Raw genomic sequence first — 70,766 nt, 5'->3', positions numbered from 1 at the left:
GGCTTCCAATACAATTCATACAGCATGGTTAGTAATGTACAATTCGTCTATTGTCCCAGTTGAAACTCACAAATTCCTGTTCATCCAGGTGAAGGAACCCGTCAAAACTAAACACCATCGAAAACCACCCAAGTTGGTTTTGTTTGCCGATTCTTCGCCTTCACTGATCATACCGTCACCTCCGGTGTCCAGCAACAAACCTCCACAGCTTAACAACGGGCTTCGACCTCGCACGCCACGGCAGGTATCCTGGGGACCTCCACCGGCAGCTCTAAACCAGCTGCCGTTCAAAATCGATGAATCACCTGAATCGCCAGCGTAGTGGTAGCGAATGCACTATTGGGCGTGGTCAACCAGTTCAAGTTGGTCACATGTGTTTGTACATGTTGGGTTTAGTTGTGTTTGTGTATGCGTGTGGATGTTCGTGTTGTCTGATCTCTTTTTCCAGTCATCTATCCATCCTTCTCAGTCAAACAGATTGAGATTAGCATCGATATTTGCGTTTCTGTGTATTACTTTTAATGAAACAGATTTGTAGATTCCCCCCTACAGTGTAAAGAACCAAATAAAGATGAATATTTTCCATAAGGAACCCTCATCGCTCTGTGTTTCATTTTCCGTTCGTGACTAACCCAGCCAAGTAAGTGCCAAGTGTCCACCGAGAACAGTGCGGATCGCAGAAATCCCCTCTCCGGCTCAAACGTGTTCTAACCCGTGGGCTCACTGCCTTCACCGCCCTTCACCCCTCCCCCTCTAGGAAACACTAGAACCAAATTTGGTTGACGTAGATACCGTAGATGCGCTGACTGAGCTCGACGATCTGTCGCAATATAAATATCAGCATAATATTGCAGATGAAACAATCCCCGAAGTAGAGGAACCACCGTCGGACACGTCAGTAGAACCAGAAGTCGTAGATCCAGCCGTAGAAGATGCTACAGCCCAAGAGGCCGTAACCAATGGGCTGCCAAAGGAACCCCGGGTGCCGGACAATATAGTCATGCGAGTCAAGTATCGGAAACTGCCACCGGTATTTCTGGATGCCGACAAGCGACAGTTTGGGAACCCGATTAGCTATCTTGGTGGTCCACGACTCGATAATAGGGCTTCGCTAGCGTCGCTTCGTTCCAGCCGGGGCGGTAGTTTGACCAGCTTGGACTCGTTGATGTCTCTAGACTAGTGCTTCGCGAGATGTGCAATAAATTAGAATCAAATCTAGTGAAGGCGGGTGTTTGGAAATATTTGAGAAAATATCACAGTCCCGTGTAAAAGTGCAAGAAGGAGCAGATAGACAATAGACCAGTGCATGATGACGTAGGTTGACAGTTCACAGGGCTTTTTCACCAGGACTTAGTCTCCGCCGAAGCTTCCAATAAAATGGCTTTGTCATTTTATTCGCATTTAGATGTCCTTTGCGATTGATTTTCCCCTCGTCGATTTTTTCTTCTGACATCTTGTAAACAAGCTCTGTGAACTGTCAAAATAAGTGAGGTTAAGTTAGAGTTTGCACCTATGAGGACTCAATTTAGCAGTTTCAGGTTCAGCAGAGACCCATAGTATTATATACTAATCGACTCAGCTCGAAACACTGAGCAAATGGCTGTATGTGCCTCTGTGTGTGAATTTGTAGCCCGTGATTTTTTTTGCTATACACGTTTCATGTAGAAGAGGCAAATGAGCAAAGTGAGGTAACCGAACGTATGGTCGAGCACACATAAATAAGCCTCGCATGGTACGCATGGTCGGTAGTGATAGAACGAGTGAAGTCTGGTGAGGCCTGGCAGGAGTGTCGGGGGCAGATATCCCTGCGGCACCTCAGAATCAGGGGACAGGAAAGTCTTGCTATGTCTGGCAGAAGTGTCTAGGGGTTGATACTTCTACGGAACCTCAGAAATTGAAGATGTGTAAGGTAAATGGTTCCACTATGTTGCAGTACGGGGTGACCACCACACTGATTGAGGACTACCTGGGCTACAAACTGTCAATATTGAAATGGAAGCCGTTGGCAGCATCAAAGCCCAGGAATGTGAGTGTTAGGAGTGTGACATGCCGGATGTTTCACGCCCAAAAAGATGCACGGAGGTACACAAAGTGGAAACAAATGGGAAATGGGGGTATAACAACCCCCGCGGAGCGAGTGACTGAATTAAACATTTGTAAGATTTGTTTTTTTTTATTTTTGATACCAAATCTGCGTTCAAAATAGTTCAAGGAAGGAACATTTTTAAAAGTTGTCTTGAAGTTTCATTGGTTTGCTATTAATAAAACCATTATTAAGAATGCCAACTTCATACATTATCTATAAATATGGCATCTGCCTCCTGTGGTAATAGATACCAAGCAGCATTCAGATAACAACAGATAGAACAATCTACATTAAATTTCCACAAAAACAATATGAAATCTTCAAAGTTGCTAGAGAAGAATCTTATTGCTTAGTAAAAAAAATCACGCAGTACGATTCGTCCTCAATAACGAAAAGACGAGGTAATCGAGACCGAGTCTCTCTAGATGAATATCTCGAAATCTCGAGAAAAGAAGCGAAACTAAAAATGCAAGATACTGTCACTCTATCCATGAATATTATTTATAATTTATCTATTTAAGTTGTTGGAGCAACGATTTTTGAATGCATCCAAACCCCATCACGTCTAATGAATTAAGGCTTACACATATTTTAACTACGATGCATGGATATAAATTTTGTTCTCAGCAATCTGCTGTTTTTAATTTTATTTGCTAACATATATGAATATGAATCATATGCCATATCCACGAATTGCCAGTTTGGTTTCAATATCAAATTTTGGTTTTTGATTTCCCGGGATATGAGACATTTTCTATCCCGAATCCCGGGACAAGAAAAAGTGCCGGGAAATGAACTCTCGAGTTCCGAGTTTTCCGAGGGTATGTTAAAAATGCATTTTTTATTCTTGACATTTTAACCCTTTCAGGGCGACTTTTTTTTACATGGGATTTGAGTTTTTCCGCTCGATCCTGCCAAAACTAGTAAAGAAGAACTAAAAAGGTGTTGAAACATTTTTTCGGATGTCCTCGAATGCACCGATGATTGCGAAAGTCCTGATTGATCTGGTAGATACTATGAACTAAATTTAAGAATATTTTGGAGTACCTTGAAGATCCCGTATTCACGAAAATTTGGTTTGCATGCGCATATACCTATTGGACAGGATTGGATGTACAGACGATGAGGACATTGCAAAGGCCTTAATTGATCTTAAAGATACCGTGGGCTGAACTCTAGAACATTTTGGGGTACCTTGAGTATTCAAGGAAATGGATTTGCTTCTTGCGTATATGCCTATTGAACTGGATTGGTGGTGTACCTAGACGATGAGGATGGTAAATACCGTGAGCTGAATTCCAGAACGTTTTGGAGTACCTTGAGCAACTAGTATTCAAAAAAATAAAATTCAAGAAAATTATGAGTATATGCTTATTGAACCAGCTTGGGTGTATGCCGACGATTAGGACATTGTCAAAGCCTTGATTGATCCGGTAGATACCATGGGCTGAACTCCAGAACATTTCGGAGTACCTTGAGCAACTCTTCTTGTTATTCTTGTTATTATTGTTATACTCAACGTATCCCCGGGCCGTGGCCAATCTACGTTGTATGACATTAGGCAATACGTTTACACTGCTGGCTTAAATTTTCAACGTGACGATTAATATATAGAACTCATGAAATCAATGTGAACTCGACTCGTGGAAAACTTATTCCAGGTTATCCGAGGCTTGTGATAGACCCTTTATCACAACGGACCTTTCCATCCACTGACTGGTAGGCTCGAGCGTCCGTCCTCTGCTTCAGACCCATAAGGGGTCCGAAACAGTTCAGTTTCAGGGTAGTAAACTTGGGAGAGAATAGAAGATAGAGGAGGAGAATGTGGAGCGGCTTGTTGACCGCTTCCGGCTCTAGCGACTGCTATGGAACCTATTTATTAGAGAATTGTTTGTAGAGATAGAAACGGTTGTGTTTATGTACATGATAGATGTTCAGACAGTTCGGGATCGCTACGATAGAGTTTGTTATAGCTTAGAAACTTTTCAGATGATTTATACTTATGGTAGGAGGGAAATGATTGAAATCCTATGTCTGGTGATTGTCGATTGATGTAGATTGATATGATAGAGGTACGTGCAGTTTGGGATTAGTATAATCCTGTTGGTTTTAAATTGGAAAAATAAAATAGAAGGGGGCAGGCTGGAGAGGAGGTAATGAGTCCGGATTGAAGAATAGAGTGCTCTAGTGACTGCTATAGAACCTATTATTTAGAGGATAGTTGATTGTAGAATGAGAAACGGCTGTATTTATAGACATGATAGATGGTCAGGCAGTTTGGAATTGATATGATAGAGTATATAGTTGTATGGAAACTTTTGAGATGAGTTCGTGGTAGTGGAGTTTGGGATTAGTACGATCACGATGGTTTAAGTTTGGAAACATAAAATAGAAAAGGAGGGAGCAGGAGGGGTGGGGGAACAAATACCTAACCATTTGACGCCGAAAGATTAAAATAATTAAACTGAAATCAAATAAATCAATTAAATTTTACACTTTTGGTCGAACTCGAGTTAAAAAATGTTTTCCAAGCGTGCCCACCGAATTAAGTATATTACGAGTACTGATAACCTATGCTACTAAATAAAGCTCGTGATTAAAAATGGAGGTTGGCATTGTTACTGCTCATCAAAACATAATATTATTCTAGATATTCTCTTAAGTATGAAAATTGAATCCTAACTGTCCCGAAACTGCTTTCACCATACTGCCGCCCAGAGCACAGCCGCCTCTGCCACTCATATGCAATGTCCCTCCCACCGCCTTGACAGCTTCCAGAAGTATCTACCAAAAGATTTGAGAACTAGAATAAATTATTAACATGTCCAGCCATTATATAAAATGATTTGTTCAAGCAAATGCGTCATAGATGCGGGAACGACAGTGCAACAATGTACCGAATCGGGGACCTCCTAAACTGTTCTATGCAACGCAGAGTTTTACCCTCTCTTGCGTTATGTGATGCTGAAAATAAGCTCCTAATCATTTGATGGCAAAAAATAAAAATAAAATAAAAACCATCAAATAAAATTAAAATATTCAAGTCTAATTTACTATTCGGGTCAGCCGTCTGACACCCGCGTTGAAAAATGTGTTCCAATGGTGCCCCCCACATAAAATAATAACGTGTGCTAATCACTAATGATACTAAAAGATTTAAATGGAATTAGGTATTGTTCCCGCTTATCATTTTAGCACCGCCAGGGGGAACTTGGCCAGTACCCACTGCACTTTTCTTTCCCTTTCCACAACAATTACCATCATTTGTGATATTTCAACGGAATCTTATTGGGAATTCTGAAAAGGCAGACAATCAATGCAGTTATATTGCCAGGTAATACGTGCACATCGTAGCACTGGTGATGCATCACAATCGTATATATACAGGAGTATATGTACTATATGATGACATTGACCGGAAGATTAGATAAGCATTTCCCCCCATTTTGGAGTACCTTGACCAACTCTTATTCAAAAAAGCACAAGTGGTGCATGGGATGTACCAGGAGAGATGAGACGCATACGTGCACATGTGCACATGCCCAATTGTCATTCCCCGAAGTATTTCTTAATTACGGGCCAGGGGAATGACTGGAGAGGAAGGAGTTGGTTTTAGTGGGTCGAGAATGGGGATCCCATCCCCGTACTACCTGGATACGCCTCTCCAGGTGTCTGGTTTTAGATTTCCCGTGGCCAACGCCCTCCCAAGCAGCACAAATTGTTTCACTACTGAACATTTCACTGTGTTGCAACTATTCAGAAAGAAACAATCTTTGCGTATGTGCCATCAAATATAACTCTCTTGCAATCTAAAAAGCGCAAGAGGTGGAGCCTACGGAAACATCTTTCGATTGCAGTAAAATTGCAATAATGTTTCAAAATACTACAGCGGAAAAAAATAAGGCCAACCAGCAGTCCCACCTTGAGGGAAGTTAAAGATACCATCCATCCAACAGCTAAAGGCCAATAAAGCAGCTGGTAAAGCAGCGGGTAAAGCTAGCCTCACACCTCGGGAATTTGGTCCGCGGATTTTTTCCCCATGCATTTTCACATATGCGATGTTTTCGGGATTCGGGCACGGAAAATCAAAATCCCGGCCCCATTTAAAATGCACGGGGACCAAAATCCGGCGGAAATTTCCCCGAGGTGTAAGGTAGCCTTAAGTACACGGGGGCTAAAATTCGGCGGAAAATTTGTGGTAAAGTAGCCTTAAGGATGGTATCGGAGCTGAGCTCATCAAGATGGCCCGGAAAAGCTAGCCACTTGCCTTCACAAACTGATAGTCAGAATCAGGGGAAACTGGACATCTACCGGAGAAGTGGGAGGAAGGGGTTATATGCCCCATCCACAAGAAAGGCGACAAGATGGAGTGTGATCACCATCCTTAATGCCGCCTACAAAGTGATATCTCAGATAATCTTCCGTCGTCTGTCACCATTAGTGAATGAGTTCGTGGGAAGTTATCAAGCCGCCTTCATTGACGGCCGCTCGACAACGGACCCGATCTTTACTGTACGGCAAATCCTTCAAAAATGCCGTGAATACCAGGTCCCAACGCACCATCTGTTCGTTGATTTCAAGGCGGCATACGACAGTATAGACCGCGTAGAGCTATGGAAAATTATGGATGAGAATAGCTTCCCTGGGAAGCTTACCTGACTAATCAAAGCAACAGTGGATGCAAAACTGTGTAACGATTTCGGGCGAACACTCCAATTCGTTCGAATCCCGCCGGGGGAATCAGACAAGGTCATGGGCATTCGTGTCTGTTGTTCAACGCGCTAGAAGGTTGTCGTATTCACCCCGCGAAGGACACAAACGAATAAATACGGAACACAACCGTTCGCTTATAACTTCGTCAATAGACTGATTCAATCATACCAGTTTTCGCTTTTCCTCAAATTTCTGTCCACCCAAACTTCAGATACCATCTATTTCTTTCATAGAGGCCCCATACACGCTCCAACATGTTGTACAACTTTGACTCCTCCCCCAGGAAATTTGGTTAGGTCGGAGTAAAGTCGGATCGACTGTTGAACAGTACAACTTGCCCACAGACGGTCCGACTTTACTCCGACCGAACATTCGTCAATCTGCTCATCGACGTTTATGCTTTCATTCTACCGCTTTTGAAAATTGAAAGCTCCAAGTTGTAGACTGAGTAAAGATGCATTAAGCTTTTAATATAAATAATCAGATGGTCAATCGTATTCACTACAAAGGTGTCATGCCGTGAGCCGGGTATAACAGCCGGAGTACGACTTTCAACAGATTTAGTCAATTTATTTGTTTCGCGGATGACATGGACATTGTCGGCCGAACATTTGCAAAGCGGGCAGAACTATACACCCACCTGAAACGTGAAGCAACAAAAGTGGTGACTGGTGGTGAATGCATCGAAGACAAAGTTCATGCTTGATGTGGAACCGAGCGCGACAGGGCCCGCCTGGAAAGCAGTGTTACGATAGACGGGGATACTTTCGAGGTGGTCCAGGAATCCGTCTACCTTGGATCCTTGCTGGCGGTCGATAATAATGGTTGTCGTAAAAAACGACGGCGCATCATCTGTAGAAGTCCGGCTCACTACGCGCTCCAGAAGAAACTGCGTTCAAAAAATATCACCACCGCACCAAATGTGTCATGTGCAAAACGCTGATTAGACCGGTAGACCTCTGCGGACATGAAACATGGACAATGCTCGAGGAGAACTTGCAAGCACTCGGAGTATTCGAGAGACACTTGCTTAGGACCATCTTTGAAACGGTGTGTGGTGGCGAAGGATGAACCACTGGCTCGCCTAGTTCTACGGCGAACCCAGTATCCAGAAGGTAGCCAAAGGCGGAAGGGTACGATGGGCAGGACATGTTGCAAGAATGCCGGACAGCAACCCTACAAAGATGGTGTTCGCTTCCGACCCGGCAGATACGAGACGGCGTGGAGCGCAGCGAGGGAGGTGGGCTGACCAGGCACAGAACAACTTGGCGAGCGTGCGGCGCATTCGAGGATGGAGCGATTTGAATTGTTGTTTCAGTGTTATCTGTTTAGGGGCTGTACATATACCACATGAACAGTTTGGGTTGAGGGGGTGAATAGCAAGTGTCCATGATTCATACATTTTTTTTGAAAATTTATATGAGTAGTTGTCCACGCTGGGTGAGGGGGATATCTTAGGCTCATCAAAACCTGTCCACGTGTGTTATGGACAGCCCCTTAGATGTAAGCGAAATAAATGAATGAATGACTTACTTCAATATTTCAATTTATTGATCTAACCAAATCAACCATTGTCACTAAACTACCGACTGACCCATTCGAGAAACTTAATATATCTTGATCCGAATTGGTCCGGAGTTGGTTTTTTATACGACTCGGTCCAATCTCTATTCCTTCTACAAAATTCACTCCAAAGTTTACAAAGTTGAATATTCAGTTAATATTGACTTCTAAAGAAGTTCTTTCAAACCACCGATCAAGCCATTCTAGAGATGGATTTTTTTATCAATAGGGGTTAATGGCGATTCAGAAGGTCATTCAGTCCACTCCAAAGTAGAGTTCTTCATGATACGACTAGGTCCGATAACGATTCAACCACCGACCAGCACACTTGAGAGTTGAATGTTATTGGTCTAGCTGGTCACGCACTACTTGATCCAGTTTTTTTTTATTACCATTGGTTTATTTAATCTTTCAGACAATAATTATTTCTGGAAAAGGGATTTCTAGAAATGATATGGCCTTTTAATCATCCTTACTTTCTCCCTATTGAAATATACACCCGGATCTTTTTTTTTACACGGGGGATGCGTATGCTGCTAATAGAGGCTTAAGGGATTCATAAAGCAAAAATTCATTAGGTACAACACGCAAAAAAATGGTTTTTAATCTCTTTGCTCTTATGAAAATCTTTGTTTTGAATATGCAAGGAAATAAGAGGCGGTCAATAATGGTTTCGCCAAGGGAGCTGGGAGTCTACATTACGGGTCTTATCTATCAAGTTTCCAGTTCTGAAACGACGAATGGAATTGGTCAATGTTCAATGCGTCCCGAATGAACACTTTCGAAAAGAACTTTGATTCAAATGCAAATGATAGAAAAAAAAAAAACTATCGAAGGAATTTCAATAATTTATTGTTCTTTGAAGAAAAATCGAAAAGAGCAGCGGTTCTCAACCTTTTTCTTGAGAGGTACCCCTTCGAACTTTAGCATTTATTGAGGTGGCCACTATTTTATTTTCGAAATAAAAATAAGCGTAACTCTTAAAATAAATAAAAAAACAGATGGGAAAACTAACGGGATGTATGACACTCCGAAAGTTGATCGTTATTACGTGAAACTTTCTAATTAAAATGGAGTGTAAGTGACAAAAAGTTGATTTTGAGAAAAATGAGTGCAAACTTTTTGCTTCATACAAAATGTATGGAAGTTGAAAAAATTAATAATTCTCTGTGATCTTTCACTTTTTTTATAAACATCGTACAAACTATATCAACATATTACCGCAAAGCTCAAGAACCAAAGTATTTTTTGCTGTAGACAACTCCATTTTGACCAAAATGTTACTTACACCCCTCTCCTTCTAACCCCCTCAATTAAGTATACATATCAAGCTTCCTACAAGACTTCGAGGACTTTTGGAGACTTCTGAGCCTCTTAAAAGTAGGCTTCCGAACCTCTTAAAAGGAGGCTTCTAAGCCATTTGAAAAGAATCTTCCCAGTCTCTTGAAAGGAAGCTGCCAAGCCTCTTGAAATAATAACTTCGAGCGAAAAAAGGGCTTCCGAGCATCTTGAAAGGAGATTTCTGAACATGTTGAAAGAAGGCTTTCGACGAGCCTTTTAATCGGAAGCTTCTGAGTATCTTGAAAGGAGACTTCCGAGCCTCTTGAAAGGAGGCTTCCGAGCCTCTTGAAAGGAGGCATCCGAGCCTCTTGATAGGAGGCATTCGAGCCCCTTGATAGGAGGCATCCGAGCCTCTTGAAAGGAGGCTTCCGAGCCTCTTGAAAAGAGGCTTCCGAGCCTCTTGAAAGGAGGCTTCCGAGCCTCTTGAAAAGAGGCTCTGAGGCCTCTTGAAAGGAGGCCTGAGCCTCTTGAAAGGAGGCTTCGAGCCTCTTGAAAGGAGGCTTCGAGCCTCTTGAAAGGAGGCCTGAGGCCTCTTGAAAGGAGGCTTTGAGCCTCTTGAAAGGAGGCTTCGAGCTCTTGAAAGGAGGCTTCGAGCCTCTTGAAAGGAGGCTTCTGAGCCTCTTGAAGGAGGCTTCTGAGCCTCTTGAAGGAGGCTGAGCCTCTTGAAAGGAGGCTTCGGAGCCTCTTGAAAGGAGGCTTCCTGAGCCTCTTGAAAGGAGGCTCTGAGCCTCTTGAAAGGAGGCTTCCTGAGCCTCTTGAAAGGAGGCTTTGAGCCTCTTGAAAGGAGGCTTCTGAGCCTCTTGAAAGGAGGCTTGAGGCCTCTTGAAAGGAGGCCTGAGCCTCTTGAAGGAGGCTTGAGCCTCTTGAAAGGAGGCTTCTGAGCCTCTTGAAAGGAGGCTCTGAGCCTCTTGAAAGGAGGCCTGAGCCTCTTGAAGGAGGCCTGAGCCTCTTGAAAGGAGGCTTCTGAGCCTCTTGAAAGGAGGCTTCTGAGCCTCTTGAAAGGAGGCTTCTGAGCCTCTTGAAAGGAGGCTCTGAGCCTCTTGAAAGGAGGCTTCCGGGCCTCTTGAAAGGAGACTCTGAGCCTCTTGAAAGGAGGCTCTGAGCCTCTTGAAAGGAGGCTTCCTGAGCCTCTTGAAAGGAGGCTTCCTGAGCCTCTCTTGAAGGAGGCCTGAGCCTCTTGAAAGGGAGGCTTCCTGAGCCTCTTGAAAGGAGGCTCTGAGCCTCTTGAAAGGAGGCCTGAGCCTCTTGAAAGGAGGCTGAGCCTCTTGAAAGGAGGCTTCGAGCCTCTTGAAAGGAGGCCTGAGCCTCTTGAAAGGAGGCCTGAGCCTTGAAAGGAGGCCTGAGCCTCTTGAAAGGAGGCTTGAGACAGAGGTGGGGCACTACACACTGCAATCACACTCGTATTCTCAAAGGCTATTGTTCTTCCGCCAAATGGAGCCCCACCAAATAACAATAGCTGGCGCCGCCAGTGTTCCAAGCCTCTTGAACGGAGGCTCTCAAAGAAGTTTCGAAACGAGCCTTTCGAGCAGCTTGGAAGGAGGCTTTCTTATTCAACATTTTGTCACGATTAGGTGGATTACATTGATGAATTTTTAAATTTGATCATTAGACGTTTTGTCTTTTTGATCTTTTGTCCCACAGTCCTTCAAACACTGTGCTAGCAGGTTTCAAATGTCTTTGATTTACTGATCGCCATGCATATTATGTACAATGCCAAGTTTAAGAATAAAAACCCAGAATAATCCACCTAGCGGTGATTGTGCCTTTCTCGTGTATTGAAAAATGTTACAAAAAAAAGCACATAAGAGAGGTTAAAATTGCACTTTAGGGAGATAGATTCAGTTATTCCCATCAATTCACATTTATTTGCGTTTATTTGAATGCATTGCAGCAGTTTTTGAAAAAAAAAATTTGATTTTAATTTTTTTTCCAAGGGGTAACCCGTGGGAAAAATGGAGAAATGTTTTTTTTAATAATGTCCGATCGGTCTAATTTTCAATAGGGTCTAGCTAGGCCACAATCTGCGTCGAATGCAACTTGTTGTGATAAAATTGGATAAGGCTAAGTACAAAAAAATGTGTCTCACATTTTTTGTACGCACACACACACATACAGACATCACCTCAATTCATCGAGCTGAGTTGATTGGTATATGGGTCTCCGAGCATTCTATCGAAAGTTCGGTTTTGGAGTGATCCTATATAGCCTTTACGTATACTTAGTATATGCGAAATGCAAAAATTATCTAAGCTTTATCAATAAGTTTCTATTGAATTAGTTCTACATCCGCCAATACGCCTTTATGTGCGAGGTACCCCCTGGATCCAACGAAGGTACCCCCAGGGGTACATATACCCCACGTTGAGAACCGTCGCTGGAATAGAGTAACCGACGTAACATTCGATTAAATGAGATTTCCGAGTGTTTTTTTTTGGCATGAATGCAAAATGGAACAAATTATGGACTACGACGCGACAGTACAATAAAGCCTGAAAACGGCGCTGTCCCGCCCCAGCTCACTACCGTTTCGAGCTTCCCACAAGAACCATTAACAAAATTGAAAATCGTCTTTCATGTCGGGAATTTCATGAAACTTCAAAATTGATGTAAATACGATTAAAAAAATGGCATTTCGATACAGATAGCATTCGAACAAATCTGTTTTATGCCTCAAGACCTGTCTAATCTTGTAAGCATTTATTCAGCTCTCATCTCATAATCATCGTTCTTCTTACATCGATTGGGAAATAAAATATTTCTTATCCACTTGTAGTAGTAGCCTATCATGTATGTCTATCTCTACATTTAATAAGTTCAGTGCTAATTTCATTAATTTATATATTTATCATTTTGCTTGCGCCTCGGTTTAGTTTTAATTTTATTTTTCAAGTGGTGCGAATAATATTCTTTTAACTTAACATATTTTAGCCATTCTGTGAATAGCAAATTTTTTCGACGACCTAACTAAGAAGATCTTACACAGTTTCTTTGTATGGGATATGGATGGAAATGAGTGAATTGAATAAATATTAATCTCTCTTTCTCTGGATTGTACTTAACAGCTAAGATGAAATTTATCAAAGCAAAGGATGAATTGAGGAAAAACAAAAGATGTGTTATTGTGTTCAAAACGTGTGGGTTACGTTCCTGAGATCATGTTAATTTGTATCATGGTTTGTGTTCTGCAATTTGTATCTGATTTATATATTTTGCTATTTCCGGCTGTGATCTGTTAGTTTGTGTCTAAATGTAGATTGACCAGGCAGGGGTTTAAATACGCTGAAATTGTAGCTTTAATACGGAGAAAACAAGTCCAATTATTGGTTTTAGGCAAATTTGAATCCTAACTATAATACCGGCTAATAATTTTCCTTCGTTCGAACACGGTGACAGGAACGTCGGATTTTTTTTTATACTTTGCTTCCAGAGTCAATACAGATCAAATCAACGAATAAAATACCTACAGATTCTTGCTAAAAAAAAGGAACCACTTGTGAAGCATACTTGCTACAGCCTTTTTACGCAGTAGCATTCCAACTAATTGAAAATTGTATATAGGAACATCATTAGAAACCTAATGATGCCCACGGTATGTGGGTGACAGATGTTAATCATGTATTGCAAACCAAGAAACTCGGTACGGCCAAGTAATTAGCGTAATAGGATCGTCAATTTTAAATATTTTCAACATTATTGGAATGAACAACATGCCTTGACGACTATTCGAGTCAAGTACGAGACACTGATGACGACCTTACAGTTGAGGTCGAAATACGTATATGTATAAGTATTTCGAGGTGGTGGAATTAAATGGAATTGTGCTACACTCATCTTATGACAGTGAAAACATTCCACTAAAAAAAGAGTTAAATAATTTTTTTGTTAATTTTTCGACAATAAGGTGAATTGTTACAAATAAAAAGATCCATTTTGGAGAAATATTTAACAATAAATTTGTTCAAAGAACAATTTATTATTTTAAAAAAATGATAAAAAAAACTTGATGTCAGTAATAAGAGGACACACAAAAACTGAACAAATTGCCACAAATGATTGATTTGACCTGACATCGCTCTGTTTGTTTTCTGCCACTTTATTTGTTTTCTTACATTTTTAAATATAGTTGCAGAAGTGATAGAAACGTTTAAATCAATAAGAGTCCATCTTATTTTCGTCACAGTCGTTAAAAAACAGAATAGATTAAAAACTATCGCTTTGTCTAAGAAGTGATGAACATAAACTTGCCCTTACAGACTAACATCAGAACAGGGTCGAGCCTACTGTCGTCTCGAATGTGTACGCTTGTGTGGATGCTTCCGTTTTCTGTTATGCGTGGCTGTGTTAGTTTTGTGTCTCATGCCATTCATTGTGTTCTGGCGGCGCGCGGAAAAATCACTGTTTCATTATGCTAGTGGCGGGCTATTTCCGGTACGCGGCCAGCGCCGATCATGCAACGGCGGTCGTTTCCTTCTTTGACGATTCCTCACCACCGGCTTTGACCTCCTCTTTATCACCCGTTGTTTCGGCTGCACAATCGTTCCAGGGAAGAAAGAAGAAAAACAGAATGCGCGTCAGTTATAAAAAACAATCGATCACGTTTATTTCCTCCATTAAAATTCAACAGATCATAAAACATCAAAAATTGAATAAATGCAAACCTTTCACTTCAGCATCGTCCTTCATGTCTTCCGACTTGGCGTCCTTGTCAAGCCGCGGCCGTTTTCGGGCACCAGCTTTGTACGATCGGTTGTCCCTTCGACCGCCCTCGCCCTCGTCTTCCGAGTCGGAGAATTCATTATCCGGTACTATCCGTTTGTCCTTGTCCGCCTGGGGCAACCGCTCGTCCTTGTCGACTTTATCTTCATCGTCGCTTTCCTCGTTCACAGCATCCTCCGGGATGGCTTGCACCTGCACGCCCGGCGCGTGTGGCAACATGCGCAAGTTTTCGAACAACCGATTCTTGATCTTCTCCAGGTATTCTGTCGTGTTCTGGTTGCTCATATTACTGGGGCTAATGTGCAGTTTGAAGTCCGGTCCAAAGTACTCGAAGTAGTCGTTGTACGGCAGTTCATTCGCAATCTCGGAACCGAGTGCGACGGAAGTTTCGTAGGTCCAGCAGCGGGACACGTTGCGGATGGTATAGCCACCGCCGCCCACCATCAGGAAAGGAAGATTGTATTTTTTAACAAATTCTACACATTTGCCGTGGCCCTTGACTGTAAGGTTGAAACAGCCGAGACGATCACCGGTGAGGGAATCGGCACCACACTGGAGCACCACCGCCGAAGGTTGGAAGGTTTCCATAACCTAGAGTAAAAAGAAAGAATAGTTGTCTATTAGAAAATGGTTGTAAACTTGCATTGAATCGTTCCCCATGGTAATATATACAGAGCACTATTCATCAATTTACACTTTGAAAATGCCCAATGCACATATCTTCAACTATTCTCAATTGATATATTTTTATTAAATCATCCTCCTTCTCGTAAACATTTTTTTCGTTTTAAATTATTTCGTATTTGATGTTATAGAGTGAGCGTTGGGCGTTGTAGTTTTTAGACAATCCGAGTAATAAATAACCGACTTAGCTACATTCTAATCTGCGGCGATGATGCGTGCCCGAGCCTTTGCAGGCGTTTTTTGAAGCAAACATGGCCTGTCAGAATTTGTGTCAAATTCTTGATATTCTTGGCTTATTGGCCTCCATTGTTCACTCCGCGAAAATCGGAAGACTGCGGTGAGCCGGGCACGTAGCCAGAATGTCGGACAGTAATCCGGTGAAAATGATTCTCAACAACGATCCGACGGGAACAAGAAGGCGAGGTGCACAGCGGGCAAGGTGGATCGATCAGGTGGAGGACGATTTGCGGACCCTCCGAAGACTGCGTGGTTGGCGAAGTGCAGCCATGAACCGAGCTGAATGGAGAAGACTTTTATGTATTGCACAGGCCACTCCGGCCTTAGTCTGGTAATAAATAAAAACTGCTCGTGTTTGCGTAATACTAGGCATTTATACCCGCAATGAACATGTCGTGCTCCGTGGTAGCCCGTGTAGAAGCCGTGACACATTGATAACAAAACATGATTTGAACTTGTTGGAAATAAGAGTACAAATCACAAACGGAACTAACAAAAAAATTGCTCCGAAATATCATAAAATATCAGGTTTTTCTATTAATAGGAACAAACTAATAACTCAAGATATTGATTCTTGTTAATGGCAAAACCTGATATTTTTATGATATTCCGGTGCAAATTTTTGTTATTCTCGCTTGCTATTTTTATTCTTATTTCTAACAAGTTCATATCAGTAGTAGTAGTAAAATTCTTCTTTATTTACACATTTTTTGTTCTACAATTATTTTTACCATGTACAGTGATCGGCCGGCTTGGCCCTCCAACTCCAATTTTAATTATTATTATTATTATTTTTATGTTTCTACTTAATTTTCAAATCTAATGTATAATGACGGCCTTCAGGAGGTTCAAGTTCAAGTCAAGGTTCAAGTGCATGTCATGTTTTATTATCAATATCACGTTTTACTGTTAATGAGCTATTGTCGTCTACCCGGTACGGGGCCAACTCTCTTTTGTCGGTATGAAGACGGATTCTTCTATCCGTTTTTTTTAATGGACCTACGGATTGTCCCCGCGGAACTTGTAGAAGGGGACATTTCAGTTTTAACACCAAAGCTAGTCATTCGACTATGGCACATATGGATTGCTCCCAAGGAATTCTGTAGAAGGAGACATTTCTAGATTGCTTTGAGAATAGGTCGTATGTGCAATAAAGAGGCTCTCTTTGTTCACGCTCTCCTTCGCTTGTACATAAACTACACGTAAAAAAATTTAATGTTACTTATTATTAATATTTCTAATACCTTTTTGCCAAAGCATGCGCTTAATGATATGTATAAGAAAAAACTTATACATCGCATTAGTCACATACATTCAGAAACTTATACTTTTCATTAACTTATGAATATTATTAGCTTTTTGTGTATGGGATCATTCATTAGGTGGCATAATAAAGAGTATAAGTATTTTCGAATGGTTTTTTCCAAAACATATTAGGTTATTTTTTTACGTGTAGGATTGCATATTTTTTTTCCACATTTTTACTTCAGAACGCTAGACAAAGCTATAATCTTTAGATATCTGCCAAGAAATCTTTGATCAATCATAGCAATCTTTCTTCTTTGACATGTTATTCTTCCGATTCATTCTCAAACTGAACTTCAAATAAACCACAAGTTATTTGTTAAAGCTCTGCGTTCATTCATAAAAGGTTATGGGCACCTTTACGCGAGACGCTGTATCTGGTATTTTACAATATGACGATTGTCCAGGATTTCAGCACTGGAGCTTAAGGGTCAAGAGGTTTTTGGTCTCCGTGGGCGTGTTGAATACGTTAACGGAAGAAGTACCCGAAGAAGTAGCAAAGAAGACAAAGTTTTTAGATGCAGATAAGAACGTAAAGTCGTACATCGTCAACTTCCTGGCGATTATCTGTAAGAAGAAAACAGCAAAGGAAATGTGGAAAGCTCTCGAGAACACAATCTATAAGGGTCTGTCTCAATTGGATAATTAAACTCAAATTAAACTTAAAAGTGACAGTTCAATAATGTCCGAATAACCCTGCTGGATGAGCAGGATTACTTTTGACAGATATCGAATCATTCTTGATCGATGTTTTATTGGAATTGCTGGGTAGCACGCAGCCATTCTTATGGCCGGGTGAATTTTAAATTTTCGAACTGTCAGTTTTAAGTAAAATTAAATTTGATTCGGGAAATGAGACAGAGCCTAAGTACTCAAAACCTTATTAGAAAGCAATTGAATCGTTTGAAGCTTATGTCGTTTTTGTTTTTGAGGTGTAGCGACACCGTTTAGTGCAGCATTTTGCACGGCAAAAACGAACGTTTTGAGTGCAGTTGGGTTTGTTTGTTATGGATACCTGTTGGATACCATAAAAAGAAAACAATAACAACGTGAGAAACTTGACAACAAACTACACTACACGGCACACTCTGATTTTTCTGGTGCTACACTGCTTGTTTCAGTGCAAGAATAATGCTACACTGGTGTAGCACGAAAATCAAAAACGAACATTTTCGGTGCAAAAGTGTAGCACGAGTGTAGCTACACCGCAAAAACGAAAACGACATTAGAGAAGGGGATTCGATGAGAGCACATATATTAGTGTTTGAAGATCTGATTCGTCAACTGAAAACAGCGGCCGTAAAGATCGAAGAAGCTGATTTGGTCATCTCGTTGTTTCAAACCTTACTGGATGCATTCGATCCCTTAGTAACTGCCATTGGAAACATTCCCGAAGAAGAATTAAGTTTGGAAATCGTGAAGCAACGCCTAATAGGGCACTGCACGGACTGCTTTGTCTCTCTCTCACTGCAAAGAAATTAGAAAACAACAAGGCCAGTAAATGTCAAATTTCATGAAGAACGAAAGAGAAGGAGATTCTTCCATGCAGTGCCCTATAGCCGAGGAGTTGAAGAAAAATGAACGTCTGAAGGCTAAAAAAAGTGTTTACTCGATTCCGTGAATACGAAGCAATGGTAAACGCGAAATTCAACTTGAAAATTTCAAAGATAACTATTGATCAAGGCCGTAAATATCTTTCTAACAACCAGAAGCAATTTTATTCGCAAAAGGGTATCCAGAGCGAGCCAACCGTTGCCTATACTCCTCAGCAAAACGGAGTTGCGGAAAGGTTCAACCGAACAATTGTTGAAAAGGTCCGCACTATACTACTAGATTCGCATGTTCCAAAAACAATGTGGTCTGAAGCCGTATTAACTGCTGTTTATCTGGTGAATAGAAGCCCTACTGTTGCGCTATCGAAAAGTTTAACCCCGGCTGAGTGTTGGTACAATGAAAAACCTAGTCTGGAGAAACTCCGCGTTTTTGGATGCAAGGCATTTGCATGGATACCAAGTCAACATCGTAAAAAGTTGGAAGCAAAGAGTAACGAAGTTATCATGATGGGTTATGCTCCCAATGGCTATCGTCTGTGGGACAGGAAGACTAGAAGAATAATAATAGCTCGTTACGTCAAGTTCCATGAAACAAGTTTTCCATATGCGAATAATCCGGAAAAACAAGCCAGAGTTCCACTAGTTATCGTACCATATGAGCAGGAGGAAGAAAACATCGTAGACCCAAATATACTTTTAGAAGAGGAACACGAAGTTGCTTGTGAAGCTCCAATTGCTGAATTCGAAGAACCACTTATAGAAACTAAATCCCAGGTTGATGTACGTATTTCTGACGACGAGAATGAATCTGAGGCAGAATAAATTTGGACGCTTACTTTGCAACAAGAACAAAACGAGTCTGTAGGAGCGCACGCTCCCCGATGTACCTCAATGCTACAAAGAAGTCCGAAATGATCGTGCTGAATGGCTGAGTGCAGTAGATGAAGAGCTCAAATCATTGACGTTGAACGGTGTGTGGAAGGTAACGCCCTGTCCATCTGGTCCCCTTAAATCGAAGTGGATTTTCCGCATAAAGGAAAATGAAGATGGGCGCGCAATTCGGTATAAAGCTCGGTTAGTAGCAAAGGGCTATTTGCAACGATATGGTGTGGACTTCGATGAAACGTATGCGCCGGTTGCCAAACTGAGTACCATTAGAACGGTTTTAGCAGTAGGAGTCCACAAACAGTTTCATTTCCATCAAATGGATGTGAAGACTGCTTTCTTGCATGGTGTCCTAAAAGAAGACATATACATGGAAATTCCTGATGGTGTCAAGGCTTCGAGGAACATGGTATGCAAGCTACTGAAATCGTTGTACGGCTTGAAGCAATCGCCACGTTGCTGGAATGAAAACTTCAACTACCAATTGATAAAGCTGGGTTTCAAACGATCTCGTCATGACTACTGTCTCTACATAAAGTGTGATGAAGATGATGAGCTTTACTGTGGAGTCGATCATCCGATTGAAGATGCAACTTTCAACTACATTCAGCATGACTGATTGCGGAAAGGCACATTACTTCCAGGAAATGAAACTTGATTATGATCGAAATGCTGGGAAATTACTACTTTCTCAGCAGGCTCACATAGCGAAAGTCGTGGAGAATTTAGGATTGGCAGAATGAAATTCTGTGAAGTCACCTATGTAAAAAGGTCTACAATTAGAACGAACGGGAGCCCCTACTCAAGAACCCTACAGAGAATTATTAGGCAGCCTGTCATGTTGTCATGTTGTGTGTCCGACCGGACATCTGATTTCCTATAGGATATATGGGACGATACCAACAAAAAGCTACAGAAACACACTGGCAATGTTTGAAAAGGGTCGTTCGTTATTCGAAGGGAAGGGCTTAAACTGTATTAAGGATGCAACGAACCAATGAACCAGTATTGGTCGGCTTTGCTGATGCGGTGTAGGCGGCTGATAACGAAGGTCTGAAGACTGTGTCTGGATACGTTTTCCATATTTTCTGATCAACCGTATCGTGGTGTATCAAGAAACAAACAACAGTAGCTATCTAATTGAGTGAATCAGAATATGTGGCTTTAAGCGCAGCAACTGCGGAGGCTCTTTGGATAGCTGGAGTTCTTGAAGATATGGGAGTGAAAAATCCCCAAACTCCAGTAATCATCTCTGAAGATAGCAGAGGTTGTATTGGCATGGCAAAAAGTTTGGAAACAAAACGCAGTAAGCACATAGACGTTAAACATCAATTTATGAGGGATCACATTGCTGAAGGAAGGATCCAAGTTAAAGCAGTTGGCACTCAAGATCAATTAGCCGACATTTTACAAAGTGGAAGATTTCAAATATTAAAGAAGAATTTAGGACTAGACGATTGAGTAGAGGTGTGATCAAAGTAACCAATATATCGTGAACAATCGTTGTAATTCCATCATAGCAATCTTTCTTCTTTGAAATGTTATTCTTCCGATTCATTCTTAAATTAAACTTCAAATAAACCACACGTTATTTGTTAAAGCTCTGCGTTCATTCAAAAAAAAAAATCTGATGTAAACTTTATTATAGATCTGTAATAATCGAAAGAGAATGGAGGCAAAGAGAGACTCTCTTTTGCACATAGGATCTATTCTCAAAGCCCTTTTTACATGGTTTTCTATCAGGAAGCGCAGTATGAATATAAAATGGACTCTGACCACTTTTGAGACCTACCAACTGCTCCAGGGGAGCCTGTACAAGATGGTACTCTAGTTTTTGCACCAAAACTAATCATTCGACGGTTGTTTTCCACGGTTTTCGATCAGGAAGCGAGGTTTGTACATAAGATGAACTATTGACGATTCTGACCGCTTTCGGGATCTACGGATTGCTCCAGGAGAGGCTGTAGAAGGGGACATTTCAGTTTTAGCGCTCTTTTTTCATGCTTTGCGATCATGAAGCAAGGAATAAACATAAAATGGATTATTAGCTGACAATTTCCGGAACCTATGGATTGCTCCAGGTGAACTTATAGACAGAGACACTTCATGTTTGACGCGAAAACTAGTTATTCGACGGATCTGTTTTTCATGGTTTTTGTTCCGGAAGCGAGGTATGAATATGAAATGGACCATTGACGACTTTGACCACTTCCGGGACTTATGGATTGGCCCAGGGGAGCCTGTACAAGAGGATATTTCAGCTTTAGCAGTAAAACCAGTCATACTTCTTTTGGCGCTAAAACTCAAATGTTCCCTTCTACAGGTTCCTCTGGACCATCAGGATGTTCCCGAGCAGTATATTCATACCTCGCTTCCTGACCGAAAACCATGAAAAACGAGCCTTCGAATTAATAGCTTTGGCGCAAAACTAAAATGCATTACTATTTTGAGTTTTCCAACCTGATGTAAATCCTGATAAGTCTAAATAGTTCTCCACTCCCAATTGAAAACATTCTGAAAATTGAATGTCTCTAAAATACAAAGTAGACTTCTCAATTTTAATCTATATTACAATTTATCCTATCCTACCTATGGCCACGCGTTGGCTTCGCTACTTCCAGTTGATGAGAAATTGATTAATTTCTCGACCCCTTGGAGAGTGCTAATGAGCCCTAGCGGATCCTCCATGTAAAGAGCTATATCTAATAAGTATGTCGGGACGGGACTTACGATCAGGGGCTTAGTCTGCAAAGCAGCCGATCCACTGTGAATCGTTAGAGGCGCACTGAAGTGCTCCAAATGTGATATGATACACAGATGAATATTATCTTCAGTACCGTCAACCCCCGTGACCTTGACTCGTACCTCGCTTTCTGATAGAAAACCATGAAAAACGAACCGTCTAATGACTAGCTGTGGTGCCAAAACTGGAATATCCCCTATACGGGTTCCCCGGGGGCACCCCAGCGACTTCAGGATCCATCTTTTTGGTTGGTTCTTTATTCTTGACGTATCAGAAGACTTCTGGAATGCTATCAGAATTGAAGGTCGGTCAAAAAGCTTGATACTAATGAATTAGTGGCCTGAACCTCCCGATAGGCACCGATTCTAAACAAATGGGTATATCGCAATTGATTCAAAACACGCGAAATTTCAATACTTTTGCTTCCCATCTATTGGCATATTCGTCGATAGAAAATAAAATGGAAGAACATTCGCTAATTTATGTAATACCCAATGGCCAAAAGTGCATATTTAAGATAGTTATCACGAGCCACAGAAAATATATATGCAGCGTTGATTTATGCCCGAAATAAATTCAATTTTTAATGTTTTCGGGAAACCCTCCACTCTAGATGATGTTGTATCGATGCATTTCGTTATAAGTTGGTTGTGCAGATGGCAGTCTGTTGTCAAAGGTAAATACCAGTTAGATCAAGGGCTATATTTAAATTATACTTTTTAGTATGCTATATAGTTTTCTTCTAAACTCTACGTTTTACAAGGGCATGGACGCATCAATAATCCGTCAGACTATTTATTAATCAGTCATTGCATTGTGTACTTCCATCAATCCACCAGTTAGGAAATAATAAGACCAATTTCTTCAAAAGCAAGCGACAGAGCTCTGCAGGGGCCCGAACAAAGCTTGACGAATCTGAATAAAAAGCACTCAGGCGAAATGATACCAGAGGCGGACAGTAACGGTTCTAAGGCCCGCGATTTTTTAAAAATTTCAATTATGTTCACGATTAGAAAAATGATGTCATTACCCCTACGTATGAGATCTTCTTCTTCTTATCTTCTTCTTATTGGCATTACATCCCCACACTGGGACAGAGCCGCCTCGCAGCTTAGTGTTCATTAAGCACTTCCACAGTTATTAACTGTGAGGTTTCTAAGCCAAGTTTACCATTTTTGCATTCGTATATCATGAGGCTAACACGATGATACTTTTATGCCCAGGGAAGTCGAGACAATTTCCAATCCGAAAATTGCCTAGACCGGCACCGGGAATCGAACCCAGCCACCCTCAGCATGGTTTTGCTTTGTAGCCGCGCGTCTTACCACACTGCTAAGGAGGGCCCCCTACGTATGAGATAATGGATGGGTATTGCGCTAAGCTTAAACAACACGGCAGACTCGACACGTTGTTCATTTGCCGGAAGAGCATCAAGCGAAGTAACATGCACTATAACGTCTCTCATAATTTAGTCTCCTTGCCCTCAAATACATTTCATCTATTCTACAAGCATTCTAAGTGGTTCAAACAGTGACCCATTCTCACCCCCATTTGACCCATTGTCACCCCCGACGACAGTAGATTCCAAAAAAAGGCCGCTTCATGGAAGGTCGCGTACACGATGCCGTTTTGCAATTGAAATGGACCTGAGGGTACTTAACTACAGGGCGCCTTTTAGCAATTAGTCCAGGATTGATTGGGTACGTAAGATTTAATGAATCTGTAACGCAGTGAAGCTGGGTAACTATTTAGATTCTGCCGCCACATGTGCAAACTAGTTTGTCAGTGAGTAATCTTTCAAACGAAGGAGAGACTTGTCAGCATCTAGCGATTAGCCATCTATAGAGAGCATTACAACTCCGTATGTGCTATCCTGTTCTCTTTTGGAGTCTAAAGGCTCAAGTCAGTCAGACAGTTTGTTGCAACTAAGTAATCACGAATAAACTCTCAATGGATATAAGACCAGCAAGAAATTTTGAAGCACAGGTAATGGAACAAAAACGCATGGAACTGAAAAAATTACCCTACCTAAAAGTTTTTTTTTTTTTAATTCTTATTTATTTAATAGGCTCATGCGCCATTAGGCATAACGGAGCCGAGTTTCTTTGAAATTTTTGTTTACAATTTCATATTAAGCAATTACAACATTTTATCACTTTTCCCAGAACAATTGTCGGAATGACCAATAGACTGGGCACACTGCTCCACGCAAACTTTCTTGTTTAAGTTTGCTATTCGCTTTGATAGCCGCCTTTTGTTTGTCGCTTCGATGAAATCAGATTCTGTCGTTGAGCTGGATGCTGATGCTTTATCGTCGTCATCGTCGTCGTTGGTATTGTCTGCTTTAGCAAGCGCGCCTTTGCTCGTTATCGGGAGTCCATCACTCGAATCAGAGGAAGATAGTGCTTTACGATTGCTTTCAACCGGGGGGAAATCTGCGTCAGAGAATGGTTTTTCGCTTGTTGGTGAGGGGTCTGTTTGTGATGTTGCAGTTTCGATCCTATTCGATACGGTTATTTCCGAACATTTTTGCTGTAAATGTACTGGTCTAGAACATCGTCTACAAGTTTTCGGCTGATTCGGATGAGTCACCAAGCATACGTCTGTCCCGAATGTGATGAAGGACGGTATAGGCTGTTTGAGCCTCATTTGCAGCATACATACACCATTTGGAACGCCGGGGAAGTAGTACTTCCAACGTTTTCTTTGGATTGAAATCACATCACCAAACTGTCTCATAAATTCGCCGATAGACGCGTGTGGTGTGGAAGGAGGGAGATCGTGCACCCGGACGGTTACTGCCTCACTATCCACATACACGGGAATCTTGAAACGCTTCTCATTACAAATGAAAACTCGCTTTATGTTATGCGCTTTTTCGTAGCGCTGCGCAGTACCATTGTCCACCATTTCAATAAATACACAATTGCGTGTATTGTGGAGTTGAATACTTTTAACGTCTGCGAGATTCAAATTTATTTCGCTCTCCAGAAATTTATGCACTTTGCCAACGTCAGGCCGCACTGGAAGAACACTAAAGTCCACCACCAATGTATTTTCCCGAATACTCATTTTCTACGATATGAAGCACGGTAGCAAAATAACTATACGACTTATTAGTACGAGGGACGGCTAACAACTGCCTAAAAGTTATTGGAATACAAAATAAAATAAAGGACGAATACTGAATGATTTTACTGGGCTGCCTATAATTGTGGGAGTCATTAAACACGGTACAAAACTGGACGCAACCGATGGTCGGACAATGAAAAAAAACCTATCTATCGTTCAATATTCGGATTTCTGAATATCGCCCCAACCATCCCAACCTAGACCTCAATCCTTCAGCAGCAAGTTAACACACCACCGGAGAACAGCGCGCAAAGAAAAGATTACTGCGAGACATTCGAGGATGCAGATGAACCAGGGGTGGCATTGCGCGCCTCAACTCGAAACGAGCAAACCTTGCAAACTGTCATACGAAAGCGCTGTCGAAAGAAGATGCGCAATGAGGCCCCAGATTCCCACCTTAGGATAAGGAGTCATACAAAGCGGCCAGAACCCCAGGATTCCAGTCCTCGCGGAGAAGCCGGAACCGTGTCTATTTTATTTGTGTTTATGTGTTTTTTCTCTACCAAATTTTATCCTTACAATAATTTTAATGTGGCAATTTTAATTCAAAATAACTGGCGAAACCCTTACAAGGCGACCTTTCTGGTCCAACCTTTCTCTTAATTAAAATTGCTATGTGTACCTTGCTATTTGCGGGACCCACGCTTGGCTCGCGAAAGTAATCGTTCTGATAAATAAAGACAGTTTGATCAGCTATCAGTTCCGTCCCGGCAGTTGCAGGTGTGAATATTAATGCGTTTGATCCGACTTTATCGTCGACCCTCTATGCAACGCAAGTAATCATAATTGTAATTCCGGAATTAGTGGCACAAAAGTTCTAAGCAATTAAAAGTTCTCGGCATTTCGGGTGTCTATAAATGCAATATGATCGATCTGATAATTCGACAGACTTTCTATGCGTCCACCTAAAATCAACATCCATACGACTATTGAAAGGTTTTACGAATACCATGAGTTTGGATCTTTGACGGATTGCTTATTTTGCAAACCCCCAAATAATTGTCATGTTGAATTTATCCTAAAATTAAATTGAGGAAATCGCGATTTTCGCGACAATGTTTGACAAAACTGCGATTTTTGTGACTGGAAGGTAAATCCGCGAAATTCGCGAAATCCGCGACTATTGTAACAGTCCTGCAGTTATTTTAGACATCCCCTGAACTGCCGTTGGACACATAAATGTCACATGCTGCATTTTAACATTTTTGATGTTTTGATGTTTATCGTCATAATTTGATACGTATTTTTGAAATATTTTGTCAATACAGAGGTTTTATTCTAGAAAATCTTAAAAATCTGAAGTCAATTTGTCACATTCGAACAAATGGACGCATACTTGTCACACTGGGATAAATGTCCTGAGGACCGTCAATAAAATATACCTTGCTTTTAGGGCAGAGCTGGCATTTCCTCACACACTGTGCACAATGAGGAAATTTTAATACACACCACAGAGAGTGACGCTGATACTCATCGTGTAACAAAGCCAACACGGTGAGTGAGGACGAAGACGAAGAGTGAGAGAATCATTCCGGTGAGAGTTGGGCCTACACAAAATTGTGGCACTTAGTGCAATATTCTTGGAAACGATATCGTTTTCTATGAAGCTCGCTGAAATTTTTTGGAACACACATATTTCGGCTTGAAAATTAGTTAACAACGTCTCAGTTAGAAACGACGGGGTTTTAATAAAGTTTGATGCTCCATACTAAAAAGTATAGCATTGGCAAATAAGGATTGAATAAAAAATAATAATAAAAAGAAGAAGAAGCCAAAAGATTATGTTTGAAAGGAATGGCACGGGAAAGCACGGTGAAATTTTGAAAACGCTTCTTGAAATTTCTAGAAGCAATTTAGATAAAAACGGTTAGCAGTACGGGGATGAACACATAATTTAGATTTTGATTTTTATTTTGTGATATTGCATTCTATTCACAGTATAAGATGTCTAGAATTTATGAGAAGAGTTTTAAAAATTTCACCGGTTGCTTCCCGTGCCATTTTTTTTTTTCAAATATCTTTCAGCTTCTTCTTCTTCATGCAACCTTATTCGCCTAGAGACGGAAGGGGAATTTAAACTGATTATTTTTAGCTTGGCGTAAATCATAAATCTTTTCTAAAACTATTTAACACAGAATTGTGCATAATAGACAGTGTTTTGCAATGAAATTGTATGAACACTTTCATACGGCCGTGAACATTATTCTGAAAGTTGTAGACAACAAAATAACTTCATTTAAGGTGAAGTTCAAATAAAAAGGGTGGATCAGTATTTCGACGACAAACACACAGAAACCCATTGTCAGAGCAGGAGTACACCCAGGTTTTTTTTTACGCGGTTGGAATTCATTAATTTCTCGGTTAAAGTGAACTTTCACAGCTTTTTAAATACACCCTGAATTTTCTTTGATTTTTTGTGAATTTTTTGGTGGGGTTAACTCATTGCTTCATTGACGCTGAAGGTCTTAAACGACCAAAACCAAACCGTGTAAAAAAAACCTGGGTGTATATTAATTGGGCATGATGCTAACATAAAAAAAAAATTAGCACTGAAATGAAATAATGGAACTTTATCTAAGTTCAATGTTTTCTGTTTTTGTTCCGAATTTAGAAACGTTATATTTACCAAGATTACCTGAGGGAAATTGTATTTACAGATCGTCTCGCCAGTAACTTATTTTAAAGCAGGTGGGGCGGAATAATGTTGGTAGTACAAGGCTTCTAAATAGTTTTGCCCACAGACATCCCACAAAGCCAGCAAAAACAAAAATATATTATTACGCATAAATAGTATCAACAGCTATGTTTAACTTTATTTGTCAATGTTTATTTTCATTCTGTTCGATTCACCGTTTTATCAAAACTCATTGAGGAACACGGTGTGTTTATTTCATCATTTATCCTCAACTCTTTGTGCCTGACAATGCATTCGCTGCAGAATAGAAACACAAAGAGGACTCACTGCGTTGTGGAAGAGAAAGAATGAGCGATAAGCCGAACACACTATCTGCGGTCTTTTTGAGGAGTGCAAAAGACACGCGCATTTCGACTACTCTGAGGAGTATGCCAGCCCTGTTTTAGGGTCATCTACAATCCACGTGGATAGTTTAGAAGGGTGGCTGGCAAGTGTGCAAGTTCTTTCCCTTTCAGAATTTATGTGGACGGTTGTCCATTAAAGAAGAAGAGGGGAGGTATTAAATTGTCTAGAACCTCTCCAAGTATAACGTAAACGGCCTCTTGGGAGAAGGCGATATGAAACTGTGACATAATTAAAATATTCAAGGCCCTTAAAAAATGATACAGGAATCCTTTAGCCAACCCTATTTTCGTAAAACTCATAATTTTTGCGACATGCTATGGCGATAAAATATATTCAAAATATGAAACAAGTACAAAGATTAATCAGAAGCTTCATGCTTCGTCGTAAGATCAATGAAAAAAGATTTTTCCACATCGGTAACAACAGGTTGAACTACTTTCATTAGAGATGTTTTCTTTTCTTCTTCTATATTCCTTGAGGAGCATTTTGCGGATGAATCCTTTATAATCAACCTTAATTTATTTTTTGGAAAACAACTTGCAGTATTTAAGGTCTTTACTGTTGATATTGTTTACGTATCCCATAATGACCTTTTTCAAACACCACTTTTCGCATGGAATCCACGTACGGGCGTGGCTTGCAGTGGTTTATCGTATACTGCAAAACGGTGAGCTTTGAAGAAGTCAGTTGCTTGCATATCAAGTACGTCAACATTGTTTTTTGTATTGCCAATCACAGACTTGAAGTTTTCATAACTGACGACACGTTCATGGCGCATTTTGAAATTAAACGTCGCTTGGAATGAGTCAGCGGCCATTAACGTATGTCCCGATTCAAAGTTTTCCATCAGTATGCGCTCGACCTGAATTTCATTACTGTTTATCAGTAGGGTAATGTGATGGAATAAATTCCAGTTCTTATTTTGCGAACAACAATTATCCAACCAAAAGACAATTGTCTTTAGGTCAGCGTACTTCATAATAACTTTGGAAAAACAGCTAAGGATTTCATTGGCTGTGCGACCATTAACTGACTCGGACCAAATGCACGCAGACAATGGGAATGCTCGTATGTAGGGACCAACATGCGCAAAGCTCTCATTAAAGACCAGCAGCGTACCGACAGCGAAAAATCACACCAAAGAAATACAATCGTCGATCGCGAAAAAAACAAATTAATAACAATTATCTCTCTCAACAACAACGGTGTGACAAATATGCGTACATTTTTCGCCTGGCCAGCGAATTTCGCGGCATAAGTGCCACATTCGGATTTTGATTGAAAAAACATGGAAAAAATAGTTGTTTTTGAAATGTATGAGTCCGGCCCATCGAATATGAATATTCTTCTATAGTGTATTGCGTTAAAGTCAATAAAAAATCGAAATTTTTCGATAATAGGATGAATGCGTTTTTCTAATTTTTCTCGTTTGTAACATGTGACATTTTGCGTCCGACGACAGTGTAGATGCAATACTGCCGTGAATCGCATATTTGTCCCATATGAATAGGAAATCCAGCAAATATGGGACAGATATGCGATTCACGGCAGTATAGCCCTCCTTGGGGCTAGTTACGCCAATCAATCTGTCGCTAATTATTTTTCTTTTTCTTCTTCAATGGCTCTACATTCCAATTGGAACTTAGCCAGTATTCTATTAGCATTTCCTCAGTTATTAATTGGAAGCTTTTCTATACTCGCCATTGCATGAATATGTATCTTGTGTGCCAAGTACAATGGATAAACTATGCCCAGGGAGTCGAGAATGTTTATCACCCGAAAACATCCTAGACCGGATCGAGAAACAAACTCTCCATCTTGGGATTGGCAATCCTACGCCTTTACTCGCAAGGCTACTGGAGACTGTCACTAATTAAGGGTTAAGAAAATCTAACTCAAATACGATAATCGACGGTTCCACTGATCCTAGTGGGTCAGCAGAATCCAGCTCTGAAGTGGTTTTATCGATGTTCAGAATCGGGTCAATGAAAACCAACTCTTGAGTGAATTAGTAGATGGGTGGAATCGTTACATGAATATTATGAGGGGTAACGCTCTAGCATAGCATAGCAGCATAGCATAGTTACGGTGTACTTCGTAGATTGGACACTAGTGATACTTTTCTTTTGAAATCCTTATTAGATTGCTATCAAAAATCAAGGTGGGTGTGGTCCTTGATTTCAATCTAGGATAAAAATCACAAAAGCATGAGGATTACTACTCCTGGCCACGCCCATCTTCATCGTAACTTGGGAGGGGAAGGAAGTGTTGGTGTAGTACTTACTTAACGAGAGGCCCCCGACTCAGCGACACCCTCATAAGTACCACGGAGTTGGATATTGGGGAAGGTATTCGTTGGGATTTGCCTGTAGCTGACAATGTGACCGTGGTAGATCTTACACCGTAACACAAGTGTTATGAGAAGTAACGCTCTAGTCTACAGACTACAACCAACGGAAAGAGCTTTTCATTACTGAATCCACGAAATGATAGAGCACTAAAGTAGTCCCTTCAAAAACCAGCAAACGACTTATGTGTCACTCCCAATAGAGGTCGAAATCAGAATATATTTCAGGGATGCACGTCACGACCACGTGGCATTTCTAAAAAAAAACTGCTATTTACTTTGTCAAAAACTGCTTACACTTTGAAATACGGGGTTACCAAAAAAAAATATAAGCAATAGCGAGTAATGAAAAGATTGAAGCACCTTTTCTTAAATAATTCTATAAGACATATAGATTTGGCATACCCCACTCCGCCACTCATGGCATATCCAACTCACCTTCGAAATGATCGGCACAAAGATCGATTCGTACGACTCGTCGTCCATTCCGTCCCTCAAAGGAATATTCACGGCGTAGTACTTGCCCCGTCCGGCTCCGATGTCCCTCAGGTCACCCGTTCCTGGGAAGTACTCTCCGTATTTGTGGAAGCTCACCGTCATCACGCGGTCCGTGGTGTAGAACGCCTCCTCCACGCCGTCCCCATGATGCACATCGATATCGATGTACAGCACCCGCTGGTGGTATTTTAGAAGTTCCAAAATACCTAACACGATGTCGTTCACGTAGCAGAATCCGGAAGCTTCGGATTTTTTCGCGTGATGCAATCCACCGCCCCAGTTGATGCAAATTTCCGATGCCTGTTTATTGAGCTTCACGGCAGCTGCCACCGATCCACCGGCCGACAGCTGGCAGAATTCGTACAGTCCGTCAAACACCGGGCAATCCTCGCCGACGTTAACTGGAAAAGCAAATATCGGGTATTTATTAATCATATGAGATATAATTGTGAATTTGGTGTCATACATCTCTGCATCTGCTTGTTGTACTCGGACATGTTGTCAGGACGGATCGAACGCAGGAACCGAATGTAGTCATCTGAGTGGAACTTCGTCATTTCGTCGGCAGTGGCTTTGTGTGGTCTCTGGAATTTAACGAACTTACTGTATTTAGTGTATAAATAGTTTAGACAAATATGTCGTATGTTGTCCAACACTATTTGCAAAAACAAGTGTAAGACAACATTTTTCCAATTGTAATGCTTAATGATTGTTTCATCCTCGACTCGAAAAAAAAAGTTGTAACTACCTATATAGGTTTTCTTTAACACTAATAAATAACAAATTGTCTGTCGGACCGAATACAAACCAAAAGCAAATCAAAAGAGGGAAAATATAGAAAATATAAACAATATTGTGCAACCAAATTTTGTGAGAATCATTTCATTGTCTTTTGTATACTATCAAAGATCGAAATACGCTTATCAATCTAAATAGAATAATAATTAGAGAAATTAAGACGTATTATAAGCAAAAAGTTTTGGATTTGATACTATGAAAAGTTTGCCTTTGACACAACGTGAAACACATGACACAGAAAACAGACGAACCTTGTATTAAAGTTCAACCAACAACCTACCCGGAGAAAATTGTTCACTCTTTAATAGATATTTTTTCTCTGCTATCTCGTTTTCTCCGCTGAAAAAAAGTACCCATTTTGGGAGAATAAGTGGATTCACTCATTTAAATTAGTAGATCAACTTATTCTCTAAAAATGGGTAGATTTTCTTGAAACGGGAAAGAGATAGCAAAGAAAAATAAACCCTTTAAAGAGTAAATGTTTTTCTACGGGTAGGACACTTCTTCTATTCGAAATAGTGATTAGATCACTAAACCATTCTTCTGAAGCATATGGTGCAACATTTGAACTGTATTGGCGGTTTTATGTTGCATGAAGAAGAAGCAGAAAGATGATAATCGAAACACATATCCAAGGGACAGCATACGAAGAAGTTTTTAAATCTTTTCTCAACAATTCTAAAAGCAAATTATTTAAAAACGGTAAGTAGTACGGGGTTGGACTTTTTTTATACTTTGTGTTAAGTGTAATATCACAAAATAGAATTTCGAATGGAAATATTGTGTTTATTATAAAGTAGAAGCAAAGTCCAACCCCGTACTGTTTACGGTTTTTAATTTAATTGCTTTTAGAATTTTTGAGAAGAGTTTTAAAAACTTCTTCACATGCTGTCCGGTGGATTGGCGCTTTGATGTTGCATGAAGAAGAAGAAGCAGAAAGATGATAATCGAAAAAATCTCCACGGGAAACCTAATATTACACTTAAAACACAGTATAAGAAAAGTCCAACCCCGTACTGCTTACCGTTTTTAATTAAATTGCTTCTAGAATTTTTTAGAAGAGTTTTAAAAACTTCTTCGTATGGTTTCCCGTGGAGATTTTTTCGATTATCATCTTTCTGCTTCTTCTTCTTCATGCAACATCAAATCGCCCATCAGAATTTATTGCAACGTTTTCCATGTCGTGCAACACTTGTGACGTTACATTTCAAAAGTTCCGTTCTTTAGGGACCACCAACTAAACACACATGACTTACATAGATTTCCATCTTCCGGTAGAGACCATAATTGAGCAGCAGGTTGTGCGTCATACGTATGCGGTGCGGCTTCATCGGATGTCCCTGGCCATAGTAGTAGTTGCCGATGTCACCTGGCGGAGAAACGAGCGATTAGCTTAAGTTGTTGATAATAACGTGCGAAAGCGCGCAGCTAAGTACAAGACAGGTAACACTCCGCCAGGTAAGTGTCTTCACGGAAAGGATGGCATACAAAAGGAGAAAAGACGATATGAAGCAAAATTCACATCACGGATCAATCCGACAAAATTACGGTCACTGTCCCCTAGCGAGCACTTGGCGGCTTTCGCATGTGGAACGAATTCATTGCAATGCGAGGTTTGGGTTTTAGGTGGTGCGGAATCTTCTCGTTGGAAGGCGAATCACTGCTGCGTACCAGAAGTGATGTCAATTGACTATTCTGCATAATGATTAATCTTTCCTCTGTAATAGTATCGGGCCAAGTAAGCGTTAAAAATATATTCGACAGAAGAATTTTTAGAAATAACGCAACGCTGTACACTGTACAATTTATTCCGTCCATTCCATACGAAAAGTGTTAGTGATGGGGAGGGAAGGAGTCTCAAATTATTAATTTTTTGAAAACCCCTCGGGGAACCGTTCCATTTTATCCTATTAAAAATTGGCAAAATCAGTCATTGCTTTCCTTAGGTAATGACAAAACATTTTTTCCCAAGTTTAAATATGTATTTTAGAGCGGAAATGAATGTGAATTAATGAAACAAACGAGAATTAGTGGAAATTTTGAGATATATCTCCATGAAGTGCTATTTAAAGTGTCGGAATTTTCAAATGCATGTAAAAAATGCACCATCACCACCAGAATTGTTGTTGAGTTGTAACAGAAAATATGTAACAACAAAGCAGTAAAAATATTATTACAATTTCAAAGAAAGCATAATTTACAATTTGCGAAACATGCTAGAAATTTTTAAAAATAAAACACTAAACTAGCAACACTGTCGCCTTTGCGGTATGTGATTCTCACTTCTCAGGCGACCGTACTTTTTGCGTCGCTCATCCTTCCCACGACACTTCATCCATCACTACAACGGATGGTGCTTCATACGAACATCGCGTGTTGATTGTACGGTCGGCCATCTTAGGAAAGTGACTGCTAGGGACAGTGACTATAAATTTACAAAACGAATTTATTCGGGTTCTGAAATTTAATTTTGGTTACTATTAACCACAAACTGCTCAACATTATATGCTAATAGCGAGAAGTATGAAGTTCGTTGGTGTTTTCAATTCTCTAATGAAATAAACCCAAGCAAAAATTCCTATCATAAACGCCCGTTTCCATTATTTGAAACCACAAACTGTGTACTCACTGTCGTAGTAATAGCAAACCCGTTTCTTGCTATGCGACTGCATTTTTCGAACTGTTTCTTTAGGGAATCACAACACGCTAGTAAACCCACTAAACTAGAGACCGCTTTCAAAATAATGCACTTTTTGTTTATGCTTCTTTCAGCAGCAGCAACAGCAACACAACACACTTCCCACCGTTTTCGCTCACTGCTACGCGATGAATGAATGATGACGGCGCGACACCAAAACTGAGCTCCGCGAAACATCTCTCAGCCAGCACTCAACTCAGCAAGGCTCGCATCTTTCTCTCAGAGCCCGAAGAGTTACTTTAGCCCTGTTCAATGAGAGACCAACGTATTCAACCGCATACACGCTTAAAATGATTTACACAATTTTGTGTTTCATTTTACATTTTAGTGAAAATGACGGCTAACGATTTTCGATTAATCACACAAAAATTTACAAATATTGAGATTCTGTCGGGGCATTGCCGTGATGTGTGAAAATTATTCATGCGATATGTAAATGACTTTTAGCGTGTAGCAATCCTACGAATAACACTGAAAGTATGCTCTTTTGCGGGAAAATGGGACTATACCCAAAGTTGCACACTTAATCAGCATTTCGATGTTCGGTATTTTGTTTGCCGACCCGAGTAGAATGGTATTATTTAACTATTTTTCAAGTTATCGTTTTTTGATCAAAGAGAATTGAAATTGAATTTTAAATGGAAACATATAAAATATCGAACGATAATTTTACCATAAATAATATTTACGATAGCGTCAATAATAATTTGGTTTTGGACGATACACTGAATGGGTTGTTAAGTATCGTTACCATTCAAAAAGGCCTATTTGCCTTACATTTTTGTCAGGCGATTTTACCATATATCGTTATTTTATCATCATTTCTTGTCCTGCGATGATTCGGATTATAATTGTATTCAACAAAAAAGATCAGTAGTATGGTTTTTGAAATCAAATAAAGATTCCATGGTTAATTCAAATTAAAAGGGGTATAATAAACATCAAAATATATAATAGCCGTATTACATTTTGTATAATATTTTTTTAGGAACTATGATACAGAATATGATAATTGAAGACCACTACCATTCCTGTAACCATTGCTTTGGATTTTGTTTTCTTGGTTTTTCAGTTCATACAATTATTTTGCACAAAACAAGTTTTAATAACATTTTATTTATTATCTCATACATTTAGGATATACATTTCCTGAACCAATCCAAAAAATCGACGTATTTTTTATATGATTTTTTTTAGAAATGCACTATTGAGCCATATTATACGCTGACTGGTTTAAACAATACCTCTAAAAGGATTCTTTGTCGTGCCAAATCTTTGTCCATGTTCAGTGGAAATCCTGTTCTTGCATCAGCGATTAATAACATGTTTCGGCAGAGCTGCATGTTTCTAGAAAATATGTCAAAGAAAACAATTAATGACTGTTATATAAATATGGAGTCCAGGACAATCTGTGCCCTGACTTCTTGATAATAGCAGCCCAATTCGATACTATAATTATTTTCTCGTCTATACTTTTATTATCTAAATTATTATCACAGCAAAATGTTTGCTAAGAATCCAACCGCCGAGATCTCGGTAAAATGTTAACCGAAGTCAGGTATTTCCTCTGAGAAACATAGTTAAAATTTAAAAAAAATCTGTAAAATTGTAGTTTATATTATTTTTATTCTTCTAATAGTTCGAGGTTGAATGAATGGGTATTGCGATTAGTTGTGCCGCCATACGGAAACTCTGAAAAATTTGTACTGAGTGAATTAAACGTATCCATAATGGTACGGCCAGTCACAAGACAGTAGAATTATAGGATCGATTGTGGGGCATGTAAACACTTCATAGAAGTCCCATAATAGACTTTTCTTACCTTTGCAAGCCTTTTTTGCGTGTCAGTTGAATCCGCAAGTGTAAAGGCGAACCGTTTTTTCCCTTGTGGGAGCTGTTATTTCTGAAAATAAACAATAAATATATTGCATTTTATACCATATAATTTAATTTCAACTTACATGTATTATAATTCAATTTTTGCTGTTTTTGGCAGGCAAATGTTCTATTTAATTGAATCCACATCGCCTTGCACATCGCCGCGGACTTCAAGACAAAAAAATGGCCGTTGTTGCTAAAAAAATGCACTGAAAAAGAAAAAGCCTATTTTTTGAGTTTGTGCTAACTATCTAAATCATTTACGATAAGATACATGTAAAATAAAATTATATCAGATAAACCTCACTGTGAGATCGCGTCCGCCCGCGGCTGCGACTAAATAAGACTGAGCTGTCACCATCTCAACAGCAATCATCATCATGAACAGTGTTGCCGAACACATAACAAATGCAAGAGCTACACATTTAATGACTGTTTACATATTGTGCATTTCATCATAAATTGTACGGTAATGCGCGTCTAATATACTACAATCCCCCTTTTGATATAAAAATGGCCAACATGTTTGGGTTATACATATTGAATTACTTAACGTCATCGCAAGTTATGCCAGACGAACTTCAGGCTAAATTTAAGTAAATGGTCATTGTATCTACTGTTGTCATCTGGTAAATGTCTCTAGTATAAATTCACCACCATTTGATTGAACTTGTTACCATATGATACATTATTATAGTCCAAACAGACTTGCGTTCTAATCATTACTGCAATCCCACAAAGATTTCAAAATTAATTTCAGTGTCTTGATAATAGATTCCATCTTTAACTTCGCTTCACTTCAAATCACCAACTGAATTTCGATACAAGAACTGTCTTAGTCACGACTTATTTTTACCAACCCTTATGCCATGAATGACTGGCACTATATATCCACCTTTTACAGTATTGTCGCGCTCTTCTCAAACGCTCAGATCTTCGCGGTGGTAACGCGCAAGCAAAGATTGCGCAGCAGCGCGCTCATAAGCTTTTCCACAGGGTGCGAGTCTGGGCTGTTAGGATTTTATAAGCCGCCGAATGGGGTTGCCATAGCTGAATAGCCGCCGTATGTAAAGTAAATGGGCGCACTCCGGCGCGATTCAATGGGGGCTGATTGAGATGATCACGATCCGAGTGTTTATCATGGGATGCATAATATAATCATTGACTAATACATAGACGGAGGGGTGGCCATTTTTCCGGGCACCACTATATACCCCTGGGGAGTGACGGATTACAATTATTACGATCACTCGACCATTGAGAAGCCCCTCAATTCGAACCATGAAAACAAAAATGAAAATGACAACAGTTGTCATTTTCATTTTTGTTTTCATCTGAAAACCGATCGCACATCGAGTCCAACGGTTGTTCTCGTTTCCGATATGGAATCGCTCCAACAGCAGCATCAGCACCATTTATCGGGAAGTGAGGTTGCCGGTACTCCTATCACAACGATCACCACGACCAGCACCACCAGCTCCACCGCCGCAGTGCTACTTGCCGACCTGAGTTCAATTCGCATAAAAGGCGACGAATTGTCGCGGTCTGCTTCATCTCCTTTGGTAAGTGTTAACATTTCCTGAATCAAAATTTACCTTTGTTTTGTACTTAAATGCCAGTATTTACAGTGAATTGATCTACACGGATAAAAATATAAAAGCTAAAAAGATTAAAATTTAAGCTAAAACGATATTCGGTCTATCCACTCATTGCTAGGATTATTTTTGATTTAATCTTTTGAAAGATAAATTTGGTTTAATCATTGCAAGGCTTTCTTTGCTATGATTTTAAGCAATGCAGCTGGTGTTCATATTGTTTACATCTAAATTAAACAATTAAAAAAAAAACTTTTGAAAATCGCAACTAAGAATCAACGTCACGACATTGAAAATTAATTTGAAAAAAGACGGGATTTGTATGGGGATAAAAATTGATTATAAAACATAAAAGCCCAAGGGAAAAAAATGAGTTCCTCAGAGTGGAATTATGATCAAGAGCGGGGTAATTAAGGTTCATTTTAGCAGCATTTCCGCGGAATATTTGTAACTTGGGTATTTGCTTGGGTTGCATATGGAAAACACAGCAAAACCTATGGTTTTTGTGGGATTACTAAGGGTAACGACACAAGTTTTCCTGGGCTGAAAAGTATCGATAAACGATAGTACATCCCACAAGAAATACAACAAAACTCGTAGAGGATATGCCGTTTATCTTTTTTCAGGAATATGTCGTCTTTCTCGCCATAGACAAATTTGTATCGTTCCGCTTGGAGCATTCATCGATTCGGCGCAATTCGTGAACAAAATCAAAAGAGTTTCTTTTTGTATTGCACGGTTCAGTTTTTCGTAATCTTTTCGCTGACTGCGCAAAGCCGGACTAGTCGAGCAAGAACTGGAATCAGAAGCTGGAACAACCTGAAAAAATATGAAATATGGCTGCGATTCTACCTACCTTGCTGAGCGATAAAAGTAAAATGAATGTTTTTCTCAAGTCTCAAGAGTAGTAGAGCCAGCTTGTTAAGCATTTGAAACTTTATTTTTCGAAAAATCGTTGCAATGCTTAAAAAGCATGTTAAGCTACATTTATTTATAATCCTTGTAACAATTATAATTTGAAAATACTTTAGAAGGAATAAACAGTAAGCTAACAAGCTTTTTTCATTTTATCCGTGTATCTTCTCATACAGATGAGCAGCCGATCGAAGGAAATACCCGGCCTGGACAGCCAACGGTCTAGCCACTGTCCGGTGGTACGGGAGGGTCCCGCGCTGGGTTGCAATTTCTGCTGGAACACAAAGAGGATACTGCGACGGAAAACCAAGTACCACTGTCCCGAGTGCCAGACGAACTTGTGCATTGCGCCCTGCTTCCAGGAGTATCACGAACGCCAATCGGCGGAGAACCCTGCCCCCACCAGCAACGACAGCGGAAGCGGCTGTGTGTATGGTGTAGGTGGATTGTACGCAAAAGTGGATCTCCGATTTGTTGAGAACCTTTACTTTTGCGGAATTGTGTCATTCTCTTTGTTGCTTTTGATGGGTAAGAATAGAACACACATTCAGACTATTGCTAGGAAGAAACATTTTTTGTAACGCTGCCTCCGGCTTGGATCGCTCCCCCGATCACGCGCGTCTACCGTGGAAAATCAAATTTCGGACACACTCAAACTTCGGACGCTTCAATTCGTATGGGAAATTTTCTGAAATATTTCATCGAAATGTTTCGTCAAGCTGGATCGGAAGGACTAATAGTTTTAGCTTGTTTTAGTATAGTTACATTGTAATAAGACATGTTAAAACAATGCAACGAATTTATTAAAAGACAGTCTGAGCTATGCAGTGCGAATTATTTTCATTTATTCTTCCCGGTACTGTGTAATCATGCGTCCGAAGTTTGAATCTTTGTGTCCGAAATATGAATCCAACCCAGCCGGTGTCCGAGGTTTGAATAGAACTGAAGCCGGATATTTTCAAAATTACAAACAATCTTCGCAATATCTTGCACATAATAAATACGTATTTCCAAAATGAATACTATACCTAATGATTGCAAAAGTGATTTAAAAGATGTGACTTACAATGTCAGTAAACAGGATGATTTCATAACAGGAAGTGCTTAAGCGTCCGAAGTTTGAGTTTGCACGGTACTCTGATTTACCTGGACCGTTTTACTGTATTCGGATTTTCTTTGAAATAATCAACCAAGAGGCGGAAAAAGTATACAATTGTTAATGAAGATGTTTTACAAATCAAATTCGGTAGAAATACACACAAATCTTATAGAAGGCGACGATGATCGTAATCTTTTTTGTCGGCAGAGTGACCGCTTGGAGGTTCAGGTCATATTTGTGAAAGTTTTCCCGTACAATATAAAATATTTGGACCGGCACCGGAAGTCGAACCCAGCCACCCTCAGCATGGTCTTGCTTTGTAGCCGCGAGTCTTACCGCACTTATATATAACCGCACTACTTATATATAAGGAGGGCCCTTAATTATTACGAATACATATCTTAGGATCACTTAAAAATGAACTTTTAATAGGATATCCGGAAATCCACATAATACATCAATCGACTCAGCTCGATAAATTAATTGATTGGTTTGTTGCCTAATTGATTACTAAGTTGCTTGATTGCTTTATTAGTTGGTTGGTTGCTTGATTGATCGTAGCTTGCTTGAATGGTGAGTTCCTTGATTGGTTGACTGGTTGGTTGCTTGATTTGTTAGTTAATTAATGGGTTGGCTGCTTGATTAATTGGTTGCTTAATTGGTGGGTTATTTGGTCGGCTTGTTAGTTGATTAGTTGTTTTGTTGGTTGCTTGAATGGTTGATTGGTTAATTGGTTGGTTGCCTAATTGGTTGGATAGTTGCTTGATAGGTTAATTGGTTGCTTGATTTATTTTTAATTGATTGGTAGCTTGCTTGAATGGTTGAATGATTGGTTGCTTGGTAAGATGCTTGATAGGATGGTTGCCTAATTTATTTTATTGGTAGCTTGCTTGAATGGTTGATTGATTGTTTTGTTGGTTGCTTGAATGGTTTTTATGTTGGTTGCTTGAAAAGTTGATTGGGTTACTTGATTGATTAGTAGGTTGTTTGATTAGTTTGTTGTTTCATTGGTTGGTTGACAGGCTGGTGGATTGGTAGGTTGTTTGGTTGGTTGGTTGATTGGTAGCTTGCTTGAATGGTTGAATAATTGGGTGGTTGGTTGGTTGATTTGTTAGTTGGTTGAATGGTTGGTTGGTAGCTCGCTTGAATGCCTAATTGTTTTATTGGTTGGTTAGTTAATTGGTAGCTTGCTTAAATAGTTGATTTATTGGTTGCTTGATTGGTTGTTTAGTTGGTTGGTTGATTAATTGATTAGTTGATTTGTTAGTTGGTTAAATGTTTAATTGCTTGATTGGTTGGAAGTTGATTGGTAGCTTGCTTGAATGGATGGTTGGTTGATTGGTAGATTGGTTAATGGTTCCATGATTAATTGGAAGTGGGTTAGAATGATTGTTTGTTTGATTGATTAGTTGGTTACTTGATTCGTTTGTTGTTTGGTTGATTTGCTGGTTAATTAGTTGCTTGATTGGATAATTGGTTACTTTATTGATTGGTTGCTTGATTGGTAACTTGCTTGAACGGTTGGTTGCTTGATTGGTTTATTGGTTGATTAGTTCACTGGTATTTTGCTTAAATGATTAATTGCTTGATTGGTTTGTTACTTGATTGATTTGTTGGTTGCTTAGTTGGGGGGTTGGTAGATTGATTAGTTGCTTGATTGGTTAATTGTTTGCTTGATTGATTGGAAGTGGGCTTGAATGATTGGTTGCTCGATTGTTTAGTTGGTAACTTCATTCTTTACTTATAAAGTTGATTGGTTAATTGGTTGCTCGATTGATTGGTTGCTTGATTTGTTCTTCTTCTTATTGGCATTACATCCCCACACTGGGGCAGAGCCGCCTCGCAGCTTAGTGTTCATTAAGCACATCCACAGTTATTAACTGTGAGGTTTCTAAGCCAGGTTACCATTTTCACATTCGTATATAATGAGGCTAACACGATAATACTTTTATGCCCAGGGAAGTCGAGACAATTCCCAATCCGAAAATTGCCTAGATTGGCACCGGGAATTGAACCCAGCCACCCTCAGCATGGTCTTGCTTTGTAGCCGCGCCTCCTACCGCACGGCTAAGGAGGGCCCCTGCTTGATTTGTTAGTTGGCTGAATGGTTGGTTACTTGATTGGTAGTTGCTTGGTAGGTTGGTTGCCTAATTGGTTTATTGGTTGGTTAGTTCTTTGGTAGCTTGCCTAAATGATTGATTGGTTGGTTGATTGGTTTGTTGCTTGATTGATTGGATGGTTGCTTAATTGATGGGTTGGTTGATTGATTAGTTGCTTGATTGGTTAATTGGTTGCTTGAGTGATTGGAAGTGGGCTTGAATGGTTGGTTGCTCGATAGGTTAGTTGCTTATTTGGTTGCTTGTGTAGTTGATTAGTAGTTTTATTGATTGCTTGAATGGTGAATTGATTGATTCTTTGATTGGTTGATTAGTTGGTTGGTTCATTGATTTCTTGGTTGATTGATAGCTAGCTCACTAATAACTGTGGAAGTGCTTAATAAACACTAAGCTGCGAGGCGGCTCTGTCCCAGTGTGGGGTGTTATGCCAATAAGAAGAAGAAGGTATTGGTTACCAAAGTTTCATGGTTTGCTAAGAACGGAATTTCAGTTTAATGTCTGAAAGCAGTTACGGTTTTACCTAGTCATTCGATAATAAATAGAAACCGGAAGCAGCTGTTGATCGTCGCAAACCTAGAAAAAAAGGTGGCATACTCCGACGGCCTTGTGTTGGAACCAATAAAGGGGTTCATGAATGCAACATTTGCTTTACTACGACTACCGATGCAGAAGATTATGAGAACGCCGGCGCTCAGATCCTCCAAAGAAGCAAAATGGGAATATTGTCTCGCCAAATTCGGAAACTCGTCGAGAGCAGAAAATTAGTGAAACAGCTAATGAAAACAATATTCGCCAGATGCGCTCAATTTTTCATTTTTCATTGATTATATTTACGGAAATACATTTGCATGACTTGGTGACTCGCATTGCTGCCCACACTACCGTAATATGTAATAAATTACCGTAATGATTACGAATACATACCTATTTTAAGATCACTTCAAAACGAACTTTTGTTGAGAGGCCCGAAGATCCATATTGTTACACATCAATCGACTCATCTAAGTTGCTTGGTTGATTGATTGGTATGGTAGATTGCTTGAATGGTTGAATGGCTGGTTGCTTGAGTGGTTGACTGGTTGGTTTACTGGTTGATTGATTGGTTGTGGTTACTTAGTTGATTGGTTGATTAATTGGTCGGCTGGTTATTTGATAAGTTGTTTTGTTGATTGCTTAGTTAATTAGTTGGTTGGTTGCTTGATTGGTTGATTAGTTGGTTGGTTGCTTGATTGCTTGGTAGATTGATAGCTTGTTTGACTGGTTGGTTACTTGATTGTTTGGTTGATTATTTGGTTGGCTGCTGCTTGATTTGTTAGTTGGTAGTATGGCATGGTTGATTGGTTGGTTGCTTGACAGGCTGATTGATTGGTTAGTCGGCTGGTTAGTTGATTATTTGTTTTGTTGGTTGCTTGGTTGATTAGTTGATAAGTTGATTGGTACCTTGCTTGAATGGTTGGTTGCTTGATTAGGATTTATTTTTAAATTCTGCTCAAGCTTTTCACGGTGAAATAAAAGACAAATTGTTGTTCTCCATGTAAGTAAAATCAAAATTGATCATGTAGATAAGTTTTGAATCAATTAAACTCATTAGTCATATTTAATGAATATTCCCGATTAAAGTTGCATATTGAAGAAAGCTGAATTTGGATGTTTTATGATGTTAAGCTTTTTTAGATTTGACCGTTGCTCGGCGTTGGTGTTGGTGTTGGCTATGCTAAACATGAGCTCTTAGCATAGGCCTGGCTTGACTGGTTGATTGAATGGTTGGTCGGCTGGTTAGTTCATATGTTGTTTTGTTGGTTGCTTGGTTGATGATTAGTTGGTTGGTTGCTTGACTGCTTGGTTAGTAGCTTGCCTGAATGGCTGATTGCTGGATTAGTTGGTTGGTTGCTTAATTGGTTGATTGTTTGCTTTACTGGTTGATTGAATGGTTGGTCGGCTGGCTAGTTTATTAATTGTTTTGTTGGTTGCTTGAATGGTTGATTGGTTGGTTGCTTATTTGGTTGATTAGCTTGTTGGTTGCTTGATTTTTCAGTTGATTGATTGGTTGGTTATTCGGTTGCTTGATTGGTTGACTGGTTGGTTGGTTGCTTGCTTGATTTGTTAGTTGGTTGAATGGTTATTTGCTTAATTGGTTGATTAGTTGCTTAATTGATTGATGGTAGGTTATTTGGTTGATTGGTTGCTTGACTGATTGATTGATTGGTTGGTCGGCTTGTTAGTTGTTTTGTTGGTTGCTTGAATGGTTGATTGGTTGGTTGCTTATTTGATTGATTAGCTTGTTGGTTGATTGGTTGATTACTTAGTTGGTTGATTGGTAGCTTGCTTTATTGGTTGGTTGCTGGCTTAGTTGATTGATTGATGGTTGGTTACTTATTTGGTTGATTGGTTGCTTCACTTGATTGATTGGTTGTGGTTATTTAGTTGATTGGTTGGTCGTCTCGTTAATTGATAAGTTGTTTAGTTGATTGGTTAATTAGTTGGTTAGTTGCTTGATTGGTTGGTTGCTTGCTTGATTGGTTGGTTGGTTGCTTGATTGCTTGATTGATTAGTTGGTTGATTGCAGCTTGATTTGTTATTTGGTAGTATGGTTGATTGGTTGGTTGCTTAATTGGTTGATTGATTGGTTAGTAGGCTGGTTAGTTGATTAGTTGTTTTGTTGGGTGCTTGGTTAATTGGTTAATAAGTTGATTGGTGGATTGGTTGGTTATTTAGTTGATTGGTTGTTTGATTGGTTATTGGTTGATTGCTTGATTGGTTGATTGGCTGGTTGGTTGCTTGATTGCTTGGTTGCTTGATTGCTTGGTTGATTGGTAGCTTGCTTGAATTGTTGGTTGCTTGATTGTTGGTTGGTTGCTTGACTGGTTGATTGGTTGGTTGCTTGTTGGTTAGTAGGCTGGTTAGTTGATTAGTTGTTTTGTTGATTGTTTGATTGGTTAGTTGATTGATTGGTTAGTTATTTGGTTGATGGGTTGGTTGGTTGCTGCTTGATTTGTTAGTTGGTAGAATGGTTGATTGGTTGATTGCTTCATTGTTGGTTGATTTATTAATTGGTTGGTAATTTGGTTGTTTGGTTGCTTGACTGGTTGATTGGCTGGTCGGCTGGTTAGTTGATATGTTGTTTTGTTGGTTGCTTCAATGGTTGCTTGGTTGGTTGATTCGTTGCTTGATTGATTGGTACCTTGCTTGAATGGCTGATTGCTGGATTAGTTGGTTGGTAGCTTAATTGGTTGGTTATTTGGTTGATGGGTTGCTTTACCGTTTGATTGAATGGTTGGTCGGCTGATTGGTTGATTAGTTGTTTTTTTGGTTTCTTGATTGGTTGATTGGTTGGTTGTTGCTTGATTTGTTAGTTGGTAGAACTGTTGATTAGTTGGTTCCTTGATAGTTGGCTGGTTGCTTAATTGGTTGCTTCATTGTTTGTTGGTTTGTTGGTTTGTTGGCTAATCCAGCAATCAGCCATTCAAGCAAGCTACCAATCAATCAAGCAACGAATCAACCAATCAACCAACCAAGCAACAAACAAAACAACATATCAACTAACCAGCCGACCAGCCAATCAATTAACCAAACAATCAACCAGTCAAGCAACCAATTAACCAATTTACCAATCAATCAATCAATCACCCACAATGAGGCAACCAACCAATCAACCATGCTACCAACTAACAAATCAAGCAGCAACCAACCAACCCATAAACCAAATAACTAAATAATCAAGCAATCTAGCAATCAACTTATTAATCAATCAACCAAGCAATCAACAAAACAACTAATCAACTAACCAGCCTACTAACCAACAAGCAACCAACCAATCAACCGGTCAACCAACCAACCAACAATGAAGTAACCAATCAATCAACCATACTTCCAACCTGGGTGCTGCGGATAGAGCCTCTTTTCTGCTCTCAAGCGAGTAGAGAGATATTTTGAAATCAATCCTATAAGCAACATTATTTTGCAGTTGCTTGGCTGTCAAACATTTCCCGCTCTTCGAATTTCTCTTTCCATGCTGCATGAAGGTGCACAAATGCGCTAGACTCTACATGACTTTACGATAGTTTACATACATTCCTGCTCCAATAAGCTGTTGAATCTCGTGAAATTTCGTAACGAGTGCTTTTTATTTGCATTCCTACTAATTTTTAACTCGAAATATAATGTGAAAATATTTATTACAAAGAAAAAAAAACTCAATCTAAATTTCTTTTTATTTTTTTTCTAAAATAATAACAATACTTCTCAATATATGATCTGAAACGAACATAACCACAATATCCAATGTTTGGCTCCGGCACAATAGAAAAGTTTGGCTTCAGTTTGACAACCAAATCGATTCTATTCGCACCACCCAGCTTCCAACTAACAAATCAAGCAGCAACCAACCAATCAAGCAACCAACCAACTAATCAACCACCAAGCAACCAACAAAACAACATGTCAACTAACCAGCCGACCAACCAATCAAGCAAGCAATCAACCAACCAATCAACCATTCTACCAACTAACAAATCAAGCAGCAATCAATCAAATAACCAACCATTCAAGCAAGCTACCAATCCACCAAACAATCAAGCAACCAACCATTCAAGCAAGCTACCAGTCAACCAAGCAATCATTCAACCAACCAACTAATCAACCAATCAAGCAACCAACAAAACAACATATGAACTAACGAGCTACCAATCAACTTATTAACCAATCAACCAAGCAACCAACAAAACAACTAATCAACTAACCAGCCGACTAACCAATCAAGCAACCAACCAATCAACCAGTCAAGCAACCAACCAACAATTCAAGCAAGCTACCAATCAACCAAGCAATCAAGCAACCAACCAGCTAATCAACCAATTAAGCAACCAACCATTCTACAAACTAACAAATCAAGCAGCAACTCATCAACCAAATAACTAATCAATCAAACGACCATCCATTCAAGCATGCTACCAATCAACCAATCAACTAATCAACCAATCAAGCAACCAACCAATAATCAACCAACCAACCAACTAATCAATCAATCAAGCAACCAACCAATTAGCTATCCAAGCAACCAACAAAACAACTAATCAACTAACCAGCCGACCAACAATCAATCAACCAGTCGAGCAACCAATCAAGCAACCAACCAACTATCAACAATTCAACAGTTCTACTAACTAACAAATCAAGCAGCAACCAACCAATCAATCAATCATTCTACCAACTAACAAATCAAGCAACCAACCAATAATCAGGCAACCAACCAACTAATCTACCAATCAAGCAATTAACAAAACAACTAATCAACCCATCAAGCAACCGACCAACAATCAACCAACCAACTAATCAACCAATCAACTAATCAACCAACCAATCAAGCAATCAATCAGCTGAATAATTAACTAATCAACCATTCCAGCAACCAACCAATCAAGCAAGCTACCAATCAACCAATCAAGCAACCAACCAATCAGCCATTCAAGCAACCAACAAAACAACTAATCAACCAACCAATCGACCAACCACTAATCAAACGGTAAAGCAACCCATCAACCAAATAACCAACCAATTAAGCTACCAATCAACTAATCAACCAACCAATCAACTGAATAATTAACTAATCAACCATTCCCGCAACCAACCAATCAAGTAAGCTACTAATCAATCAATCAATCAAGCAACCAGAACTGTTGAATGGTTGATGGTTGGTTGCTTGCTCCATTTTTGATTGATTGGCTGATTGTTAGTTGGTTGCTTAATTGATTGGTTATTTGGTTGATTGCACAGCAAAAAAATTAGTTGAATATTACATCGAAATCGCTGCAACCAGTTGAGTCCATCGGTATATGTCCGTGATGAACTTACTTTCAAGATAAAAAATCACGTTAATAAAGTAATAAAAAAAAATCGGTATATGACGCACTCGAGAGCTTGCTTTGTAATAAACAAGAGTGACGTAATTTCTCCCGATGTAATAAGATGATGTAATGGAAGCGATGTAAATGAATGTGATGTAAAACCACCCGAAATGTATGGCGTTGAATTAAATTATTTTGGGGAATCAATTTTTATGGAAGTTTTCGGTTATTTATTTATTTAATTTGCTAAATTATAATAATGTTTTTTGTCTTCTAATTATCTATTTTTTATTGCATGCATTTTGTATGAAGTACATTAATTTTATGTCCACAACGTATTTTCTCTATACAGCGGCATGGTGAAATTCAGAAGATTATTGAATGGTTAATTTTACAGTCGGTTACCATTATTTACAGTGGTAGAATCGCGGTAAGCTGAGTGCGCCTATATTTCGTTGTCCTGATCGGTCCATCCGCAGCTCTCATGTGTAATGGTAATATCATCCAGGGGCAGCGTGTCATCTTGAACATGAATTTTCCATCCGGTGAAATAGCAGGGCGAAAGGTGAGTGGCCTCTAAGTCCTTTGAAGATCCCGAATCCTTCTGGGATTATTAAACAATCTTTCAAGGATAAGAAAAAAATGATACCCTAATATAGCAAAGAAAATTAGGTAATTAGGGATTCCGAAGGAAATCCTTTAGGAATTTCAAAGAGAAACCCTCTGGGATTTCGAAAGAAACTTTCTTGGATTCCGAAATGAATGCTTCCAAGATTTCGAAGGGGGAGTATTCCGAAGAGAATTTCTATAAGAATTCCAAAGGGAACACTTTCGGGAATCCAAATGGAATCCTTTAAGAAATTCAAAGGAAATCCTAGAGATTTTTCCTAGAGAGAATCCTAGAGGAATACATTTTGGTTTAATTTGCATTTCAGAAACTCTTCGACGATGCTGGTACTCAATCAGCTAACATTTCTGTATCGTTAGGTGAGTTATTTGTTTTGAACAAACCGAATAGTTGACAACACAACTGTATACAAACACAGACAAACAGACATAACACTCGTCAAATTTCCATCGTTCACTGATTTACTGGTCAATTCAAATTAATCATTAGTTGGTCAATCGATCACTCGTAGCACGCTCATCGTTTTTGTTCGAGTTTGACGTTTGCTCACTACCGTCAACTGGTTCGTGATTTGCCCAACTAACTGAAACCAACAGATGTCGTTACTGTTTAAACGACGATGAATTTGATGAGTTAATGTTCAATGTGTTATGTCTGTTTGTCTGTGATACAAATGTAATAGAGGGACTTTTCTTACAGTTCGTACTTAAAAACTTTCACAATCGGCCCTAAAATATAAACCAAAGAGAATCTTTTAGCATTCTGAATGGAAACCTTTCGGGATTCTGAACAGATTTGCTTGGGTTCGCGAATAAAATCCGATAAAATCGTATCATTATTGCAGAAGAAATTGTTTTTTTTTCTACTCCTAATGGAATCCTTTGGTTCTATTAGAGATTGTAAGGAGAATCCTTATGAGTAGCATAAGTAAAATTAATTTTTATTTTTACTTATAATTAGTTTACCAAATAATTTTACATTTTAAAATTTAAAGTTTTCGTTGTATTCGCCTTTTATACATATGTTTATTTTTAATATTCAATTTTGCTTTAGAATTCTAATAAGTTTACCATTGCAGCCTTAAAGAGATGTTGGCTATAATATCGGCGAATTTGACAGAAAATATATGGGCTAACTGTCTAATTTGCCGTTTCCCTTCCGCTGACAATTGTGTTTGGGGCTTATATTTAGGGTTCCGACGGGAATACTTTCGTGATTTCGATGCTAAACTTTTCGATATTCTGACTGGACTCCTTTCGCGATTCCGATGGAAATTGTTTCGAAATTTTGATGGGAATACTTTCGGGATTGCGACAGGGGTCCTTCCGAGTTTCCGACGGGTTTTATTTCCGGATACCGAAAAGAATAATTTTGAAATCCCATATGAATATTCTTTAGAAACCCGAAAGGATTCCCATCAGAATCGCGAAAGGATTTCCTTCGGAATCCCGAACAAGTCCCTTCAGAACCCCGTCAGAATCACGGAAAAATCCCGAAAGTATTTCCGTTAGAATTTCAAAAGTGTTACAGTCGGAATCCAGAAAAAATTCTCGTTGGAATTTTGAGAGGATTCCCATCAAAATAAAGAATGGATTCACGTTGAATTTCCGAAGGATCTTCGTCGCAATCGCTAGAGGATTCCTGTCAGAACCCAATCACAAAACGATTCTCTTCACAATCACGGAAGAATTCCCGTAGAAATCCTGAATGGTAATAAAGTTCTTTTGAGCTTGTTAGTGGAACGTCTTCACTTGTCATAAAACGAGTTCAAAATATCCCATTTAATTCCACCATTTGACCACCAACTCCAAAAAGGATTCCTCCCAACTCCAACCTGCGGATTACCCTTCGAAATAGCAAAAGATTCCCCGTCGAAATCTCGTCGCAATCGTGCAGAAATGCCCATCATAATCCTGAAAATATCGAAATATTGAAATGGCTCCCGTCGGAATTCAAAAAGAATTCGCGTTGGAATCTCGAGAAAATTCCAGTCGGAATCCAGAAAGGATTCCGAGATGAATACTGAAAAGATTTCCGTCGAAATCACAAAAAAATATCGAAAGGATTTCCATCGGAATCCCGAAAAGATCCGCATCACAATTCCGAAAATATTCCCCTCTTAAGGTCACTCCTGACGGAATCCAAGATTAAAAACTGCTCGCGTTTTCGGGGGCACACCACTCGATTCAGAGGCGGCGCACAACACCCCCCTGGCGTCCTATACTATCACAAGGGGTTTGACAATAGCCACCATGTCCACGGACGGTAGCTCATTACCGTCCGTTGTTATTGTACGAAAATAAACATCATGTGTTTTGTTTACTATTTGTTTTGGTTAAATCTAAAAATTGTTTTCAAAATAATTTGCAAGATTTACATCTTTGACCATGGGAATTATGTTATTTGATGATAAAATATAATAAACTTACGAATTGGAGAGAATCTACAGGTGAAATCAAGCGCTACACGAAATCATTTTTCGTAACTTGTTCTCCCGCTCCGAATCAAACAAAATATATTATTATTGTTTATACTGTGTTGGGCATCACAGTTGAAATGGTCCGGGGATGCAAATCGAACAACATTCATTAGTGAAATTGAAATGAAATAAATGGTGTGCTGAAAGATGTTTTAGGGTTATATTTTCATGCCGGTATTATTTTTGAACAAATTGAAAAAGTGTAGCCAACAATATTTTGGATAAAATCCAGTTGGTTATAAAGGAACGATTCGGGAGAAGTGCTTTTCAAAATGTATGCTGGACATATTCATGAAGATGTTCGCTACGCTGAGAAGCATCTCTTGCCACGGGGCTGGCGCACAACTGTCATTTTTGTTGATTTAGCTTTGCTGCGTCGCAGCATGCGTAAAATAATAAAAATGACAGTTGTGCGTTGCTTCCGTATCGAGTGGTGTGCCCCCGAAAACGCGAGCACTTTTAATCTTGGATTCCGTCAGGAGTGACCTTAATTCCGGCCAGTGAAAGTATGCTTGTCAAAATCTCGAAAGGATCACCGTCACAATCTCGAAAGGATTCTACTCGCAATTCCAGAAATATACCCTTCGGAATCCCGTCAGTTCTCTTCTTGGAATCCCAAAAAGGCAACTGGATTATTCCAAATGATACCCTGCAGTATTCCAAAACTTTCATTGTCAAATCTAAAAAAATACCTTCCTCGCAAACCCAAGCAAATCTGTTTAGAATCCCGAAAAGATTCCATTCAGAATGCCAAAAGATTCTCTTCGGTTTATTTTATTGCGGATTGTGAAAGTTTTGAAGTACAAACTGTGGAAAAAGCCCACTATACATTTGTTTTGTCGACTATTCGGTTGTTCAAGCAAATAACTCACCTAAAGATACAGAAATATTAGCTGACTGGGTTCCACCATCGTGGAAGTGTTCCTAAAATGCAAATCAAACAAAAAAATTATTCTGATACGTAAGTTTTTTTTTAATAAACTTACCTGTAGATTTAAAAACGGGTACGCTTATTGTTGATGTTGATGATACCATTACCTTCTTAATCTTCATGAGTAGGAAAGCTCAGAAAAACTGCTCCATCGTAGTTTTTCTCAGTGGAAACGGTTCCGGTGCATTTGATTGCAATCAATCACAGTTGCTAGTTGTTTTGAACTCCAAAAAACGTCATTTTCCGGATACGTATAAATGGTTCGAGAAAGCTTCCTCCGTCCTCTCTGCCTGATAACAAATAAGCAGCTCGGCACTGTTGCATGTCATCGAAGAGCAGATTGTGTTTCGAAGAAAAATTGGTGTTGAACTATGGCAGCCCTCGATCGCACGGTTATAATCTTTTTCCGAAGGAAATGTCCAAAAGCTCGCCACACAAAACTAAAAAGAATTATTTCGATTCATTTGAATCTTTCGGGAAGTTAGGGAACAAAGATTAATCTGAGGGTTTTAATAACAAAATTCTCCATCCAATATTGGACACTACTTACCAGCTAAGCCATGCGCAAGTTTGGGCACGTAGGTATACATTTCTACAGCACAGAGCACCTTGGTCGCACCGGCTGCGTTTTACTCATCAGTTAGACTCTATATTTACAACTTTGCTTTCGAATTCACCCTTCGAGCCCGTCCAGGAGTCGTCGATCGCAGGAATCAGTGAAAGCGGCTGTACGCACGCCGACGACATTGTTGTTGTTTGAATTGTTTGGTAGCGGTCCACCGTCTGCACTGGAACCATCTGGAACCGTGTACTGCGACAAGTTTCGCAAGGCGCTATAAGATAAGCAGTTTAAATTACAATTTGCGGAGGATTGCAAAATACATTACTTACCATATTATTGATATGCCAGTTTGGAGCCATTGGTCATACGGCTGAATTTTTATCCATCACATGCACATCTGAATTCGCGAATTTCACCGTCCGGAGTATTGGCTGGTCGGTTTTCGATGTTTCCATACCTTCGCGAATTTTTTTCACTGCCCAACGCATTTCACGAAACAAACGGACTGGCCCACCAAAATTCTTTCACGACCGAATCGGAAAGTCATCATCGATTCATCGACGGCGACGCTGAGAGGGAAGGTGAGGGAGAAAAACAAACAAACTGTCAAAACGTCGAGAGGGGTAAGCCAGCGCTCGTAAAATATTTATGTGTATAATGTAATTCGTCACCCACGAGGGGTATTTTCTGTAAAATGAAGAAGAAGACATGGTGCCCGATTTTCTGATGGCTTTGTACCGGACATTTCGGTCTATGTATTCGTCAATGGTATAATCCTATTGCTGCATGCCCTTCCTTCCTCTTCTTTCGAAATTGGCGACCATGTCCATTGATTCTTCACAATTAGCATCTATTTTTGAAAATTACCCCATCATCTGAATGTCTCATGAAGTGCCCAGATGCTGATTCCTGCACTATTCCTGTAGATGAAACTTTCGAATGGATCTTTCAAATCTTTTCTGAAATTAATCAACTTTCGCTACATAAGCCTGCTTGTGATACAAATCATCATAGTTTAATCAATAATGTTCACCGCTCACCACAATCCAATCAATAATGGTCATAATATTGTTAATCCAGATATTGTTAACTATTTCTATAAGTACTAGTATACCTGGCATGTTTCCATGTACTTCTACAAAAACCGTAAATAGCATTCAAAACATATCAGTATATGCGGCTTTTGTGATTATCTTGCGTAGGGTTTGAACCCAAAAGCGCTATCCAACGCAGACCACTTTTCGACCAAACAGTATCCAACGTAGTCTGATTCGATATAAAGGAAAGGACTTCTGATGAAGCAAACGTTTCATGCAACGTCTTCAACATTTAAACTTGTACCCACATTTCAAGTTATTGATGACCTAATAATTATACACAAACATAGCACAACGTGAAAATATGCTCGCCTCAGGACGAACTCAAGGGCAAGTATAAACACCTTCACAACTTCATAACTATCCTCCACGAATAGTGCGTTTCGTCAACCTATCACACAATAAATCGTCAATGGTATGGATTCAATAACAGTCTCCCATCTACATTGCGCACACATCAAGCCTAAACCTCCCTCTAAACCTCCGGTCATATGAAGTAAATCCGTACCTTAACCCTAACTTTGCCGTTCAAAAGTCGTACTCGACCGATGTAATCTCTTTCTTTCTTAGCTCCTCTCATGTCGACCGATTTATACACGAACAAACATGGTGAACAAGTGTTTATAAAATACTGGCCAATATTAGAATGAATCCCCTGCTAACGTGAACTGCCCGGCATTCAATCTCATAATCAACAAACACTTGTGTAGGTATATACTACACAAACCAAGAAACTCCAGAACTGAGTGGCAATTAGTGAATTTTAGCGCAAAACAGTAAAATGTGACGAACAAACCATAATCATACTAACACCAGCGGGCATACCTCCAACATACTACAAATTAACCCTCACACCACGACCACATACCGGTTCGAACTACTATGAATTTTTATGCATCGACTCTCATTATATACAGTTCCACGTATTTTAAAAGAAACTTTACTATATTATGACAACTGCCCTCGGATAAAGAATTCGACCCTTTTTCTACAGGGCTCAAGCAATTGCAGACAGAAACTGTCTTCTTCACAGCCACCAACAAAAATGTACCTCTCATGTGAAACTACCGAATCCAAAGATCACACTAAATCACAAATAGTCAGGTCTAACCTCTTCGTTGCTACATCACAACCCATCTTATAACACACTTCTTCTTCTTCTTCTTTTTCTTCAATGACTCAATATTCCAACTGGAACTTAGTATTCTATCTGCACTTCCTTAATTGGAAGCTTTTCTATGCCCACCATTGCATGAGTATGTATCTTGTGTGGAGAGCACAATGGGTATACTATTCCCAGGGATCGAGAATGTTTCGAATCGAACTCGTCATCTCCGGACTGGGAACGCTACGCCTTCGCTCGCAAGGCTGTGTTGTTTCACTACATCTTCTGAATTTTCAATTAGGATAAAACCAGTCTGACCAGCCACATAGCCGGAAAAGAACTCCGAACGCACAAATCAGCATGCCTTATCACACTTACCAACGCCATGTATCAACCGTCTCGTTGAAATGCACAACTGAAGCCACTCCCATCGAAACCCAGCCCTCATCAAGTATTTCCACAATTTCCAAGCATGAAGGTATTGCAAAATAATGATATTCACCTGCTTTTATAATACATACACTCATCGTGCAGCCTACACGATGGGGCATTACTTTACCTGAAGAGCGTGTATTACAAAGTGTCGATACTGTCAGAATTAGAACAATATTCATCGTCCATTCCCGTACGAAATTGTGTTCCAAACGATCAGGAGACCTGTCCAATCCGGCACATGTCAGTACTCTTCCTACTCCTACAGGACTCTACCTTTACCCACCGATGAATCTATCATTCTGGAATCCTTTACACCGGAACAAGAATCAAACACCGCCCACTCGCAAATTGCAGCTGCGTATCATATTCCTCAGCCAAAGAAGAAGCGCAATCTCCCTCTTTCCACTTTAATGACTTTACATCTCAAACCGGGACATCGTTGCCTCCAGCACTTTTCAGATATCTACATGATGATAGTCAAGAGTTTGATAATTTCCAACCTCACAAATCTCAAGATAGGGTCGTAATAGAATCCAGCCGCCTTCAACACATTCAACGTTGTAGCCATACATCTTACTGGTAATCCAAGCGAAGTTCCGAGGGTCTCAATAAAGACTATACTCAGTCGAGAAACTTCCGATTAATCTAAATATCACTTTACTTCCGAAGTGCCACTTCTTGAATCATGCACCTCCAATCCACTTATCTTACTGCGACGACAAAGCTACCATCACTCTTAAGCAACAAGTCACGGCACTCTCACTCTCTCACCAAATCAAATAATGTCTTCTATGCACTAAACTAAGAATTGGTCTTCAGTAAGTGAATACATCACTGTCAATTCATGACCATATTTTCTCCAAATTTCCAAAATTTAGCTTCTTAGCATTCGATGCTCGGCAATACCTTAGAACAGAACTCTGCGAAATACACCGATAAACACCCATGAGTGCACCTCTGCACACTCTGCCATCTCTTCTTTTTTAACCTCCAACTAATCTTTCCTCTTAAATGCAACCAAATGTCAAGAAGGCTTATGTTATGCAACAGGAGCATCTTTTAAATACTGATCTCTTCATTTTCGTTGTAGTGCCAACAATGGACTTTTCCATATGAATACTGATCCTCCACTTATCATAATACATTCATTATTTTATTTCTTTTCTCTCCGAGGCCGACACTCACTGTCATCAACATGCATTACTTCTCTAACTTCCAAGTGCTCAGAGGAAATCCATGTAACATTTGCATGTCATTCTCATCAAAATTTTACATTTTCCTGCTTCAGTAAATTCCATAAATTTCAACTCCGCGCTCTCTGAGAAAAACAACAACTATCCAAATCAACGAAACTTCATCCGGAAAACCAGAAGTCTTCCGCCCTCTCACATTTCAGGGAAACTCTCCGCACCACAATGACTACTGAAGAATTCACAGATTCCGCCTGACAACTCATCGTCCGGGAAATCCTATAAACTTCCGCTTGCTCCGCGAAAATGCCAAACATTTTCACTATACCTTCGGAATCCACAGATTCTGCCAGATTTGCTTCATCTGGGAAATACTGAATATTTCCGCTTCTCCACGAGAATGTCAAACATTCTCTCGAACTTCGCCTCCTGGAGAATTCTTAAAATTCTCGCATCTAATACTAGGGGAATCCTTCAGAGAATTCATCCTTCCAAGAGAATCACTCTGATTCTCGCAAAGTTCGCCCCACGGAGAATTCTCGCAAATTCTCGCGTCTTTTTTTCTCATCCAGTCGGGAGTCTTTCTTTCTGCCGGTTGGCAGTGAAACTATCATTTTCACTCCGCAAAATCCAACCAAGGAAAAGGTTCCACTGATTCCAACATTTTTCAAACGAAACCATTACTTTCGTAATACAACGGCTAACCAGTATCCACTGGTTCTTTTTTCGAAGAAAATCTGCAATATTTACCTTTTACGATCCCATCCTCGTCGCCAGTTGTGAGATCGCGTCCGCCCGCGGCTGCGACTAAATAAGGGTCTGTTCACAAATTACGTAACGCTTTTGGGGGGAGGGGGAGGTCCAACTTGCGTTATACTTTGTTACACTAAAAGGTGGGGGAGGGGGAGGGTACTACCAAATGTTACGCATAACGCGAATAAAAAATTATTTGAATGTCTTTTTTTTAAATCACTGATTGAAGTAATTGCTGTTTATCGTTATCGAACATTAGTCATTATCGAAATCAAGCATGCTGACATAGCGGGACTGATATGCGTAAAAATACCAAGCGAATATTGGATTTCTCGACACCACAGTTCCGCTAAACTATGTATGGTTATGATCGCAAATTCTATTTTCGTTTCTACTAGCTGCATTCTTAAAATCCTTGATTTTTGATCATGTGCCAAATACCAAAACCCAAATGCTTCAGCGAAGAAAAAAAAATCTGCCTTTAAAATTTTCACAGTTACGCGTTACATGGGGGAGGGAGGGGGTACCAAAAATGTTACTTTTTGTTACGAGGGGGAGGGAGGGGGTCAAAAACTCGGATTTTTGCGTTACGTAATTTGTGAACAGACCCTAAGACTGAGCTGTCACCATCTCAACAGCAACCATCATCATGAACAGTGTTGCCGAACACATAACAAATGCAAGAGCTACACATTTAATGACTGTTTACATATTGTGCATTTCATCATAAATTGTACGGTAATGCGCGTCTAATATACTACACTCACTACAACATGTATAATCTGTAAATCATTGTATTGTCGCGCTTATCTTTTTTTAGAGTGCTGCGGCGGTCTTACGCTCGCAGGCTCGACTGCGAAGGTAAACGTCAAGATAGCCGCCGTGTTAAAAGATAGGCAGAATTTTGCCGCTCAAAACAAAACCACGTGCTTTTCGCGAAATGACAGCAGTGTTCGATTGTATTAGTGAGATGCAGCCGGAGTCACTGAGTACATGGAGAGTGTTTATCATGGCAAGTGCATACGGTGGGTAAGATTTTCATTAACTCTGTCGTGTTTAGTGACCGTTGCGATTACCTGAGAAGCAACCAGCAGGAAGCCGCAGTATTCTATTTTATCTCGAGATGCATAATATATGATCGGGTCGTTATTTTTGGTAATCATATAAATGTTCATGTATTATACAGTTTATGATTATTATAAGTGAAATGGAAAACTAATAATATCAACTATTCGGCGTACAATTTATTTCTATTCGGGGAGTTTCAACTGCAAAATTTTGTTTTTACCGAAATATTAGTTTTTTAGTTGACCACAAATGATTGTCAGTAATAAATTCCCGAGTTTCGGTAAAAAATTATCTTTATTATTCTGACGTTTACTTATTTTTACTGAACAAATCATTTAATCCCTAAATTACTGAACAACACAAAAAGTCGGTACAAATCTATACCAAATTTACCGAATAGTCATTAAAAAATGCTCGATGTTGTTTTCTCGATTCTTTTCCTCCGGTTGAGCTTCCATTTTGAAAATTATTTCCGTCGTGCTGGTTGACGCGTTTTAAAAAGTGAACTTTTCAGCCACAGATCGCTGTGTAAAACAAGTGAAATGCATCATGAGAACCGGTGCCAGGAACCAATAACCTGCCGGTTATAATATAAATAACCTGCCGGTGCCTCCTACCTCTGGGAACTATTTTTAAAAGAATTTGTCATGGAGAATAGCCCCTTGAATTATCGTAACTAGCTTGCGAAAAACGTTTTTCACGGTATGCTAAGCACCGACGGTGTGACGGTGCTAAGGTCTGTGTGCTAAGGATGATGTCGGTGTGTTGAGATTTGTCGGTGTTCTAAGGATGATGTTAATAAAAGACAGATTTTCTCAGGATTCAATTCCTGTCTGACAATAATAAATTATACCCGGCCAAAGTCTTCATTACTTCATATTTATAACCTGTTCAGATTACGATAATTTACGAGGTATTTCACGTGAAAAATGACAAGAAGTTAAATGAAAATACGATGAGTAAACATTGACATCAAAACACTCTTTATAATGTCAAATACCGCGTAAATTATCGTGATATGAATAGGCTTTTATATTTCATGCAAAGGTATTGATTAGATATACTGTCCAGTCGGTAAAATATTTTCCAAAAAATAAATCCTCATTTACTGACTAACTCAGTTATTTTCATATAAACAAACATCCTTCATTACCGATTTTAATGTTTATTTGACATTTCTCGTTTATGCTGAAAACTCGGTAATGTAAAATATTGCTGTTGAAATTACTGGGTGATCCGTAGTCCAAAAACTCAGTAAAATTTTACCGACTTTACGGTAAAATAAAGTAGCTGTGTGTATACCGTGTATGGTAGAAAATCGGAAATTTGTTTTCAATAAAATTGAAATATTTGCTGTTATGACATTCATTTCCATTCAATTCCAAGGTTGAAACTGGACATGATTCGCGCGACTGTACCGGGTGAACATCAAGGGGTGTCTCACATAGAATAATTTGAATTTATTCGCTAAAAATCAACCAAGCAACCGAAGCGACTTTATTTCGATATAAATCAAAATTATTCATAGACACAGAGCTGATTTTAGCAACGCAACGAATCTGTCAAATCATACAGTGACAGCATTGTCATAATGTGAAGTCTGGCCTGCACTATCGCTCGAATTTGTAAAGTTAGTAGCCAAGAAAGGCATACACCGGGTTTTTCATGATGAAATGGATTCTGTCTGATGGCTGCAGCATTGGTAGCAACATAGCAAGATGTGATTAAAGCCCCAAACACAATGTCAGCGGAACGGCAACGGAAACGGCAAATTTGACAGAAAACATATGGGCTAACTGTCAAATTTGCTGTTTCCGTTGCCGTTCCGCTAACATTGTGTTTGGGGCTTAAGGCTCTCATCTGTAAGATAGACAAGACTTGGGCCATTAACTTCAAAGCGTTTACTTATTATATCTGACCGATGTATAATGATTGTCTTTTGGATTCATTTTTCAAAGCTGAGCATACGAAAAAAAAAAATCCGTGAGTTGACTTTTCTTCATATCGGAATGATCGTTACACAATGGAATGAGATGCGGAAAGCTGAGATAACATTCTATTTGTGCTAAACATGTCTCAATGTCACCATAAATCAACAGTTGAGAGGTCTACTGTTCAAGCCGATCATATTGTCACCTCCCATCTAGAGTCCTTAAAATTTGATGCAGAAATTTCATCCATTCCATATTACGTTGCAGTTTGTTGAGCACATCTGCTGCGCCCATACAATTATATTCCAAATACACATCTGAGCATAGCTACTTATCCCACATTACTCCCAGATGGCTGACTTTTCCCACATTACTCCCAGATGGAACTGAAGAGATGGCGCACGACTAGGGATACTTGGGAAATCCGAAAATGAAAAATATATCTTCCAGTAGCAGCAATTTAAAATATGAAATAGTGGTTCTGGACGAGTACAACGTCTAAGCATATCAATTAAGTTTCGGATAAGATTTAGAATACGAAAGTTGTACGTTGTACTGTAAGTTTGAGAACAAAACAATACTACATTTGCTTCACCGTTAACAATAGTTTATATGCTACGCTTTTAACAATATTGTTCAACACACGATGGTTTTAGTAGCTATACGTATACAGGTTTTCTTTATTAATCTACTAAGCTGTAGATAGGGTCTTCTTGATGCATAATTTTGCAACCAAAACCTAAAATAAGAAAAGAGTTAACTGATACGAATAATATTGAGGATGGAATTATTTATGCCCACTGATTTGTTGATGGAAAAATAAACAACTCTTTTGATGTCCTTGGTAACGTAAAAAATCCATGTTTGCTAAAAATTGCAGTTCATCGTCGTAGAAGGTGTGTTGCAAAAATGATCAAATAGTTCTCATTAAATTGAATAGCAAACGACTTTATTTCGATTGAAATTCGCTGCCATCGTTAGCTGTGAGACACCCCTTGGTGAACATGAACCGCTCGGTCGTTCAGGAGGAGAAGCGGGTGGTTGTGAACAGCGATGGGGCAGACATCTGTCGATTGCGGAAGATCGATACGTGGCAGTACTTGACAGGGTTTACTTCCGATCAACTACCAGATCAAGAAAAAATGAAATAAATGCTGTTAATGCTTCCAGAAATACTGGAGGCTAACACGATGATACTTTTATGCCCAGAGAAGTCGAGACAATTTTTAAACCGAAAATTGCCTAGACCGGCATCGGGAATCGAACCCAGCCACCCTCAGTATGGTCTGGCTTTATCCAGCATTTTACAAAGGCCAATGGGCGACACAATCAAGCTCAGTTTTTTGTAGAGTGGAAGCAGTTTGAAGTTTGGGTTGTGTCGTCTGACACAAAAACGATAAGTTTCCTTCATCATGATGATTAATTCATGATGATGATGATCGTTACGATGTCAAACGACACTAGCCAACGGTCAAATCGATTGCCCCCTACCAGAACATAAGTAAAATTTTGGCGGCCATCACGGACGTAAAATGCTGGATAGCCGCGCAACTAAGCGCTAGGCTAAGGAGGGCCCCAAAACACTTCAATACACCCCCCAATAAAGTAGTAACAAGATATTGTCATGTTTGCACTCTGTACGTAGCCTGGTTTTCGAATATGAAAACTTTAAAAGTGAACACTCTCATGAAGTCACTTAGAGGGTTAAACAAAAATGCAAGTTGCCAACATAATAATATGAGCATCATTCGGAATCAGTGTGAGCAGATCCTCTTTGCGTAATTTTATTATCAGAAACTATGGCAGAACTGATGTACACTCACCTAAAACGTGAAGCAACAAAAGTTGGACTGGTGGTGAATGCATCGAAGACAAAGTACATGCTTAAAGGTGGAACCGAGCGCGACAGGGCCCGCCTGGCGAGCAGTGTTACGATAAACGGGGATACCTTCGAGGAGGTCGATCAATTCGTCTACCTCGGATCCTTGCTAACGGCTGATAATAATGTTAGTCGTGAAATACGAAGGCGCATCATATGTGGAAGTCGAGCCTACTATGGGCTCCAGAAGAAACTGCGGTACGATGGGCAGGGCATGTTGCAAGAATGCCGGACAGCAACCCTGATGGTGTTCGCATCCGATCCGGCAGGTACGAGACGACGTGGAGCGCAGCGAGCGAGATGGGCAGACCAGGTGCAAAACGACTTGGCGAGCGTGGGATGTATTCGAGGCAAGATTCGAGGATGGAGAGATGCGGCCTCGAACCGTGTATTATGGCGTCAAATTTATGATTCAGTGTTATCCAATAGTGGACCCTCCAGCCATTTTTGCATTATTACAGCACAATGTATACATTTTGCTATGAAATCCCATCGGGAGAACCTACCTTACAGTCCTATGATTTGATTCCATGCATTGGAAATGCTATGGAAAGTAAAATTAGATGATTTTTTACAATTCTATAAAAAAATAAACACGAGAGTGTCCATTATAGGAATATTTTGGGGGATCCATAATAGGCAACAGGAACGTCCCGAAACAAAACATGAAAATCAAATGAAGTGTCGACTATAGGGAAACAATTTCCTATTATGGACCCCCAGGGGATCTACACTCAGCGAACTGGACTATCGAAATTCATAACTGGCGCCTTATGAATCTTCATCTGATTTTTCCACCAACAATTTTCCTCAGTGTACTATAGGGCGAATTCAGTCAGACTTAAAAATGTTAATTTCAACTAATAACGTCGTGTATCTGAGTGTTTTATGTATGTATCGTGAAGAGGAGAAGCATAACTTGTTATTAGACATCAAGCAACATATTAATGTGTTGTAAACTTCTACTACTTATGACACTGAGAGCGAAATTCCGCTACTAGGGGGTCCACTATTGGGCATTTTACCCTATTTCACGACTAACATTGTTATCAGCCGTTAGCAAGGATCCGAGGTAGACGAATTCCTCGACCACCTTGAAGGTATCCCCGCCTATCGTAACACTGCTTCCCAGGCGGGCCCTGTCGCGCTCGGTTCCACCCACAAGCATGTACTTTGTCTTTGACGCATTCACCACCACCAGTCCAACTTTTGTTGCTTCACGTTTCAGGCGGGTGTACAGTTCTGCCACCTTTTCAAATGCTCGGCCGACAATGTCCATGTCATCCGCGAAACATCTGCATCACCCGAATGCAAGGACATTCTCCCTAGATTTGAACGGTGATTTGCAACAACCCAAGGTAAAAATTCGTTGGAATCCATCCTTCGACTGAATCCACAATAAGTGGAATTAAATGGAATTGTACAATCTCGTCTTATGACAAGTACAGGGAACGTTCGCTAATTGGGTTTTTTCTAGTTGGGGCGCTTTTTAGTTGGGGGTTCGCTAATTGAGGTGAAACCCAATTAAAAAGCAGCTAAACGTCATAATGTGATGTCAAAAACGTGTTGACGTTTTGTTTCCGTGTTTGGCGGGATCGATATTTTCTAGCGCGTAAAATTTTCCTTTGTTCAATGCGAAAAGTAAACAACATTGATGCTTGTCAAAACAAAACGCCCCAATTAGCGAACGGCATTCGCTAGTTGGGGTGAGGTCGTGCCCCAATTAGCGAACGATCACTGTAACTACATTCCACTAAAAGCCTAAAATAATTTCCGTATCAGTGTTTTCTGTTTTTGATGTAAACTGTATATTAATGAAATGAATGACACGAAATAAAAAGTTCTTTGTCCAATAAAAGATCATCAAGTAGTCTATATCCGTTGCAAAACCTATAGGTGTATACACTACTAAAAATCCACACATATTTATTGGCAAAAATCCATAGATTTAACTTATGATGTATATCAGCGCACACATAACCATTCTCCACGCGAGCTACTAATAAAATATATATCCAAATAAATTTTATGTGTGGTCTCGAATTAGCAATTATTTAATTTATGTGTGGTTCTATATCGATTATATTAGGGTGGAGCTATTGCAAAAATTTATAACGGCGACACATTTATCTTATATAGATATTTTTGGCAGTGTTAAATTCCCTGCGAAAGATTCGATTTAACACCAAAAAAGTTGATATAGCGTACTTCACGATTTGTGTGTTTTTCATCACACCCTTTCGGATTCACGACCAGAGTTTTGGCGACATGATGATGGGTGTGTGAGTGCCACTCAACATAAACAAAGCGACGTTGCCGCTGTCAGAGGGGACGTTTACTTTATGCTGCGCGATTCGTCAACATAACACCAACACCACACGCTTCTTCTTTTCTCTCCATACGAGAGGGTGTTGAATCGCGAGCATAGCACACAGTCGCTGCGCCGCACAGAAGACGTTCTTGCAACAACAACAAAACTCCAACATTGCATTCGGTTCTCGTGGGGGATCCTCCGTGCTCGGTGTTCAGTTGAGAGAAGAGTGTGTTTCAGTCAACATCGGTGTGAATTCGCGCGGTTGGATCTTTGGATGGGGCTTTCTTCTACTATTAGGGCTAGTGTTTTGTGGCGCTACTCGGTTGGATTGTGATTGCTCGTTGGTTATCATCTCACATCATGGATACCGAAGGAGATTGCCAACTGCTTTGTGATTGGCGTAGAAAATAGTGAAGAAACTGGTTCCATTATAGCGGTCGTGAAGGTCCGCAGGACCATTCAGAAAACTGTACGGTGCTTGTTTCCGATGAGTGCGATTGAGATAGGTTTGTGCAGAGCAATAATTTAGTTTGTGATTTTTGGGATTTTGAGAAGGCGAGCCCCCATTTTGGTGCACGCACGCATCTTCGATAACCACACGGAACGGTAGAAATCTAGATGGTCGGATTGAAGAGATGTTTTTGACGTGTCTATAAGTTAATTAACGTAACAAATCAAGAAAATTCGAAGAAGAGTCAAATCTAGTGCAGGAGGAATATCCTTTTTGGGGCTCTCCGCGCTTAGTTGTATTGGTGAGGCGTGCTTTGTGTGTAGTGACTTTGTGGTGGATTTAACGGGGGAGAATGCGGTGGAAATGATGTTCTAAGGGTGGAAAAGGTTTCGATTTTCCTGTGTCTACTAGGACGATTGTCGCTTTCCAAAAACGCAAGACAATGAAGAAGCAGTGAAGTCATTCCGGTGGTGGAAAAATCTGGGGAGCATCCCCTACAAAAAAGTGTATCCTTCCTTTATACACACACTTTTCATCTTTTTTGTGGTATTCCAACCATCCTCGAAAAGTGACAAATTTATCGGAAATCGGTGTAGTGTGGGGTCTATGAAAAGGTGGAACGAGTCCTTTTTTGCAATTAATTTTTGTCTAATACAATTCAGGTTTTTACAAATAAATAATAATGAACAGTGTAGAGTATAAAACTACAATAAATGGAAAAATAATATCACGTGAATCATAAATAAACAGCTAATGTGTGGATATATGAAAGAGTGGGTTTTCAACTCGTGATACCAAGCAGCAGAAAAGGTACAAAAATGCTAGTGCGAATGAAGATTTATTAGGAAAGTTGGGATTAATTAGGATTATTCAGCGACTTTATTGGAGAGCCGTTCAGCAGTGCCGTATCAGTGTGTAAGTGCTTGTGCCAGAAAAGGATACATCAGCAGCGTACATCGTTCGAGGATTCATAAAGTGGAAAACACACAAACACAATTGAAGGTGAACTGCGCCGCTATTGCGAGACGTAGACGACGAATAGCCTACTTGTACTGGCGGTGTGGTGGATTGTGTAGCGGAACTAGCGGAAAAACAGCCTACTTGGATTATGTACATATTCCGACAACAACAACAACAATAACACAATAGTGTGGACCCAACGCCAAAAATAGCGGAGGAGTGCAACGGTGTGGAAACTACAGCCGCCGAATTGGAAATTGGAACATCAGGAATAATAAAGGTTTGTTGAACTTTGATGAGCTTGTTGGTGGGGTTTTCGCTTTTTTTTTGCGATGATGATGTCTCGGGTAAAAGGTTGTTTTTCAGGCATTGAATATATTTATTATATGATCACATTTTTTACTAGATACTCAGAAATAATACCGAAAATATCTAATGATACTTATGTACTTGGTTGCTTATTGTAATCTATTTTGAAATATCTGCCAAAGCTTCTAAAAGCCAGATCGTGACAAAAAACGCCCCTACATTTTTTATAGGGGAACGGTTTGGCACTTCATCCCATAGTTCCTATTTCCATTCCATCAAAAACAAAGCAATGAAAAGGAATTTGGTTTGTTTCTCATATTTGTGATTTTTTTCACCAGTGAGCACGCATGTTAGCATAAAGAAGCGACGAGGTTTTTATGTTTGCGATGAGATGAAATGATCAGTGAGATAGAAAACGGAACAGTTCCCCTACTTGTTAAAAAAAAGTTTGCCCCATATTTTTTCACTCCAAAATTCATCGGGAAGTGATTAAAATGGAGCATTACTACAGTAATCAACAAGGCTTTGTTTTCCGTCAAATGCAATTTGTGGCGAAAAAATCAGTTAAGAATTAAATGAACTCTCCCTATTTCGATATTCTATACAGTCAAACCTCCAGAAGTCGATGTTCTATGACTCGATATCGACTCATGGAAGCAAATTATGCCATATTAAAAAATATTTTTTGGGTTACTGTGATGGTCCCTTCAAACAGCTTTCTAAAGATTTGCTATTCCTCATCTCGATATTTCCATAAGTCGATGGTCCCTTCAATAGAGGTTTGACTGTAACTCAATATTTCCCTTCACTCGATGAAATACAAAGTTCTTTGAATAAAGCATACTACATTTTCTCCGTAAGACGATTACCCCCTCAGTCGATATTCTTCAAGGGCTGTCCACATACCACGTGGACAGGTTGTTGCCCGTTTCAGATACCCGCCTTCCCCGGCGTGGATATTTGCTTATATAAATTTTCAATAATTTGTATGGATCGTGGACATTCTCCCCCTAATCTGTCAACGAAATTGGACAGCCCCTAAGTCGAAGTATTTTTCCAATTCATTTTCATCTCGTTAACTCGATATTGGCAGAAACAGTTCACATGGACGATTTTCATTGTGTTGGACCATTTGGCCGAATGTCTTTTGGAAAAAAAACTTAGGTAACGAGTAGTGAAAAGTGAGTAATGAGAAGTGAGCAGTGATGCGTGAAAAGTGAGATATTAGGAGATAGAAATGAGAAAATCAAAATGAGAAGTGAAAATATAGAAATCAAGACAAAATTTTCAAAACGACTTTTTCACTTCTCATTTCTGCTTTTCACTTCTCATTTCTCACTGCTCATCACTCGCTTCCCCCTTCTCAATTATCTCTTCTCACTTCCTACTTTTCACTTTTCACTTCTAACTTCTTACTTCTCAATTTACTACTTACTGCTTATTTTACTTCTCACTTTTTATTTCAAGCCAAAATTTTCAAAACGACTTATCTGCTTTTGTGAACAAAGGTTTAAACGACGATTCGACGGATCTGATAGCTCTCCCACGCAAACCCACACCACCAATAGGTAGGATAAGGTTTCCGTTACCTTTTGATGGTGTTGGTTTATGTGGGAGAGCTATCAGATTCGTCAAATCGTCGTTTGAATTTTTGTTTACAAAAGCAGATAAGCCGTTTTAAAAATTTTGTCTTGAAATAAGAAGTAAGAAGTAGAAAATGAAAATTGAGAAGTAAGATGTTCGAAGTGAAAAGTAGGAAGTGAGAAGGGATAATTGAGAAGGGGGAAGCGAGTGATGAGCAGTGAGAAATGAGAAGTGAAATCAAAATGAAATAGGAAGTGAGAAGTGATAAATAAGAAGTGAGGAGGAAGTGAAAACCGAGGAGTGAAAAATGAGACGTGAGATGTGACAAGTGATAAGTGAGATGTGAGGGATGAAAACTGTTTAAACAATTTTATTCCTACCAACTTTCTTATTTTTTCTTCCTTCTTTTTCCTTCACCTTTTTTTTTCTTCTTCCTTTACATTTTTCTTTCTTTTTTAGTCCTTCTTCCCTCTTCCTTCTTTTTTTTTCCGCCTTCCTTTTCCTTCTTCCTTTCCCTTATTTTTTTCCTCTCTTCCCTATTTCTTCTACCTTCTTCTGCTTTCTTTCTTCTTTATCTTTTCTAATTTTTTCCTTGTTTCTCCATCCTTTTTCTTTATTCTTTCTTTCTTTTTATATCTTCTTTCTTCCACTTCCCTTATTATTTCTTCCTTCTTCCTTCCTTCTTTCTTCTCAATTCTTCCTTCTTCCTTCATCCTTCTAACTTTTTCTTTCTGTCTCCCCAACAAACATTTGGAGCTCATAGAGCGCTTATTCAACCAAAAACTATCTTCTTCAGCTAAAAACCTAGCTTATTCAGCTTAAATTGTTTTTGGGTCATATCTCACCACTAATTTTCTCAACATCTCGCTTCTCATTTCCCAATTATTATCTCTCATTTCTCACCTCTTGCTTCTGTTTTCTTCACTACTCACTTCATACTTTTTACTACGCAATTATCGCATCTCACTTCTCACCTCCCACTACTCACTTCTCACAGACTTTTACAGACATTTTGTTGTTTTCGAAAACATTGGGCTTCCAAACAGTATTCTTCTGGGCTGTCAAACTAAACTATTTTGGGGTTTTAAACAATATCTGTTTGCAATTTCGTACGTATAGAATTAGTTTTCCAAACGGAATCATTTTGGAATTCCGAGCGGAGCCTTTTAGGCTCCTGAATGGAATTCTTTTTGGGTTCCGAACAGAATGCTTTAGGATTCCAATCGGAATCTTTCTTTGATTCCTTTTGGAAGCCCAAAAGCTATCCGTTCGTACGGATTTCCGTCCGCATAGAATTTTGTGAGTTTTCTTTTAATCTTTATTATAGAGATTATTATAGGGATTCCAGACGAAATTTTTTGGTCCATTGCACGAAAATCTTTCGGACTTCTAAGCAGTATCCTTTGGGATCTGAGAAAGGAATTGTTTTGAGCTTCCGTACGGCATTATTTTGGCCTTTCGAACGAAATTATTTGGGCTTCCGAACGTTTAAAAACGAAATTCCTTCGAGCTTCTGAACGAAATTCTTTTGGACTTTCGAAAGAAATTCGTCTGAGCTTCCGAATAAAATCCTTGTTGGGATTCTTAATAAAATTATTTTAGAATTTCGAACGGAATACTTTTGGGCTTTCGAAAGGAATATTTTTGGACCTTAGATGGAGCCTTCTAGGCATATGATAGCAATTTTTTTCTGCTTCTGGACAAGAGATTCCGAATAGAATGCTTATGGGATTTCCTATCGAAGCCTTAGAACGATTTCGTTCAGAAGCGCAAGAGAAATCGAAAACCCAGATAAGTTCCTTCCGAAAGCCGAAAAAACTCCGTTCAGAAGATCAAAAGATCTCTATTTGTAAACCCAAAAGAAGTCCGTTCCTTCCCCTGGGTTTCCGAAAGGAATATCTTTATGCTTCTGAGAGAAATTCTCTTCTAAAACAGAATTCTTTTGGGCTTCCAAACAGAATCTTGTTGGGTTCCAGAATGAAATTATTCTTTACTTTCAAACGGAGTCCTTTTAGACATTCGAAAAAAATACTTTTGCGTTAGGAACCACTGCTGGAGGATCACGCCAAACAATTAGACAGGTGTTGGAATGCTTGGTTAGTAGTACATATTGCTTAATAATAGAGCTCGCACTTCGCCAGCTCGGTCTCTTTTATCATCCTCGCGTTGGGTTAAGTAAGTGATTTATTATTAGCTTTTGAGTATAAACAATGTTCGAAAATTTTTACTTTTTCAAAAACTCATTTCGCATCGTCATTACTTTGGACTTCAGAGCGCAGCCAGCTGGGCTTCTGAATGCAATTTTGTTTCTGCTTCTGTACAAAGGATACCAAATCTATATCCTTTAGGGATTCTGAACAAAATTCTTCTGAGATTTTTTTTCGGAAGAGCAAAAAGATTCCGTTCGAAATACAAAAAGGATTATGTTTGAATGCGCAGGTTCGGAATCCGAAAATAATTCGGAAGCGCGAGGGTTCTCCGTTTGTGAACATAAAAGAAGTGCGTTCCGTTCTTTAAGTTTCCGAACGGAATTATTTCTCCTGTGTCTCTCCTCCAAATCGAACTTCCAAACCGAATGTTGTTTGAAAAAGAAATCTGAAAATCGAGAAGACTGATAGCAGTTTTGAAAATTTTACATAACACATTTTACATACATAATTTCGATGTTTTGGAAAATAGAAAGATAGGACATTTTGAAGATTTTGCTAGTCATTTCAAAATATTTGCAAAATTTCGTCGACTTCCAAAGATTTTTATTTGTCGTCATTAACTTCGTCTTTCAGCCTGAGGCTGGTTCATCTCGGAAAATCCAGAGATCTCGTTCTTGCTGCTAATACTCGAACAAGTCCCAAAGTTTTTCAAATTTTACGTCAGATTATTCAATCTAAAATTGTTCATGGTACGATGAATGTAATGCCACATAAATGAGCGACGGAGACTCAACAGATAAATCTTCAGCACATTAAGAGCGGCTTTTTTAACAGGCGTCGCATCCTTCAACTCCCAACATGCAGTTTTTGCAAAATATAACATAGTTTTTTTTTTATCAATTTTTCAAATTTTCGCATCAGAAGTTCATTTACCCTATTAATAAATATTGCATTTTATGCATTCAATTAGACTATGCTCCCATTACAGTGCCAGTGTAACCACGACTCGACCAGCTGTATTATTTTAGCTTACGACTTCAACTGCGGGTTCTTTTTTCATCTTTTTTGTTTCTCCTCCATCCATTCGCATCACGCATCGCACAGCCTGCAACCATCTGCGCTCGCATATATTTAGATTTAGCCTCCCGGCCCGG

The 70,766-nt window shown here is 39.5% G+C and overlaps 2 protein-coding genes and 1 long non-coding RNA gene across 9 annotated transcripts; 1 reads left to right on the top strand and 2 right to left on the bottom strand.

Moving 5' to 3' along the window:
* Positions 1-12,360: 12,360 nt before the first annotated feature.
* Positions 12,361-34,482, bottom strand: LOC134202663 (histone deacetylase HDAC1). Its single transcript, XM_062677689.1, has 6 exons — positions 34,271-34,482; positions 32,898-33,010; positions 31,310-31,427; positions 30,784-31,244; positions 14,362-15,010; positions 12,361-14,229 (listed from the first exon to the last, which is right to left on the bottom strand). The coding sequence occupies exons 1-6, from the start codon at positions 34,311-34,313 to the stop codon at positions 14,150-14,152; spliced, it is 1,464 nt and encodes a 487-aa protein (XP_062533673.1). The 5' UTR covers positions 34,314-34,482; the 3' UTR covers positions 12,361-14,149.
* A 3,051-nt stretch (positions 34,483-37,533) lies between these two features.
* Positions 37,534-39,365, top strand: LOC134202662 (uncharacterized). The gene is made up of 2 exons (XM_062677688.1): positions 37,534-37,779; positions 38,904-39,365. The coding sequence occupies exons 1-2, from the start codon at positions 37,600-37,602 to the stop codon at positions 39,306-39,308; spliced, it is 585 nt and encodes a 194-aa protein (XP_062533672.1). The 5' UTR covers positions 37,534-37,599; the 3' UTR covers positions 39,309-39,365.
* Positions 39,366-48,036: 8,671 nt separating this feature from the next.
* On the bottom strand, positions 48,037-53,030 carry LOC134202661 (uncharacterized). Of its 7 annotated transcripts, none has more exons than XR_009977291.1 (4): positions 52,716-53,030; positions 52,375-52,657; positions 51,880-52,294; positions 48,037-48,390 (listed from the first exon to the last, which is right to left on the bottom strand). It is a non-coding gene; the product is annotated as an uncharacterized LOC134202661 (long non-coding RNA). The 7 variants fall into 7 exon arrangements; XR_009977287.1 differs by having other exon boundaries at positions 48,037-48,436; positions 52,716-53,029; XR_009977290.1 differs by having other exon boundaries at positions 48,037-48,436; positions 51,932-52,294; positions 52,716-53,028.
* Positions 53,031-70,766: the final 17,736 nt, after the last annotated feature.

Source organism: Armigeres subalbatus, unplaced genomic scaffold, assembly GCF_024139115.2.
Source record: "Armigeres subalbatus isolate Guangzhou_Male unplaced genomic scaffold, GZ_Asu_2 Contig1330, whole genome shotgun sequence".
Taxonomy (NCBI): domain Eukaryota; kingdom Metazoa; phylum Arthropoda; class Insecta; order Diptera; family Culicidae; genus Armigeres; species Armigeres subalbatus.
This window is presented reverse-complemented; position numbering and strand designations above follow the sequence as displayed.

Coding starts and splice junctions, on each gene's coding strand:
- LOC134202662 (XM_062677688.1), top strand. CDS start 37,600: ATGGAATCGCTCCAACAGCAGCATCAGCACCATTTATCGGGAAGTGAG. Junction 37,780..38,903: donor GGTCTGCTTCATCTCCTTTG/GTAAGTGTTAAC, acceptor CTTCTCATACAG/ATGAGCAGCCGATCGAAGGA.
- LOC134202663 (XM_062677689.1), bottom strand. CDS start 34,313: ATGCAGTCGCATAGCAAGAAACGGGTTTGCTATTACTACGACA. Junction 31,245..31,309: donor CAACAAGCAGATGCAGAGAT/GTATGACACCAA, acceptor TTGCTTTTCCAG/TTAACGTCGGCGAGGATTGC. Junction 15,011..30,783: donor TTGTGCCGATCATTTCGAAG/GTGAGTTGGATA, acceptor TTTTTACTCTAG/GTTATGGAAACCTTCCAACC.